This window comes from Nerophis lumbriciformis, linkage group LG27, assembly GCF_033978685.3.
Source record: "Nerophis lumbriciformis linkage group LG27, RoL_Nlum_v2.1, whole genome shotgun sequence".
NCBI lineage: Eukaryota > Metazoa > Chordata > Actinopteri > Syngnathiformes > Syngnathidae > Nerophis > Nerophis lumbriciformis.
Window position 1 is genome coordinate 21981430 of NC_084574.2, and position 72089 is coordinate 22053518.

The window sequence follows — 72089 nt, forward strand, 5'->3', positions numbered from 1 at the left end:
TCAGAACGATGACACAGCAGCGCTCCGATAAAACACACTTTATACTACATAAAAAGTAACGTAAAATAACGCAGTAACGCATCATGTAGTAACGGTAACTGAGTTACTGAATATAAAAAATAACGCGTTAGATTACTAGTTACCGCCGAAACTAACGGCGTTACAGTAACGCGTTACTTTGTAACGCGTTAGTCCCAACACTGTTGGTATCTGATTGATACCCAAATGTGTGGTATCATCCAAAACTAATGTAAAGCATCCAAACAACAGAACAATAAGTGATTATTACATTTTAACAGAAGTGTAGATAGAACATGTTAAAAGAGAAAGTAAGCAGATATTAACAGTAAATGAACAAGTAGATTAATAAATCATTTTCTACCACTTGTCCTTAATAATTTTGACAAAATAATCGAATGGAAAAATGACATAATATGTTACTGCATATGTCAGCAGACTAAATTAGGAGCCTTTGTTTGCTTACTTACTAATAAAAGACAAGTTGTCTTGTATGTTCACTATTTTATTTAAGGACTAAATTGTAATAATAAACATATGTTTAATGTACCCTAAGATGTTTTTGTTAAAATAAAGCCAATAATGCCAATTTTTTGTGGTCCCCTTTATTTAGAAAAGTACCAAAAAGTATCGAAATAATTTTGGTACCGGTACCAAAATATTGGTATAAGAACAACACTAATCCACTGTAATGATACCAAGTACAGGAGCGTTTCTAGTCGATACTACTATGATTACGTCAATATTTTTTGGCATCACATCTTCTTCGTTTTTTTTAAATGTATATTATGTTTATAAACTTAGGAAATATGTCCCTGGACACATGAGGACTTTGAATATGACCAATGTATGACCCTGTAACTACTTGGTATCGGATTGATACCCAAATGTGTGGTATCATCCACAACTAATATAAAGTATCCAAACAACAGAAGAATAAGTGATTATTACATTTTAACAGAAGTGTAGATAGAACATGTTAAAATAGAAAATAAGCAGATATTAACAGTAAATGAACAAGTAAATTAATAAATCATTTTCTACCACTTGTCCTTAATAATTTTGACAAAATAATAGAATGATAAATGACACAATATGTTACTGCATATGTCAGGAGACTAAATTAGGAGCCTTTGTTTGTTTACTTACTACTAAAAGACAAGTTGTCTTGTATGTTCACTATTTTATTTAAGGACAAACTTGCAATAAGAAACATATGTTTAATGTACCCTAAGATTTTTTGCTAAAATAAAGCCAATACTGCCTTTTTTTTGTGGTCCCCTTTATTTAGAAAAGTACCGAAAAGTATCGAAATAATTTTGGTACCGTTACCAAAATATGTCAAGTCCACCTGATGCCAACTATCTCAATTTTGGTCTCACATCAGGTGTAATGTGGTCTCATGACTAAGGACTAATTGGTGTTCTTCATGGACAAATAACGGGTCTTTGGGGGGCAGAATTCTCGCTGGTTGTGAGGGGATCAAATACTCAGTCAATACCACTAAATCAATTTACAACCTTTATTTCATGTTTTTTTTTCAGAGTGTCACCGAGACCACCGTTACATGATCCATCTCTAATCATCTTAATGTAAGTTTTGGTAATTAGATGATGGAAAATGCCAGAGACTCGACATACACACACACACACACACACACACACATAGGCCCACGCACACACACTCACTGATGACCCCAGCCTTTCTCATAACATCTGTGCAGGCTTTTGACGTTGATGGTTTACAAATGCAGATAAATGATCAGTGAATGACAATTCCTGTAATCGTTAGCCCTCCAACTCCTCTCCGCTCCGCCATCCAGAGGCAACAAATCAGTGGACGTGTAAGTGCGGCTGTGCAAGTGTGTGCTATCCATCAAGGGAGAGTGGAAAATGGAGAAGATCCCAAGTGTCACATTTGTCGAGGAGCAGGGAAAAAGGGGGAGGAGAGAGAGAGAAAAGACGTAAAAAAAGGCTTCAATCTATCTTTTTTCTACATTTCTTTATTCCAGTACTTTGCCAGGTTTTTGCCATTTTTCATACTCTTTAATATCCATGAATTGTGCTCCACTGCTTTAGTTTGACAGGCTGACATCCACAGTATATTTAAAGCACAAAGAACCAGTTCTGTCCTCAAGATACCCAAAAAGTCTGTTTCTTACCCATAAGAAGGAAAGATGACGTGTGCGTCAGCAAGTATGTACTCTATAAGCCAGTGTTTTTCAACCACTTGTTATGTACGTGAAGGGTGGAAGGAGACGACACCACAAAAACTCAGGTTACCGGATTTATTGTAACCTTTGATGAGTTTGAGTTTGAGTTTGAGTTTGAGTTTATTTCGAACATGCAAGCATACAACATGATACATCACAATCTCCAGTTTCTCTTTTCAACATGTTCAAAAAGGAGTAGGAAGAAGCAGAGCTTATTTAATCCTACCCCTTTTCTTTTACATAACAGTTGCTAAAACTTTTGTTCACTTCCTGTTCTCAATTTATTCACAATACACCCCATAAGTAATCACAATAAAATAAGTAAATAAATAATAATTGGTGAATTAAGTTAGATTTCATATGTTGAGATAAGTAAGATTATTTTGTGAGTGAAAGAATGAAGGAATGGATGAGTTAAATAAATTCAGAATGTTTATCACGGTTCTTCTTCTTTGTACTTTGTAAACACTTTAAGTTTGAAGAGTTTCTTGAAGTGGATCATATTAGTACATTGTTTGATTGCTTTGCTTAATCCATTCCATAATTTAATTCCACATACTGATATACTAAAGGTCTTAAGTGTTGTACGTGCGTACAAATGTTTTAAATTACATTTCTCTCTAAGATTATATTTCTCCTCTTTTTTTGAGAAGAATTGTTGTATATTCTTGGGTAGCAGGTTATAGTTTGCTTTGTGTATAATTTTAGCTGTTTGCAAATTCACTATGTCGTAGAATTTCAGTATCTTTGATTCAATAAATAAAGGATTTGTGTGTTCTCTATATCTAACATTATGTATTATTCTAACTGATCTTTTTTGTAACACCGTTAATGAATGAAGTGTACTTTTGTAATTATTTCCCCATATTTCTACACAGTAACTCAGACATGGTAACACTAGTGAGCAGTAATGAATATGAAGTGATTTTTTGTCTAGAACATGTTTTGCTTTATTCATTATTGACGTGTTTCTTGCTACTTTATGTTGTATATTTTTTTACGTGAGATTTCCAGTTCAATTTATCATCAATCATTATACCTAGAAATTTGGTTTCATTTACTCTTTCAATTTCTATTCCGTCTATTTGTATTTGTGTTTGACTTTCTCTTCTACTGTTACCAAATAGCATTATTTTAGTTTTACTGAGATTCAACGATAGTCTGTTTTTGTCAAACCATCTTTTTAATTTGTTAATTTCTTCTGTTATTATTTGTAGTATCTTCTGTGTGTTCTCTCCTGAACAAAACGCTGTTGTATCATCCGCAAATAATACTAACTTTAAATCTTTTGTAACTTTACAAATGTCATTTATATATAGATTGAATAATTTTGGTCCTAGTATTGATCCCTGAGGTACACCACAGGATATATTTAGCGTTGTAGAGGTGTGTTCGCCTAGCTTCACGTATTGTTTCCTGTTCATTAGATAACTTCTTATCCAATTTAAGACTAACCCTCTGATGCCATATCGTTCTAGTTTTTTGATTAAAATATTGTGATTAATTGTGTCAAATGCTTTAGTTAGATCCATAAAAACTGCTGCCGCACATTTTTTTATTATCTATAGCATTGGTAATTTCTTCTGTAATTTCAATTAAAGCCATCGAAGTTGAAACATTAGCTCTGTATCCATATTGATTTTCTTCGAGTATTCTATTTTTATTTATGAAACTCTCTAATCTGTTATTGAACAGTTTTTCAATGATTTTAGAAAATTGTAGAAGTAAGGAAACAGGTCTATAGTTTGTAAATTGATGTTTGTCGCCAGTCTTGTAAATTGGTGCAACTTTAGCTATTTTCATTTTGTTTGGAAATGTACCTGTTTGAAATGATAGGTTACTAATATACATTAATGGTCCTGAGATCTCTTCAATAACCTTTTTTATGGTTTCCATATCAATTTCGTTACAATCAGTTGAAGTCTTAGATTGACATTTTTTCACGATTGTAACTATTTCCTTCTGTGTCACATTACTGAGGAACATGCAGTTGGGATTTCGCTCTATGGTATCATTATAGTCCTCAATTGAAACTGGGTCTGGAATCCTTTCTTCCAATTTTGGTCCAATATTTACAAAATAATAATTGAAGCTTTCAACTACTTCCTTTATGTTGTCATTTTTTTTATTTCCGTCTAAGAAGTATTGAGGGTAGTCCCTCTTAGTGCCATTTTTAATAATGCTATTGAGGATGCCCCATGTTGCTCTCATATTAGTTTTGTTCTTGTCCAATAATTCACTGTAATATTCTTTTCTACATAATGGTAGTATGTATGTTAACTTGTTTTTATACTTTTTGTACTTAATTTCTGCCTCTGTAGTTCTTTGTGCTATAAATTTCCTATATAGTGTATTCTTCTTCTTACAAGCATTTTTTAATCCTTTTGTCATCCATGGTTGATTATTCTTTCTCTGCTTATTACTGAGTTGTATCCATGGACAATGTTTGTTATAAAGTATTATGAACTTGTTTAAGAAATGTTCATATGCTTCATCAACCTCATTTTCATTGTACACATTGTCCCAATCTTGCTTTTGTAGCTCAATTTTGAAAGCAATCATCCTCTTCTCTGTGCACAGTCTTCGAAATGTCCTTTTGTCTTCCATGTCCTTCTTGTAGTTTCCATGATATATTGTAAAAACTGGCAGATGATCACTAACATCGGTTATAAGTAGACCACTTGTAGTGTTATTATCAAAATCATTGGTAAAAATATTATCAATAAGCGTGGCACAGTGTCCTGTAATTCTGCTTGGCTTTGTGATTTTAGGATATAAACTGATGCTGTACATTGTATCAATGAAGTCATCAATAGACTTTTGCTTGTTAGGGTTCAATAAGTCAATATTAAAGTCACCACATAAGAAAATGATTCTTTGACCATTGTCCATGTAAGTAGCCTTGATCCATTCTTCAAATGTTTCTATACTTGACTTAGGTGATCTATATATACAACTGATGAATATGTTTTTGCTTTTTTCCTGACATATTTCAATTGTTATACATTCTAAGATATTATCTATAGCAAATGACATGTTTTTTACCACTTTGTAGTTCAGGTTCTTCATCACGTACACAGCTACTCCTCCTCCATTTTTGTTGGTTCTGTTGATGTAGTTTAGTTCATATCCATCCAGATCAAAATCTATTCCTTTTTTTATCATCAATCCATGTTTCCGTGACAGCAATCACTTTGAAGGGTTCGTTGATGTGTTCCAAAAAGTTCTTAATATTGTTGTAGTTTGCATACAAGCTTCTTCTATAAAAATGAATAATTGACAATTTGTTATCACATTTAATGTTGCTGTTATATTGATCATCCGTATAATAAAAACAATTATTACTGAAGTGGGAGAAAAAATTTGTATCTGGATCTATATCATTTTCCAAATCCTGGTTTTTGTGATCTTTGTTGCAGAAATTTTTTAGTTCCATATTTTCTTGTTCAACAATCTTTGATGTTGTTTCAATAATCTCTATAAGTGTAGGTGGATGCAATCCTGTATCTAGGTCCTCTTGTTTAGTCGTCCCTTGGAACATAGTAGTGTTGATGCTGAATTTAGGTGCTTGTTTTCTGTCAGAGTTCATTATCATCGTTGTTGTGGAAGCTGTGTAAACTTTAAATATTGTCCAGGTCCTTGATGTCATGGACAGCAAGTACTCTTGCTTCTGGACCTCCATTCAGCTTGATGTAGATTTTACAGTTGGCGCTCCAAGTTCCCTGGATTTTTCCCTGCTTTCTCAAGTCGCGTGCTTTCTTGGCGATTCCAGCATTACGTTTTGTGAGATGCTCATTCATGTACACATTTGTTCCCTTCAGCTTCTTTCCCTGTCTCAGCAATGCCATTTTAGATTTTCTGTTTACAAGTTTCACGAGCACGACTGGAGTGGCGTTGTTGTTTCTTCCGTTCAGTGGGATGCATGTTTCGATGGTATTAATGTCAATTTCAATTTCTTTTGATTGCAGAAAGTTGACCACTTGCTGTTCTGCTGAGACCATATCCATTTCATCTGGTTCACCTTCATTATTCACAGCTTTCGCATAGGATCATGGTTTAATTCGGTGCCCTGTCACGATGATATCATTCATCCGTTTATCCTGATCCATTTCATCTATGATATTCCTCAGCATGTTGTTGTCTTCTTGAAGGATTCTTATTTGTTTGCACATTTCAGTGGCTTCATTATTTCTGATGTTTTTGTGAGATTGCAGACTTTCTATATTTTGCTGCAGACTTTTCACATCTCGTTTGTGTTCTTCTTTCATTTCTTTCATTTCTTCTTTCCATCCCTCCATCGTGTATTTCCATACTTCTAACATTTCTTCTTTAAAATCATGGAGTATTTTTTGTATCCCTTCTTGATTCCCATCATGTCCTGTGTCCAGCCTCAAATCTTCTTCCCATTTGTGTCCTGTGTCAGCTGACCCCGAATGTTTCGGGATTTCAGTCTTTCCTTTAGCTTTTCGCATCGCGGCAGTCGCTGACGTCAGTGCCTCTTATGTCTTAACGGCAGTTACTTCTTTAGCAACTTGCGGTACTTTTAACTTGTTTTTTCAACACATTCGTACCTTGCGCCGTTCAGAGATCAATTTGAGGTGTCAGCCTGTCAACTTATATCACTCTGCGACGTCGGAGTCACTTAAAACAGCTGTAAACTCGCCGTAGCTTTTGGTTGCCAGGCAACCGCTTTGAACTGCGACAAGGCGCCTTTGGCTTGAGGCTAACGGCTCTTCCAACTCGCCTTATTTCAGCGTATCTGTGCCTCTCAACTGACCAATATCTGATCGAAGATGCCAGGTGACTCTCCTGTGGCTGTGATCACAAATCAGTGGTCAAAATCTTCAGACTTAACAAAAACTCCGGTAGCAGAAGCGGAGCCTTTTTCTTTTGCGTGGGAGGTGTATGCTACTCTGTGTTTGTTGCAGGACTATGTGTGACTTTAAAGGCCTACTGAAACCCACTACTACCGACCACGCAGTCTGATAGTTTATATATCAATGATGAAATCTTAACATTGCAACACATGCCAATACGGCCGGGTTAGCTTACTAAAGTGCAATTTAAAATTTTGCGCGGAATATCCTGCTGAAAACGTCTCGGTATGATGACGCCGGCACGTGACGTCACGGATTGTAGAGGACATTTTGGGACAGCATGGTGGCCAGCTATTAAGTCGTCTGTTTTCATCGCAAAATTCCACAGTATTCTGGACATCTGTGTTGGTGAGTCGTTTACAATTTGTTCAATGAACAATGGGGACAGCAAAGAAGAATGCTGTAGGTGGGAAGCGGTGTATTGGGGGCGGCTGCAGCAACACAAACACAGCCGGTGTTTCATTGTTTACATTCCCGAAAGATGACAGTCAAGCTTTACCATTGGCCTGTGGAGAACTTGGACAACAGAGACTCTTACCAGGAGGACTTTGAGTTGGATGCGCAGACGCGGTATCGTGAGTATGCATGCAGCTGCGGCTTCCAAACATTTGATCGCTTGCCCGTACGTGCGTGCCGCTATGTGCATGTCACGTATGTAACTTTGGGGACTTTGGGGAAATATATGTGCTGTATGAACTTTGGGGAGGTGAACGGTACTTTGGGCTGTGGGATTGAGTGTGTTGTGCAGGTGTTTGAGTTGTATTGGCGGGTTATATGGACGGGAGGGGGGAGGTGTTTGTTATGCGGGATTAATTTGTGGCATATTAAATATAAGCCTGGTTGTGTTGTGGCTAATAGAGTATATATATGTCTTGTGTTTATTTACTGTTTTAGTCATTCCCAGCTGAATATCAGGTCCCACCCGCCTCTCACAGCATCTTCCCTATCTGAATCGCTCCCACTGCCCTCTAGTCCTTCACTCTCACTTTCCTCATCCACGAATCCTTCATCCTCGCTCAAATTAATAAGGAAATCGTCGCTTTCTCTGTCCGAATTGCTCTCGCTGCTGGTGGCCATGATTGTAAACAATGTGCAGATGTGAGGAGCTCCACAACCTGTGACGTCACGCGCATATCGTCTTCTACTTCCGGTACAGGCAAGGCTTTTTTATCAGCGACCAAAAGTTGCGAACTTTATCGTCGATGTTCTCCCTTCTAAATCCTTTCAGCAAAAATATGGCAATATCGCGAAATGATCAAGTATGACACATAGAATGGACCTGCTATCCCCGTTTAAATAAGAAAATCACATTTCAGTAGGCCTTTAACCATGTGAATATTACCAGACGATGATGTAAGTGCGTGATGGATGAATCTTTCGGCAGTCCAAGAGGGCGAGGCAAAAAGGATGTCCGAAAGCAGGCAGGTATTCGAGGGCAGGAGAGGAGCGACAAGGTCCGTGTCCAGGCGAGGGTCGAGGATCGAGGGAGGCAGTCCAAAGTCTGGAGGTAGGTCGAGGCACAGAGCTAATACGAAGTGTTAACGACGTTCCGGCATAGGTTCCAAGGGTCGACTGGTCTTTATGCTGTCCTCCTGATTATTGCCAGGTGCGCAAATCGCTGACAATCTGCAGCTGCGGCGTTGCGTGGGCGTCAAGCGCCCGGCGCGTGCGGGGGCATGTCCTGGCATACTGTCAGTCTGAGTGTCGCTGGACACCACTGTGCCGTGGCACACTAGTGTGCCGTGAGATATAGTCTGGTGTGCCGTGGGAAATAATGCAACTTCACCTTATTGATCCAAAAAATATTTTTTGCAAATCAATCATTAGAATCTGCAAATAATGTGCCGTTGCTTAGTTCCTTAGCTGTGTAGAACTCGGCAGGGTAACCACGTAATACTCCATGTCAGTAGGTGGCAGTATGTAGTTAATTGCTTTGTAAAAGTCGGAATGTGTCGGGTGAGACGCGGACGGTTTGTTGTGATCCCAATATGCAGGCCACAGCGTGAGGCTGCGTGCAGGTGAACAAATGAACAAAAGGAAAAGGAAATGGCCATGCAAAACGAAAGTAAAACTGAACTGGCTACAAAGTAAACAGAACGCTGGACGACAGCAAAAACTTACGGCGTCCACAAAGTGCATCCGTACATGACATAACAATTAACAATGTCCACACAAAGAAGGATAGCAACAACTGAAATAGTCTTGCTTGCTAACACAAAGCAGGTGCGCGGAATAGCGCTCAAAGGAAGACATGAAACTGCTACAGGAAAACACCAACAAAACAGGAAGGGCCACCAAAATAACAGCGCAAGACAAGAACTAAAGCACTACATACAGGAAAACACTAACAAACTCAAAACAAGGCACGACGACCTGGTGGAGTTAAACTTTTTAACCTTTTCTGCTGGTGGTGTGCCTCCGTATTTTTTAATGAAAAAAATGTGCCTTGCCTCAAAAAAGGTTGAAAAACACTGCTATAAGTACAGTTAACACACACACTTTGTGCATGTGTGTGTGTGTGTGTGTGTGTGTGTGTTAGTGGTGTCCCCATACCAATATTTTGGTACCGGTACCAAAATGTATTTCGATACTTTTCGGTACTTATCAATACTTTTTCTAAATAAAGGGGATCACAAAAATTTGCATTATTGGCTTTATTTTAACAAAAAATCTTAGGGTACATAAACATATGTTTCTTATTGCAAGTTTGTCCTTAAATAAAATAGTGAACATACAAGACAACTTGTCTTTTATTAGTAATTAAGCAAACAAAGACTCCTAATTTAGTCTGCTGACATATGCAGTAACATATTGTGTCATTTATCATTCTATTATTTTGTCAACATTACTAAGGGTAAGTGGTAGAAAATGAATTATTAATCTACTTGTTCATTTACTGTTAATATCTGCTTACTTTCTCTTTTAACATGTTCTATCTTCACTTCTGTTAAAATGTAATAATCACATATTCTTCTGTTTGGATGCTTTACATTAGTTTTGATGATACCACTAATTTGGGTATCAATCCAATATCAAGTAGTTATCTAGTCGATACTACTATGATTACATCGATATTTTTTAGCATCACAAAATCTTTTTTCGTTTTTTTTATTTATTTATATAATGTTTTTAATTTATATTATGTTTCCATGATCGACTTTGTAGTTGTGTCATAGGATTTGTGGCCTCATGTTTTGGACACTCGGCTGAAGAGAGGGGCGGAGCTTTCTACCAATCACCACCTGGTGGTGAGTTGGCTGCGATGGTGGGGGAGGATGCCGGATAGACCTGGCAGGCCCAAACGCATTGTGAGGGTCTGCCGGGAACGTCTAGCAGAGTCTCCTGTCAGAGAGAGTCTCAACTCCCACCTCCGGAAGAACTTTGAACATGTCACGAGGGAGGTGCTGGACATAGAGTCCGAGTGGACCATGTTCCGCACCTCTATTGTCGAGGCGGCCGATTGGAGCTGTTGCCGCAAGGTAGTTGGTGCCTGTCGTGGCGGTAATCCCAGAACCCGTTGGTGGACATCGGCGGTGAGGGATGCCGTCAAGCTGAAGAAAGAGTCCAATCGAGTTCTTTTGGCTCATAGGACTCCGGAGGCATCAGACAGGTACCGACAGGCCAAGCGGTGTGCGGCGTCAGCGGTCGCGGAGGCAAAAACTCGGACATGGGAGGAGTTCGCGGAAACCATGGAAAACGACTTCCGGACGGCTTCGAAGCAATTCTGGACCACCATCCGCCGCCTCACGAAAGGGAAGCAGTGCACTGTCAACACCGTGTATGGTGAGGATGGTGTTCTGCTGACCTCGACTGCGGATGTTGTGGGTCGGTGGAGGGAATACTTCGAAGACCTCCTCAATCCCACCAACACGTCTTCCTACAAGGAAGCAGTGCATGGGGAATCTGTGGTGGGCTCTCCTATTTCTGGGGCTGAGGTTGCTGAGGTAGTTAAAAAGCTCCTTGGTGGCAAGGCCCCGGGGGTGGATGAGATCCACCCGGAGTTCCTTAAGGCTCTGGATTCTGTGGGGCTGTCTTGGTTGACAAGACTCTGCCGCATTTTGTGGACATCGGGGGCGGTACCTCTGGATTGGCAGACCAGGGTGGTGGTTCCTCTCTTTAAGAAGGGGAACCGGAGAGTGTGTTCCAACTATCTCAGCCTTCCCGGTAAGGTCTATTCAGGTGTACTGGAGAGGAGGCTACGCTGGATAGTCGAACCTCGGATTCAGGAGGAACAGTGTGGTTTTCAGTCTGGTCGTGGAACTGTGGACCAGCTCTATACTCTCGGCAGGGTCCTTGAGGATGCATGGGAGTTTGCCCAACCAGTCTACATGTGCTTCGTGGACTTGGAGAAGGCATTCGACCGTGTCCCTCGGGAAGTCCTGTGGGGAGTGCTCAAAGAGTATGGGGTATCGGACTGTCTGATTGTGGCGGTCCGCTCCCTGTACGATCAGTGTCAGAGTTGGGTCCGACTTACTGCAGGCAATGCGGACCAATTTCCAGTGAGGATTGGACTCCGCCAAGGCTGCTCTTTGTCACTGATTCTGTTCATAACTTTTATGGACAGAATTTCTAGGTGCATTCAAGGCGTTGAGGGGGTCTGGTTTGGTAGCTGCAGGATTAGGTCTCTGCTTTTTGCAGATGATGTGGTCCTGATGGCTTCATCTGGCCAGGCTCTTCAGCTTTCACTGGATCGGTTTGCAGCCGAGTGTGAAGGGACTGGGATGAGAATCAGCACATCCAAGTCCGAGTCCAAGGTTTTCGCCTGAAAAAGGGTGGAGTGCCATCTCCCGGTTGGGCAAGAGACCCTGCCCCAAGTGGAGGAGTTCAAGTACCTCGGAGTCTTGTTCATGAGTGAGGGAAGAGTGCATCGTGAGATCAACCAGCGGATTGGTGCGGCGTCTTCAGTAATGCGGACGCTGTATCGATCCATTATGGTGAAGAAGGAGCTGAGCCGGAAGGCAAAGTTCTCAATTTACTGGTCGATCAATGTTCCCATCCTCATCTATGGTCATGAGCTTTGGGTTATGACCAAAAGGACAAGATCACAGGTACAAGCGGCCGAAATGAGTTTCCTCCGCCGGGTGGCGGGGCTCTCCCTTAGAGATAGGGTGAGAAGCTCTGCCGTCCGGGAGGAGCTCAAAGTCAAGCCGCTGCTCCTCCACATCGAGAGGAGGCAGATGAGGTGGTTTCTGGCATCTGGTCAGGATGCCACCCGAAGGCCTCCCTCGGAAGGAGGCCACGGGGAAGACCCAGGACACATTGTGAAGACTATGTCCCCCGGTTGACCTGGGAACGCCTCGGGATCCCCCGGGAAGAGCTGAACGAAGTGGCTGGGGAGAGGAGAGTCTGGTCTTCCCTGCTTAGGCTGCTGCCCTTGCGACCCGACTTCGGATAAGCGGAAGAAGATGGATGGATGGATGGATGGATATTATGTTTATAAACTCAGGAAATATGTCCCTGGACACATGAAGACTTTGAATATGACCAATGTATGATCCTGTAACTACTTGGTATCGGATTGATACAAACCCCGGCCGAGTCATACCAAAGACTATAAAAATGGGACCCATTACGTCCCTGCTTGGCACTCAGCATCAAGGGTTGGAATTGGGGGTTAAATCACCAAAAATGATTCCCGGGCGCAGCACCGCTGCTGCCCACTGCTCCCCTCACCTCCCAGGGGGTGATCAAGGGGATGGGTCAAATGCAGAGGACAAATTTCACCACACCTAGTGTGTGTGTGACAATCATTGGGACTTTAACTTTAACTTATATATAAAGTCCCACTCTTGACGGTGCACAACTGCACTCAAACCAAGCATGAAGTCGAATAAATTGTCTGTGGACCTTCAAGACAGGATTATCTCGAGGCACAAATCTGGGGAAGGGTACAGACAAATATACCTGTATGCTACATTGAAGGTCCCAATGAGCCCAGTGACCTGCAAATGTAAGAAGTCTGAATCCACCAGAACTCTTCCGAGAGCTGGCCGGCCGTCTAAACTGAGCGATCAGGGGTGAAGGGCCCGAGTCAGGGATGTGACCAAGAACCCGATGGTCACTCTGTCAGAACTACAGCATTCCTCTGTGGAGAAAGGAGAACCTTACAGAAGGACAACCATCTCTGCAGCAATCCACTCATCAGCGCTGCATTGTAGAGTGGCCAGACGGAAGCCGTTCCTTCATAAACGTTTTCCAAAATGCACCTGAAACACTCTCAAACCATGAGAAAGAACATTCTCTGGTTGGATGAGACATAAATTGAACTCTTTGGTGTTAATGCCAGGCGTCATGTTTGGAGGAAACCAGACACAGCTCATGACCATCCCTACAGTGAAGCATGGTGGTGCCACATTGTATTAGTGATATTGTTATTATAAGAGCTAATGCTAGGAACTACTTTTATCAGTGAAGTAATTAGTAACTGCTACATCGGGTCTGAGTTGGGTTGGACATTTTTGTGTTTGTTAGAATATTGCTGATTCCTAGGAGGTATACTGACAATTTAAGGATATTTTCCGGGAGATGGTTAATCAAGTGGCCTATTACTCATATTCCTCGTTGTAGACGTTGCGGTGTGCAGTGTGTTTTTATGCATGTCTGTGCTCTCGCATGAGAATTTATACCAAAAGAAAATAACTGCTTGTCTGCTCATTTATCGGACCGACGAGAGACTCCAACATAACTATCTTTTTTTGTGTTCATCGTAAGACCAAAATGTGTCCATACTTCTAAATTTTTACTTCGCAGGAGGTTCTCCCCCCTCCTGCGCAAGAGATCATGGGATTTGTAGTTTCCTTCTAAAACCAGCTCATTTAATAGCGCCAGGAAAAAAAAATACCGTATTTTTTCGGACTATAAGGCACACTTAAAATCCTTTTATTTTTTCAAAATATTTTCTTACAACCCGGTGCGCCTAATGTACAGAATAATTTTGGTTGTGCTTACCGACCTCGAAGCTATTTTATTTGGTACATGGTGGAAGGATAAGTGTAGCCAGTAGATGTCAGTCACACATAAGAGATGCATATAGTCTGCAAGATGACGCAAGTAAACGACACCAAAACTTTAAATGTTCATTTGAGAATATTGAAAATTACACACGGCGCTCAAAAATGTGTCAAAATGTTTAAGTACAACTTTAATAAGCTAAGAAGCCGCACCACTTGATGGATTGTCGGAGTATTACGGCTATCGTAGTAAGACGTACTCTGCTTCAACATACGAGTATTATTATGTGTATAAGGTAAGACATTATCTGGTATTTTGTTTCGCAAAATTATGTAAAACCAACTTTTCTTACCTTGTGGTACCTGCTGATCTGTATTTGGGATCCGCATAAGTCCTGAAAATGTGCGCGCTTCCGCCATTGTAGTCCGTGGTGACACCGTAGTCGATAAGCTTCTTCTTTTTCTCTATCTTCTTGTTATGGGACATTCATCCTAGCTGTTGCCGTTTCTAATATAAAATAGTGTGAAGTTCTTACTTATATCTGTCAGTAAACTCGCCAAGAAAGCGCTAAAACATACCGGTGTAGTGAGTTTACATTATTCACCCAAGGAACTTTAGTTATTAGAGTTCCGGTCGGATGGTTTTTCACGGGACACATTTCCGGTGTTGTTGTTTTTGCACTCGTAAACTCGTATAACAAAGATGACGGGGAGAAGACGCTGCCGAAGGTGAGCCACGTAAATAAGACCGCCCACAAAACGGCACATCCTGAAGCGACTGTCAGAAAGCGACTTGAAGATGATCTGTAAAACATCATCTATGCAACATTTTGACCAAAGAACCAAATGTGTGCCAAAAGTGAGTTTTAAGCTGAACAAATTTTGATCTCGGAATTTGAGACCCACCATCACTAAGACACCTTTAAGCACCTGCTGCCATTTTGGTGGAGTGCTGTTTCTGTTGTTCACTTAGTATTAGTATTTCGCATAGTATTGTTGTTTTTTTTCCTCTGTACCGTCATTTTTAGTTATTTGTCACCGGAGATTGTCCTGATTGTTTTTTTATTGTGTGTTTGTGGACAATATCGCTCTTCCTGAGCATTAATGACTTTCTTTTTTTTGCCATCGCGGCCTCTGTCTTTGCATCCAGGGTCCAATCCAAAACCAGAATGTTACACGTCTAGTGGATAAGTTACCTATGCGCGGAACTCTTTAATGAGACTACTGAGTAAACTGAGTAAATATTTTCCCTAGCCTTTGAACTGAGTGCAGATCTCAAGGCTGTTATGAAGTGTTTTCCCACCATATACACCTTCTAATATACTACCTCCTGTTTACCTTTACCAGACCCGTGGCTAGGAATTCTGGGCCCACTGAAAAAATATTGGTGTGGTCCCCTGTTCTGTCGAACTTGGCTCTTTCCTCGAACAAAGCTACCAGTGGATTTCTCACGCTTTAATTGTCTACATGCTTACTGGTCAGAAGGTACGATGAAAGAAACGTAATTTAAAATCACTACTTACTTTTAAATAGCTGCTCTATGTCCGAGGAAAATGTTTGCATTTGCAGGCCTCGAATTTTAACTTTTTAAGGTCAAGGCAAGTGTTCGAGGCAGGCGATTATTTATATATATATATATATATATATATATATATATATATATATATATATATATATATATATATATACACGTTTGAAAGATAGCACCTGATGGCCATAAGACGTAACTGCACTTTTTGTCCATATAGATAAAAATAGTGTTCATGTATGAGATCTAAGGCTCCCAATTATGGCCAAAGTAATAATTAAGATTATTGTTTTCAATATTGAAATCATTATTACTGAATTGTTAGGTACAGCAGTGTTGGGGTGTGATCGTAATACCATCATGTCATTTGTCATGTCTAATAAAAAGGCTATTGATAAACTTTATCCATACATCTAAAGACCAATATTAGTTTTTTTATATTCTTTAATGATATCAACTTGTCAGCATTTTGTCATTACATGATGCGATGAGGTGGGACTTGTCCAGGGTGTACACTGCCTTCCGCTCGGATGCAGCTGAGATTAGCTCCACCACCCTCCGTGATTCCGAAAGGAACAAGCGGTAGAAAATGGATGGATGGATGATACCTTTCATCTCTACTTTTGCATTTTGAAAGAGGGAGTTTTAAAAAAATAAATAAAGTTTTTTAAATTATTTTTAAAATTATGTACATGTAGAGGCTATATCGGGACAGATCCATTCAGAGTTGGCTAGAAATATGTCGAATAGGAATTAATTATACACAATGAAACATTAACAAAATGCTGTGTCACATGAATGGTTTTTGAAGTAATACCTTTGTGATATGAAAAACACACAAGTAATGTAAAAAAAAACATGGTGTTTACTTTTTGATATCAAAATAAAACACAAAGCCGTTTGGCTAATGAAGATGAAGTCTAATAAAAAAGCTTTGTTGGTTCAGTACAACAGTTTGGCTAACAAAGAAAAAACAGGAGTGACACCTTTCACATCGAATACACAATCTTCACAACCTTTGTTCAGTTTGATGAGATGACAAAACATTTTAGCTCGTATTAATGTTATTTGAACACTGATACAGTTTGGATTTAAATAAAGGTCGAGTGAACATCTCAGTAAGCAAACTGAAGACTTTATAAACAAGTTGTGACAACGTTCACGACACATTGCCAGCAGCATGTTGATAAATGCTGTATTGAGAAAATAAAAGCAACATCAAATATGTTTTCTCCTTCGCTGTGTACTTTTAGTGTGGGGACTAGTGCGTCTGTCTCCAATATTGTCCACACCTGTCTCCATCTAAACAGAGCAGTGCACTCTTAAACGCACGCTGGGAAGCGAGGGAAAAATGTTAAACCAAGCACTTGGCTCTGTTTACTCCGAGGGGAAATCTCCGCAGCAAAGTCTGCGTAGTTCATCCGCCATGATTGTTGTCATATTCATGATTGTTGTCATATTCAATTCTGTTGTTTTTCAGTGTTTTTGATGCTGCCTGGTATAATACACCCAATGTATTTCATTTATTACAATTACCAGCTTAACAAGTCGGTGCATTATTACATAAACTGTGTATTATTAGTTGTCTTATTCTCATTTCACTGATTTGCAAAATGTTATTACACCTTTAACTGCAAATACATTTTTAATTAACCACTCAACAAACAGGTTGTGGGTGTTTTATTGTATTTAACAATCAGTCAAAAAACTAAGTGTCCTGGCTCAAGATAGTCCACAGGTGAATATGTTGCATTTAAAACTAAGAACACATGCAAAACGTTATAAAACAAATATGAAAAGCAACAACAAGCCTCATCTAATCTCAATTAAAGTTTAAATGGGCTTATTTGTTCACTGTAAGTCTCAATAATTAGCTTAACACTAATTTGCTGATGAGGTCTTTGAAGTCCAATTGTCGGCTTAGCTGACTTTCAATTGTAAGTCAAGGCTACTTAGCTTTCTTTGGCTTGTTGTGGATCTCAGATCGTTCTTAACTAGTTTTAGTTTGCTAAACGCCCTTTCTCCACCTGCAACGGTCACAGGAAATGTTATGAAAACTGTCCCAAATTCTAAACTTTTTACTTTGTTTTAGTCAGCTGTTATGGTGTCTTTTAGTTGACATTGCTATGAAAACAAACAAAAAATATATATATTTGAACATTTAACTTTTTTGTATTTAGGCTATTCAAAAGTGCCACAAATACCACATTAAATACAACAATGATCACGGAACTGACCTTCGTCAAATGCTCAGAAGTTGTAATTATGAGCATCTGACAAAGGTAATAATTCAGTAATTATTAATGACTGAGTAGATCTTTAAAGTGTCATAATAAAGTTCAACCCAGCATCTGAAAACCGCATACTGATAGTGATTTGTGTGAAACACACTGTCATACCATTGCTTTACAATAAAACTGGCAACTTTTTTTTTATTTTAATTTTTTTTAATGAACTGACCAATTGTCCAGGGTGTAGCTGGGCCAAATGACCGCTTACATAGGCTCCAGAGTCCAGTGAGGGCCCGGTCAATAATGTTACGGACATTAAATGAATGAACAAGTAGGCTAATTGTTTCAACCCTCAGTAGTTTTATTCTATCATCAAAAAGTTTTTGATGTCCTGGGCTCCAGCTCTGCTGCTCCTACTTCTGGCCTCGCAGTTTGCAGAGCATCTTAATCACTTAAGGCCGATGACAAAGAAACATGGGAGGTACGAACCGGGGTGTGGACCAAATTTTTTTTTTTTCAATGGGGCCAAGGGGGTTGTTGAATTTATAAAAAAAATAATATTGTATAACTTTTGGCTTTGTTTTAATTCGGATTCATTTGTATGACTATATGTTACAAAACACAAAACCAGTGAAGTTGGCACGTTGTGTAAATGGTAAATAAAAACGGAATACAATGATTTGCAAATCCTTTTCAACTTATATTCAATTGAATAGACTGCAAAGACAAGATATTTAATGTTCGAAGTGTAAAATTGTGTTATTTTTTGCAAATATTAGCTCATTTGGAATTTGATGCCTGCGACATGTTTCAAAAAAGGTGGCACAAGTGGCTAAAAAAGACTGATAAAGTTGAGGAATGCTCATCAAACACTTATTTGGAACATCCCACAGATGAACAGGCTAATTGGGAACAGGTGGGTATAAAAGCAGCTTCCATGAAATGCTCAGTCATTCACAAACAAGGATGGGGCGAGGGTCACCTCTTTGTGAACAAATGTGTGAGCAAATTGTCCAACAGTTTAAGAACAACATTTCTCAACGAGCTATTGCAAGGAATTTAGGGATTTCAACATCTACGGTCCGTAATATCATCAAAAGGTTCAGAGAATCTGGAGAAATTGTATTTACTTATTTATTTAATTTTTTAAAATTATTTATTCATTTACAGACAGACATAGTTTTGTATTTCATTATTGTTTCTTTTGTTAATATCAGAGTCTGTTCTGCAAAAAGGTCATCCCGAGAAGCACACAGTTTATGGACAGGGACCCACAGTTAATATATACATCATCATATAGTATACAAAATACAGTACAATACAATACATTTCAGAATCTACCCACCAAATACCCATTTACGATTTTATTTATAAATAAAAAAAAGGAATCATTAAATCCACCAAATCAGTCTTAATATCCTATTATTCAAATTTGATTAAAAGGTCTTGAAGCTCTGCGATAATCTCATCATACATACAGAGGTAAAGACCAAAACTATGCGACTAATGTGAATTCCTCAACCATAAGAAATCACTGCACGTAAGCGATGATAATACGGACCTTCGATCCCTCAGGCGGTACTGCATCAAAAAGCGACATCGATGTGTAAAGGATATCACCACATGGGCTCAGGAACACTTCAGAAAACCACTGCCAGTAACTACAGTTGGTCGCTACATCTGTAAGTGCAAGTTAAAACTCTACTATGCAAAGCAAAATACATTTATCAACAACACCCAAAAACGCCACTGGCTTCGCTGGGCCCGAGCTCATCTAAGATGGACTGATGTAAAGTGGAAAAGTGTTCTGTGGTCTGATGAGTCAACATTTCAAATTGTTTTTGGAAACTGTGGACGTCATGTCCTCTGGAACAAAGAGGAAAAAACCACCTGGATTGTTATAGGCGCAAAGTTCGAACATTAAATATATTGTCTCTGCAGTCCATTCAATTGAATATAAGTTGAAAAGGATTTGCAAATTATTCTATTCTGTTTTTTATTTACTAATTACACAACGTGCCAACTTCACTGGTTTTGGGTTTTGTAGTTCATTGTGTGCATAATCATTTTGTCATAAAAACTACTGGGGTCTGTGTGTGGGCCCTAGCGGACTGTGGCCTCTTAAACTTGTCATCACCTTTACCCCCTTTACGATGGCCTTGACCTTGACTGTCCTTCCATTCAGCACTCTACTGGAATCGAAAATCCTTGAAGGATTTTAATGTTTTTAATGCTAACTATATATATTGCGAGCATACACACACACCTAATTAAATGAGTGTATTGATCTTACCATCATATTTCTACATGCTAACTACAATGTAGTTGTTATAGTAAATCGTTAGGTATTACTATACATGGCTATTTTTAAAGTACCTCACATATAAAAGGATAGACACTAGAGCCCTGAAACGGGGGTGTGAGGTATCATCAAGATAAACCAGCAGAGGAACCGTCACAAAGGGAACTGCAGTCAGATGGGAGTCAGATGAGACAAAGAAAACCCAACCCCCTTTTGGAATAGTTTTGTGACGATCTGTCACATTCGCGTCTTGTTATGTTTCCTTAGTTGGTGTTTATTTCCGGTCAGCGCTCTTATTTTAGATCCATTTCCTGCATGTCTCCCTCACCTGTCCCTGATTGGCAGCCTGGCCACACCTGTTTTCTATCAGCTGGCTGCTATTTATGCCTGCCTCGCCCTCTAGTCAAGGCTCGAGATTGTTTACTGTCTCCGGTTTGCTGTAATCCTGTCTCCTTTTATCCTATTAAAATCATGTTTTCCTGTGCTATGCCTGCCATCTCTGCATCTTGGGGTTCACCACCAGCGATTCCTGACAGAATCATCGAGCCAAATATGAACCCCGCAGAGAGTTGGTAGGCTGTCTGCGAGAAGTGTGCCCGCATGGTCTCCTTGATGGACAAGCTCTGTGGCTTGATTGCGGCACGGACTGGTTCCTCGGTTCCCTTCTACCCGACCCTGTTGTCTGTTCCAGGGGGGCGGCCAGAGTCGGCAGGACCCGCGACCCCCCAGGTGCCTCCCCACTCCCTCAGCCTTTCTTGTGACGTCTGGGATCCGTCCTTTGAGGGGTGGAGGCTAAGGTCAGCTGTGCGACAGGGGAAGCACAGCTCTCACCTTTCCCATTGAGGCCACCGCAGACGCCGCCATCCTCTCCGGCGGGCCTGCGGACCCTATCCTCTGTAAGTGAGCTCTCAATAAACTTACATTGTCCAAGATTGCCTTTTTTTTTGTTCTGTTGAGGCAGATCAAGTTTTTCAGCGCCTTAAATCTGGGTTTACGTCTGGACCAGTGCTGATTAATCCTAACATTGCTCTCCCATTTTTTGTAGAAGTGGACGCTTCTGACTCGGGGTTAGGGGCCGTGATCTCCTAACACGCCAGCTCTGATCAGAAACTGCACCCCGTGCCTTCTTCTCCAGGCCCGTGTAGGGGTTTTGCTGGCACAAAAGACCCCGTGCCTTCTTCTACAGGCCTGCGTAGGGGTTTTGCTGGCCCAAAACATTCTGTGCTTTCTTCTCCAGGTGTCTCTCACCTGCAAAGAGAAATTCTGACATCCAAGACCTCCTGGCTGTTATACTCGCCCTCCAGGATTGGATGCACTGGGTGGAGGGTGCCACACATCCCTTCGTCATCTACAACGACCATCCAAACCTCTCATATACGCTCCGCTCACAGCTTAATCCCTGCCAGGTACGGTGACCGCTTTTCCTCACGAGGTTTGATTTTGCATTACCTACTGCCCTGGTTCACTTAACAGGAAGCCTGATGCTTTGTGCAAGATGCATCAAAGGCCGGTGGCTTCCAGATTGGTTACGTAGCTTGAATCTCGGCATCATTGCAAGAGCAGCCCGCAAATGGCGGTTGCCTCTTTAGGGACTCGCGGCATTCAACAATTGTGTACCTTGTGAAGTGAAGTGAAGTGAATTACATTTATATAGCGCTTTTTCTCAAGTGACTCAAAGCGCTTTACATTGTGAAACCCAATATCTAAGTAACATTTAAACCAGTGTGGGTGGCACTGGGAGCAGGTGGGTAAAGTGTCTTGCCCAAGGACACAACAGCAGTGACTAGGATGGCGGAAGCGGGGATCGAACCTGCAACCCTCAAGTTGCTGGCACGGCCGCTCTACCAACCGAGCTATACCGCCCCTTGTGCTGGTCAGAGCTCAACTGGAGGTCTCAGCCTGTTAACAGAGATCACTCTGTGAGGTCAGAAAGACTTTAAAACTGCCCCAAACTCCCACTCCGTGGGGTTTCAGGTTGCTAAACAACTGCTTTGAATGGCAAAAGGGGCCACTGGCCTGAGGCTACCAGCTCTTCCAATTTGTTTTGTTTGTCTTTCCTATCACCAAATGCTGTTCGAAGATTTAAGCAAATTCTCCTGTAGCTGTGATCATAATCAGCGGTCAGGTGGTAGCAGAAGTGCAGCTTTTTTTTTGCATCCTATACCGTTGACAGAAAGTGATGGTTAAGTCATCCCAGCAACCTCTGCAAAACTGCTTCAACAACTGCAAGTCTGCATCTTGTTTAGCCACACCATTCATTTAGACAACTTCCTGCAAAAGAGTTTGGAATCGACGCAGGTAATCACATGCTTTCTCTCCGCTGTTCTGGTGAGTTTCCAGGAAATTAATATATATAGTTCCTATGCTCCTGTAACATTACCGTAAGCCTTGTCTATTTCATTGAGGTAAGCACTGGGTAATGTGTGTGCTCCTTTGGAAAAAGATACATTCAAGGCTGGGCTCAGTTAGCTGTCAAGTAACATACGATGCTGCTGTGTTTCGGCTAGACTAGAATCCTCTAATATTTGCTTAAAACAAAGCTGCCATTCCCCATAATCGACCTTTGTAGAAGGTTTAGGACAGTTTAGACTTGATTGGTGATACTGGTGAGTCATGTTTCTAAATATGTTCCAAAATTACCTTCTGAACAACTGCAGATAAGGGGTTAACAAGCAATGTGTCATTAGGGACCTGCGTAGTGGTTTTGCTGGCCCATAACATGCTGATTCTGCAAAAGCTAAGGCAGGCCATGCATATAGACATAGCAAAGAAGAGCCCTATTTCAAAAGAGGTTGTGACACTCCTCATCCTCGCTCATCCTGGGACGGCGTGGCGCAGTGGGAGAATGGCCGTGCGCGGCCCGAGGGTCCCTGGTTCAATCCCCACCTAGTACCAACCTCGTCATGTCCGTTGTGTCCTGAGCAAGACACTTCACCCTTGCTCCTGATGGGTGCTGGTTAGCGCCTTGCATGGCAGCTCCCTCCATCAGTGTGTGAATGTGTGTGTGAATGGGTAAATGTGGAAGTAGTGTCAAAGCGCTTTGAGTACCTTGAAGGTAGAAAAGCGCTATACAAGTACAACACATTTATCATTTATCCATGCAGACTGGACACTGGCTGAGAGTTAGTAGGTGGCCGAGTGTGGAGTCGGCTCTTTTGGTTGCTTTGTTGGGTCTGCTCCTGTCTCTGGCCATTCTCCCCACACCCCAGCAGACGATGGTGTGCAACACCGCAGAGGCCACCACAGTGAATATGTTTTTTTTTAATTGCTGTTTTACTTTTGTAGCTATATGTAGAAATGGCTGGTTGCATCAGCTCTGCTCTTTTAATGGCTTTAATGTCCTTTAAGTTCTTTGATGTTTGATTTTTCCCTCTTACACACATGCTAATAATGTATGTGTGCTATGGCTATGATGTTTTTTTTCCTTGGCCTCAGTCTGGAACCCCTCTCCAGGGTCCCAGGCTTAGGCCCTCACCTTTTTTGTAAGGGGCGCCAGAAGTAGGCAGACCCGTCAGCGATCCTGTTCTGTCTCCCTGTAATGTTTGTCTGCTCTTGAATGGGATTGTGCTGAAAATCTTAATTTCCTCTCGGAGATTAATAAAGTATTTCTGATTCTTGATTCTGATCTGTAGCTCCCCCTTTTTTGTGAATGCAGCAGTGTCTTCAAAGACAAGTAATGGCGGATGGTAACATCCAGGTAGGTCCATGGGCAAAACCCTTGGTAAATGATAAAGTAATATAAAGTTATAAAGTCTGTGTCAGGTGTTGAAAACCAGTACACTCTGGTGAGAAATTGGCTATTGGAACAAGAACTGTTATGTGTGTACAGGGGAAGAAGACGACACAGACAACAGGGACATCGTTTAGCTCTATATTTATTATTAAACACTATATATAAACAAGGGAATATGTGTTATGTGTGGGAAATTAACTGTAATGTGTTACCAGTAGTGTTGAGCGAGGGGCAAGGCTGGCTCGGAGGTCCGTGAGCAGGCAGGTAGTTCGGGGGCAATAGAGAGGCGTCAAAGTCCATGTCCAGGCGGGAGGTCGAGATCCAAAAGGGGCAGCCAGAGAACCAGGGGGGAACACAGGGAGACGAGACACACCACTCGTAACGCGGGAACGGAGGAATGCTGCTGGAAGACAACAAGGGGGACACGAGACCAATCAACACAGAGGGGGAGAAACACATAGAGAGAGTATGCATATAGCTTGGACAATTTCGGCTTGCTGTACAAGAACAGGTCGCTACGTTCTGCCACAGGATAGCAGGTTGCGCTGGCTTAAGAAGGCAGCAGAGCTAATCAGCAAAACATGTGTAGATTGCTGATTGGTGATTGAAGGCAGCCGCTTGCTGCAGCTGGAGTGGCGCACGCCGGAGCGCTCTTGGAGGTGCGCCCCAGTGCGCGAAGATGAATGCGCACCGGGTTCGCCCGGGCCGTGACAAGAACAAGACATTCTTTGAGCAGGATGAAAAGCTCAGTATTGATGGTGTGCTACAATGGTAGCAACTGCAACGAAAGGGGATACATGCAAATAATATTAGGGGAAATGGGTTCCTCAGAACCCCAAGTCCTTTTTTTGTATTGCATATAAGTGTACAAACGAATATGTGTGACATAGTGTAGTCATGTGGCTCAGCAGAGTGTGACACCAAAGGGAGAACAACAATGTAGTATGGGGGACCAGACCAGTGCAGTCACAGCCAATAAAAAAACTAGTTCTGATGATTTGTGTATATAATTATTAGCAATATACTAAAACCACTACCCACTATGTTTCAATGTGGTTGCAGTTCTCTGAAAGCTTCAACCTTTTGGAGCCCTCAGCATCTTGTCAAGACTGAATGTAACCAGACATGAAACCACGATCACTAGGGACATGGCTGCTTCCCTGTCGCTGTCATTCTGTCTGTCACACTCACACACACACACACACACACACACACACACACACACACACACACACACACACACACAAATATGTTGTCACTCTGTCCCCAGGTCAGGGCAGGGACATTTTTGCTCCCTTGCTCCTCTCAGTGGAGCTGAGCTTGACAGGTGTCCATTCTTTTAAAGCCGCAACAACTTTTTCTTAGCCACGTATTCATTTGCATTCTCTGCTGTCTTTTGTCACTTTTTGACACTATCATTATAATTTCCAAATGTCAATTTTTATTTAAGGGATAATTATTTTATTAGAAGCCATGGTGACACATGTTTTGGCAACCCTTTAAATATGCTAAAATGTGTCCTATACAACTTGGTGTTTGGCTTGAACTCATGTTGTCCCTAAGTGACAACATGAGTTCAACCCACTTCCGCCGTCCCTTGGATTAACTTGTGTCGTCGTAAGCGGTTGTTGGCATTAGCGAAAATAGCCATTGGTATCAACTTGAGACTTTGGTCAGAGACATAGAGAAGGTGGGTGATCATCCATCCATCCATCCATCCATTTTCTACCGCTTATTCCCTTTTGGGGTCGCGGGGGGCGCTGGAGCCTATCTCAGCTACAATCGGGCGGAAGGCGGGGTACACCCTGGTGGGTGATCAATTATTCTAAAGCCTTTGGTAATTTCCATTCCATTGCAATTTGTTTTTTGCGTAAAAGGGGATAAAAGTGTCATGATCCCACATGACAGCATGGAGATTATTCAATCAATCAATCAATCAATCAATCAATCAACCAATCAATCAAACTTTATTCATATTCATATACCAAACTGCTTGACAAAAAAATAAGAAGAGAAGAAAACACACACGCACACAGCACTATTGATAATACCAAAACATATTATGGCATTGAGTATTGAGGAAAAAAGCCACTACTAAGGCGTTCCCATTGGAGAAAAATTAACAGCATCTAAGATATCAGTGTCAAACATTTTAAAATATATGTTAAGATAAACTATAAATAATACATTAATAAATAAATAAAACATTGTTTTATAATAATAGTAGTAATAAATAAATAATAAATAAATAAATAATAAATAAACAAATACATTTAAAAAAATAAAACTACCATGAGCTTATGTAACGAAATTTCGTTCAAATTTGAATGACAATAAAAAGGAAGTCTAAGTCTAAGTCTAAGTGTAAATGCAATAAATACACTAGAAAATAAAATAACTAAAATTAGGAACCGAGGACGAGTTTAACATGATCAGTAAAAAAGCTGATTAAAAAGGTTTGTCTTTAACATTTTATTTCTGAATGTCAATGGTCTCTGCAGCCATGAGGTTCTGTGGCAGGTTGTTCCATAGGTGGGGTCCATAGTGGTGACATGCTGCCTCAACCTGGGGTGTTTGCTTTGGTATTTGGTAAAGACACAAGTTTAGTGCAAGAAGACCTAAGGATCCGCGAGAGTTGATACGGTAAAGCACAGGTTAAGTAAGTAAGTAACTAAATTTGATTTATAAAGCGTTTTTCACAGATAAAATCACAAAGCATTGTACAAAACATAGGTGAATTAAGAGAACAATTCAATATAAAACAACAGGGGCAACATCATAAAAAAGATACAAAGTGGATTAAAAATTATAGTTAAAAGGTGCATTAACTAAAAGTTTTACTAAAAAGAGAAGTTTTCAAATGTTTCTTAAAAGTGTCAACACAGTCAAGATCACAGAGGGACTGGTGCAATTTGTTCAGAGTCTGGGAGCTATAGCCTGGAATGCCAGGTCTCCACAGAAAGTCAGGACTAAAAATGTAAACTCAATGCGGAATTTAACTGGAAGCCAATGAAAACTGGATAAAACGGGGGTGATATGGACCTCTTCTGGGTGCACTGGTCAAAAGTCTGCCAGCCGCATTTTATACAATCGGAAGTCTCTTTAGCGTTGACTTGTTGAGAAGAGTGAAGAGAGAATTGCAACAGTCAATGCGAGACGAAATGAACACGTCAATGATCATTTCGAGATCCAATTTTGACAGCACATTTCTCACTTTAGAAATATTTCTGAGATGATAAAAACAGTTTTTGGTCAGTTGACAACAGTGACTCTCCAAAGACATTGACTGATCCAACACAACCCCAAGGTTTCTGAGGCTGGTTTTAACAGATGCACCCAAAGCACGATTTATCAGTATACTGGGATCCACAGTATCAAAGGCAGATGTCAAATCAAGTAAAACCAAAACTGTGTAGCGACCAGAGTCAGATAGATGAGAAAGCACAAGGCCATTAAGACATTGAAATACTAATAATAAAATCAAACCCTGGAGCGGATGGGGAGCCAATGCAGCGACTTTAAAACTGGTGTAATGTGGTCCCGCCATCCTGCTCTCACAACACACATGCAGCTGAGTTTTGTAATAACTGAAAATTTTATAATATTATTTTTAGAAGACCATTACAATAACTAAAAAATTAAAACAAATGTAATAGCGCCTCCGTGTTTCCCTAAGAGAGAAACAGGCAGACTGTGGCTATGTTCTTAAGATGATAAAACTATTTTTGTAATATTTTGATTTGTAGGGTAAAAATCAGCTCAGAGTCAAAAGTGATGCCGAGGTTTTTTATAGATTGTGTTTGTTTAAAATCTTGGGATAAAAGTTTCTCTCTCTGGCCTTCAGGACATATAACTAAAACATATGTTTTGTCATGGTTGGGCTGTACACTGCAAAAACTGAAATCTAAGTAAGATGAAATATCTCAAATAAGGGTGATGTTTGCTTATTTTCTGTCTGATAAGATAGTTCTTCTCACTAAGCAGATTTTATGTTAGTGTTTTACTTGTTTTAAGGGTTTTCGCCTAAATGATCTCAGTAAGATATTGCAGCTTGTTGCTGAGATTTTATGACCTATATTGAGTAAAACATGCTTAAAACTAGAATATCAACCGTTGCAAAGCTGTGTCATCAACACTCACAAGTATAAAACTACTTTTTTAACGTAATCATTTCTTACTTCAAGCATGAAAAACAAAATCATGATGCCGAGCGCAAATCATTATGTCAAGATAATGGCACTAGCACTTGTTATTAGAGAGAATATACTTATTTTAAAGGGGAACATTATCACCAGACCTATGTAAGCGTCAATATATACCTTGATGTTGCAGAAAAAAGACCATATATTTTTTTAACCGATTTCCGAACTCTAAATGGGTGAATTTTGGCGAATTAAACGCCTTTCTATTATTTGCTCTCGGAGCGATGACGTCACGTTGTGACGTCACATTGGGAAGCAATCCGCCATTTTCTCAAACACATTACAAACACCGAGTCAAATCAGCTCTGTTATTTTCCGTTTTTTCGACTGTTTTCCGTATCTTGGAGACATCATGCCTCGTCGGTGTGTTGTCGGAGGGTGTAACAACACGAACAGGGACGGATTCAAGTTGCACCAGTGGCCTAAAGATGCGAAAGTGGCAAGAAATTGGACGTTTGTTCCGCACGCTTTACCGACGAAAGCTATGCTACGACAGAGATGGACCCTAGCTTCCCTGGCCTGCTGACATCAACTCCACAACTGGACAGATCAGCTTTCAGAAAAAGAGAGCTGATGAGGGTATGTCTACAGAATATATTAATTGATGAAAATTGGGCTGTCTGCACTCTCAAAGTGCATGTTGTTCTTTTGGCAGATAATTTTGCTTAGTTCAAATAAAATACCCCTATTTATTTATTTTTTTTCTTGTTTTTGAACGCTGATCTTTTTGCAGTGTAGGGACTGAAAGTACTGACAGCCTACAGAACCAGGTCAGACACTACAAAGTTCTACAGGAGCTTAATTTAAGAGTATTTTTCAACATATTGAGAAAAAAGATCACTTTTTTTTCTGTTAAGAAAAGTGCACTTGTTATTATTTTAAGGTATTTTTAGGTTCACTGAGGTTAGCTAATTTTACTCGTTTTGGAAAGCCTTGACAAGCCAAATTTTCTTGTTCTATTGGCAGATCATTTTGCTTAGTTCAAGTAAAATACCTCTCATTTTTGTATTTTTTTTTTCTTGTTTTTGAACACTGACTTTTTGCAGTGTAGGACATTCACTGCCATCCACGACGTGATGTCTAAAATGCAGTCAATAAGGGTATCTATTGGTATATTGCTGTGTCATTAAGAGACAGCAATGTACAGCTGTGTATCATCAGCGTAACTGTTGGTTGGTTGGTTGGTTGGTTGGTTGGTGTAATGACATCCCAGGAGGCAGCATATAAAGATTAGAAAGAGTGGGACATAAAATTGAGTATTGGGGAACCCCACATCTTATTTCATGGGTCCCCGAGGAACATGCATCCATACTTTCATGAAAAAATGCTGTCCGTCATATAAGAGCAGAACCAGTTAATAAAACAGTACCAAGAAAGCTGACCAGGTGTCTAAGTCGCTTTAATAACATTTGATTATCTACTGTGTCAAAAGCAGAACCAACACTGAGATTTTTCTCATCTAAATTCAAGGTTCAAGGTTTCATTCGTCACTTGCGGAGTACACCACAGTGAAATGCTTTTTTCCATGCTCTTCAGATATTGCGTACAGTGGGATCCAAACTCTAGTTGCAGAATCTAATACACTAAATACAAAAAATGTAATAGCTCTGAAGTACATTAATTACAAGACAATAAGTTGCACAATAAGTCACAGTTATGGTAGAAGTATCAGTACAAGTAGAAGTACAGTAGTCAAATACAGTACCAGTGCAATATCAAATAGTATAACAGTATATACAGTATAGGAAGCAACAACTATTAAGGTGTCTACAGTTCTTTGGCAGTTGAGTAGTGACAGTAGTATGAACAAAGGTAATGGAACAGTATGACTTCTTTATACTCTTGTTTTTACATTATTTACAGTCATTGAATGAAAAGTATTGTAGTCCGGTATTTACAGTGGTAAGTAAAGTGATTCTTGTGCGTGCGGTTTTGTGCAATTGTGATAAGTGTTAATCAGCGGTGCAGTTGAGCAGTCTGATGGCTTGGGAATAGAAGCTCCTCCTGAGTCTCTACGTGTTAGCCATGAGACTCCGGTAGCGCTTGCCTGACTGCAGCAGTGAGAAGAGGCAGTTGCTTGGGTGGCTAGAGTTCCTCACTATTCTCTTGGCCTTGGATCTACACCGCCTGGTGTAGATGTTGCAGAGGGTTGGGAGCACACCTCCGATGGTGCGCTCGGCTGATCTGACCACTCTCTGAAGTCTGTTGTGGTCGTGTGCGGTGCTATTCCCAAACCAGGAGGTGATGTTTCCAGTCATGACACTCTCTGTTGTGCATGAGTAGAAGTTCCTGAGGATCTTGTGGTTTAGCTTGAACTTCCTGAGTCTCCTGAGGAAGTAGAGACGCTGTCGTGCTTTTTCACCACATTGTCTATATGTGTGGTCCAGGACAGGTCTTCTGATATTGTCACTGCGAGGTATTTGAAGTTGGTCACTCTCTCGACCGGCGTCCCGTCTATGCTGAGTGGACTGTAGTTCCTTGCCCCCCGTCTCCTAAAATCCACTATGATCTCCTTGGTCTTGCTGACGTTCAGGTGGTTCTCCTGACACCACAGTGCCAGGTTCTTCACTTCACTCAGGTAGGCCGTCTCATCGTTTCCGGAGATCAGGCCCACCACAGCTGTGTCGTCAGCAAATTTCACAATGGAGTTGGTGGTGTTTTTAGCCACACAGTCATGTGTAGAGTGAATAGAGGAGGGGGCTCAGAACACAGCCCTGGGGGGCACCGGTGTTGAGGATGATGGTTGATGAGGTGCAGTTCCCTGCTCTCACCACTTGTGGTCTGCCTGTCAGGAAATTAAGGACCCACTGACAGAGGGTTGAGTTCAAGCCCAGGTCCTTGAGCTTGATGACGAGTTTGGATGGGACTATGGTGTTGAATGCTGAACTGTAGTCTATGAACAGCATTCTCACATAGTCCCCCTGCCTTTTGTCCAGGTGTGTCGTCGCGGTATGCAATACGTGTGCGATTGCATCGTCGGTTGACCTGTTTGGGCGGTATGCAAACTGCAGGGGTTCTATAGTGGGGGGGAGGGAGGAGCATATGTGGTCTTTGATTAGCTTCTCAAAGTACTTCATGGCTATGGGGGTGAGGGCTACGGGGCGGTAGTCGTTGAGGCAGGCAGGGGCAGATTTCTTTGGAACAGGAAATCTGAAATTCAACCTGATGTCCTTTAAAACCTTTAAAAAGTGTTGTCTTTGTTCTGTGGTTCATGCTAAAACCAGACTGATGTCGTTCTAAAATGTTATTTTTAATTAAAAAGTCACTGACTTGGTTAAAAAATGTTTTTTTTTTCAACCAAATCTTAATTAGGAACTGTAAGTTGGATATAGGTTAGGTCCAAACTGCTCTTCTTCAGAAGGGACCTCAACACCGCCGTTTTAAAATCGGCAGGAAAGACCCTTGTCTAAAGAGAGCAATTCATAATGCCTAAAATGTGTTGTATTGTGTGTATTGTGTTTTTTTTCCATATACAACAACCTATCTGGATTCGATAAGAGAATCGATAAGGAATCGGTTCAATAAGAGGATTCGATAATAGGCTCAAACTCGATAATTTCTTATCAAACATCATCCCTACAGAGTAGGGCCCAGTCCGCGCTTCTTCTACTGCCAGCTGAAGTCACAGGAAGACATGACATCAATAGGTGGCAAAAAGATTGCTTAATGGACGTCTGTACAAATGTCAATATAAATATGAATTATAAATGCACTGGCGAAAAAGTCTCTGATGGGCACAGCAATCAGTCTGAGGTGTAAAAGTTGGCACTTTTTTATGTGAACTGTTACCCAGCATGTGTGTCGCTAAAGTATCCACAGCCTTTAGAAATGTGCGCACGGCAGCTATGGAGTTGCCGTGAGGCAGCATAAATGTTCACGTCAAAGTCAGTTTTGATACATCTCATCTTTGTCGTGAAAAGGGGCGTACAGTACAGATAATGGAACTCCATTGCATTAGCTCGTTGTAGTGCAGGTTAAAAAAGCAATACGGTGCAGATATAAATAAATAGATTACTGTACAGATAAATATATTGTACTTTTGCATATGCATCCATGTTTATGGATGTATGTTATATTGTCTTTTATATTATAGCGAGTTAATCCATTTTGAGGGGGGAATTGAGGAGATTATTTTGATGCGTTCAAGAGTCTTATGGCCTGAGGGAAGAAACGCTAACAGAACCTGGAGGTTCTATTACTTTCTAGAGTCCAGCAGTGAAAACAGTCCTTGGTGGGGGTGGGAGGAGTTGCAACAGATTTTCTGAGCCCTGGTCAGGCATCGGATCTTTGTGATTTCCTGGATAGGAGGAAGAGGAGTCCTGATGATCTTTTCCGCCGTCCGCACCAATCTCTGAAGAGATTTCCAGACTGAGGCATTGCAGGCTCCAGTCCAGACAGAGATGCAGTTGGTCAGTAGGCTCTCTATAGTGCCTCTGTAAAATGTGGTGAGAATGGGGGGAGGGAGCTGTGATCTTTTCATCCGATGCAAAAAGTGCATGCGCTGTTGAGCTCTTTTTACAAGAGCTCCGGTGTGTAGGGACCAGGTTATATTGTCAGTTATCTGCACCCCCAGGAACTTGGTGCTGCTAACGATCTCCACTGCTGTGCCGTTGATGAAGAGTGGAGTGTGGCTGGACTGGTGCCTCCTGAAGTCGACGATGATCTCCTTGGTCTTGTCGATAGCGTCCTCTGTGGAGCGATTAGGGCGATAAGCAAACTGGAATGTGGGGGGAAGTCTGGAGACAATGTGTTCCTTTACCAGCCTCTCGAAGCACTTCATTAGGATGGGCGTGAGTGCCACGGGGCGATAATCATTGAGGGAGGAGATTGTGGATTTTTTTAGGCACTGGACTGATTGTGGCCATCCAGATCTGGGGGTGGGGCGGCCGCGGTGTTGGGCTCAGGCCATTTCCAACGGCCTGGAAACATCTACGTGGGTCGACTTAATTCTATTGATCAAAACAGTCTAACGTCTGCCCCCAACGTCCACGACTACACCCTTATCCCCGTACTGTAAGACCTTAAATGGCCCATCGTAAGGGGGGGGGGGGGGGGGGGGGACGGTCCCCGGTGGGCGTCATGACAGATGAAAATGAAATCAGCCGAGCGCAGGCTGGGGGAACACAAGAAACGGGGTTGCCATGCTGTGACGTGGGGACGAGTGTGATTGGCCTGGTGGCCTCCAGCAGGGAAGACCGCAGCCTGGCCGCTGACCAGGGTGCACTGGCATCCAGAATGAAATCCCTTAAGACTCGCAGCACCTGGCCTTAGAAAAGCTCTGCAGAAAAGGCCTGCATGTCCCTTTTTCGGGGAAGTCCTGGTGCCCAGCATGACCCAGGGGAGTTTGTCCACTCAGTTACCATCAGTCAAACTGGTACGTAGGACAGCCATTCATGGAGCTGTGGAATCACTCACACAAACCGTTGGCCCCCAGACCCTTGACGATCACGTTCCAGATCTCGTAGGTAAACTGTGCACCCGGTCAGAGGAGAGGTCTGAAGGGGTACCGAAGCACGTGACCCATGTGCTGATGAATGCCTGGGCCACATCAGTGGGCGACGTTGACGCGAGGGGAACGACTTCCGGCCAGCGGGTTCTACTGTGAAACTATTTGAAGGGGGGAGTGGGCCCACCAAATCAATATTGACATGGTCGAACCTCCTTTCGGGAACAGCAAACTGCTCCAATGGTGCGACCCAGGCCCACATGTCCTTCTTCAGCTCCCTCCAAAAGTACTTCTGGACCACCAGCCTTGCAGTGGCCTTTCTGCCCGGATAAGCGCGAGGCTGTGGATTGCTTCAAAAACAGCACGCAGCCAACCAACAGGAACCAGGGGCCTAGGCTGGCTAGTTGAGAGACCGCACCACAGCCTGAACCCTGAGTCACCGACCGTGACTTCCTCCAGGTCCAGTGTCCGAACCCCTCAGTGACTAGATCTTACGGTTAGAGGCCTGTTCCGCACCCATACGTGAGTGGTCCAGATCTAACTGCACCGTGGTGACGGTCCCTTTGGAGAGGCATTCTGCGACCATGTTGGACTCGACCGCGATGTGTACTCCCAGATGATTGACAGCTGATGTTGTTGGCGGGTGGACCACGGCTCAGCCACCTTGGACAGTGAGTATGTGAGGGGTTTTTGGTCATGAAAACTGTACATTTTTGGCTTTCCAGAATGAAGCGGAAGTGGCGGATTACTAACCAGACGCAGAGTAGCTCCCTGTTAAAGGTGCTGTTTTTACGTTTTCTCTTGCTGGTGGCTGAAATTGGCTAGCCACTGCTCCAGCACAGCGCCAACTGCATAGTCCGATGCATTCGTTGTGTGAGCAACCGGTGCCTCCTGGGATGGGTGGACAACATGGTGGCCTGGCACAGCGCAGCTTTCATGTCCTCTAATGCCTTGTCCCTTCCGGCCTTCCAGTCGACATCCTGGTTAGGGGTCCTGCCCTTCAGGGCTTCGTACAGCAGGTGCATGACATGGGTTGCCGGACTGATGAATCAGTGGTAAAATGTAAGCATCCCGAGAAATTCTCTGAGCCGTCGGGTCGAGCGTGGGTGGGGAAAGGCAGACTAATGTTTCTTGTCTTGTTGCTCTGTCTTCCTCTCTTTTTTGTGTGTTTTTTTGAAAACTGACTGCGGGTAATTAAAATGATTGTTTTGTTTTACAGTAAAGCAAGCGGTTGCGATGATTAAGGCTTTGCCAGACATCTTTCCATCCCTTATTGCTCCACCAAAGAAGTTTGGGCATGCAAGTGAGACCATACTTCACATCCTTGAGGTAAAAAATGTTGTATGACATTGTTTTCCTGTACTTTACAGCAGGGCTATTCAACTATGTTGTTAAAGGCCTACTGAAACCCACTACTACCGACCACGCAGTCTGATAGTTTATATATCAATGATGAAATCTTAACATTGCAACACATGCCAACACGGCCGGGTTAGCTTACTAAAGTGCAATTTTAAATTCCGCGCGAAATATCCTGCTGAAAACGTCTCGGTATGATGACGCCTGCGCGTGACGTCACGGATTGTTGAGGACATTTTGGGACAGCATGGTGGCCAGCTATTAAGTCGTCTGTTTTCATCGCAAAATTCCACAGTATTCTGGACATCTGTGTTGATGAATCTTTTGCAATTTGTTCAATGAACAATGGAGACAGCAAAGAAGAAAGCTGTAGGTGAGAAGCGGTGTATTGCGGCAGGTGTTGTGCCGGATAACGCACCCCCGCCTTAGAATGCACCCCCTGACTGTTGTGCCGGATAACACAGCTGGTGTTTCATTGTTTACATTCCCGAAAGATGACAGTCAAGCTTTATCGTTGGCTTGTGGAGAACTGGGACAATGGAGACTCTTACCAGGAGGACTTTGAGTTGGATGCGCAGACGCGGTACCGTGAGTACGCATGCAGCTGCGGCTTCCAAACATTTGATCGCTTGCCCGTACGTGTGTGCCGCTATGTGCATGTCACGGACGTAACTTTGGGGACTTTGGGGAAATATATGTGCTGTATGAACTTTGGGGAGGTGAACGGTACTTTGGGCTGTGGGATTGAGTGTGTTGTGCAGGTGTTTGAGTTGTATTGGCGGGTTATATGGACGGGAGGGGGGAGGTGTTTGTTATGTGGCATATTAAATATAAGCCTGGTTGTGTTGTGGCTAATAGAGTATATATATGTCTTGTGTTTATTTACTGTTTTAGTCATTCCCAGCTGAGTATCAGGTCCCACCCGCCTCTCACAGCATCTTCCCTATCTGAATCGCTCCCACTGCCCTCTAGTCCTTCACTCTCACTTTCCTCATCCACAAATCTTTCATCCTCGCTCAAATTAATGGGGAAATCGTCGCTTTCTCGGTCTGAATGGCTCTCGCTGCTGGTGGCCATGATTGTAAACAATGTGCAGATGTGAGGAGCTCCACAACCTGTGACGTCACGCGCATATCGTCTGCTACTTCCGGTACAGGCAAGGCTTTTTTATCAGTGACCAAAAGTTCTGAACTTTATCGTCGATGTTCTCTACTAAATCCTTTCAGCAAAAATATGGCAATATCGCGAAATGATCAAGTATGACATAGAATAGACCTGCTATCCCCGTTTAAATAACAAAATCGCATTTCAGTCGACCTTTAAGGGGCCACATTTTTAGAACGCCAAGTGCCAGGGGGGCTAGACATTCTTCTGATTTTTTTATGCAGTCTTTCAGCATTTCGATGACAGCCAATAATTGTAATTGTTTTCTGTTACTATGCACCTTGAATATAATAAAGAGGTGAAAACAAATTTGATTCATATCTTCATTTAAGCAAGTGACATTTACTGTTCTGTTAGTCAGGATTACTGATTGCAAGCATTAATATGATTTATGAATTCCACAGCATGTGGCATTTTAAGAAAACGATCCTACATAATGAGAAATATATTCTTAACTGTTGCCTTTCCATTAAGAAAAATAAACTAGTTTTTAGTATAAGTTTGCTGGTTTCAAGAAACGTAATGCCGAGCGCATATCATTTTGTCAAGATAATGGCACTAGCATGTACTTAATTTAAGAATATATTTCTACATATTGAGAAATGTTCTTAATATATTGAGAATAAATAAACTAGTTTTTAGTATAAGTTTGCTGGTTTCAAGAAATGTATTGCCTACTGCATATCATTATGTCAAGATAATGGCACTAGCATTTACTCAATTTAAGAATATTTTTCAACATATTGAGAAAAAAGGTCTCTTTGTTTTCTACCAAGAAAAGTGCACTTGTTATTAGTGAGAACATACTTATTTTAAGGTATTTTTTGGTTCATTGAGGTTAGCTAATTTTACTTGTTTTGGAAAGTCTTGACAAACCACATGTACTTGTTCTATTGGCAGATAATTTTGCTTAATTCAAGTAAAATAGCCATAATTATTATTATTTTTCTTGTTTTTGAACTTTTTGCAGTGTATCCTGGTCATTTGACAGCAAACCTTCACACCTGCCCCCTGGTTGTGATTACACTTTTTTTTGATTGAGACTTTTATCAGTAGATTGCACAGTACAGTACATATTCCGTACAATTGACCACTAAATGGTAACACCCGAATAAGATTTTCAACTTGTTTAAGTCGGGGTCCGTGTTAATCAATTCACACTCACCAGCAATCAGGACGTGACGGGGCTGGATCCTTGGGTTTTTTTGCTTTGTATCGTTTGTACAAAACCCAAAACCAGTTAAGTTGGCACGTTGTGTAAATAGTAAATAAAAACAGAATGCAATGATTTGCAAATCCTTTTCAACTCATATTCAATTGAATACACTGACAAGATATTTAATTTTTGAACTGGTCAACTTTGTTATTTTTTGCAAATATTAGCTCATTTGAAATTTGATGCCTGTGACTTGTTTAAAAAAATCTGGCACAACTAGCAAAAACGATTGAGAAAGTTGAGGAATGCTCATCAAACACTTATTTGGGACATCCCACAGGGGAACAGGCTAATTGGGAACAGGTGGGTGCCATGATTGGGTATAAAAGCAGCTTCCATGAAATGCTCAGTCATTCCCAAACAAGGATGGGGCCAGGTTCACCACAAAGGCGTGAGCAAATTGTTGAACAGTTTAAGAACAACATTTCTCAATGAGCTATTGCAATTTAGGGATTTCACCATCTACGGTCCGTAATATCATCAAAAGGTTCAGAGAATCTGGAGAAATTACTGCACCAACATTGAATGCCCGTGACCTTCGATACCTCAGGCGAGGCGGTACGGCATCAAAAAGCGACATCAGTGTGTAAAGGATATCACCACATGGGCTCAGGAACACTTCAGAAAACCACTGTTAGTAACTATAGTTTGTCGCTACATCTGTAAGTGCAAGTTAAAAGTCTACTATGCAAAGTGAAAGCCATTTATCAACAACACCCAGAAACGCCGCCAGCTTCGCTGGGCCCGAGCTCATCTAAGATGGACTGATGCAAAGTGGAAAAGTATTCTTTGGTCTGACGAGTCCACATTTCAAATTGTTTTTGGAAACTGTGGACGTCGTGTGCGCCGGAACAAAGAGGAAAAGAACCATCCGGATTGTTATAGGTGCAAAGTTGAAAAGCCAGCATGTGTGATGGTATGGGGGTGTATTAGTGCCCAAGGCATGGGTAACTTACACATCTGTGAAGGCGCCATTAATGCTGAAAGGTACATACAGGTTTTGGAGCAACATATGTTGCCATCCAAGCAACGTTACCATGGACACCCCTGCTTATTTCAGCAAGACAATGCCAAGCCACGTGTTACAACAGCGGGGCTTCATCATAAAAGAGTGCCTGACTGGCCTGCCTGTAGTTCAGACCTGTCTCCCATTGAAAATGTGTGGCACATTATGAAGCCTAAAATACCACAACGGAGACCCCCGGACTGTTGAACAACTTAAGCTGTACATCAAAAATTGGTCTCCTCAGTTCTCAAACGTTTACGGAGTGTTGTTAAAAGGAAAGGCCATGTAACACAGTGGTAAAAATGCCCTTGTGCCAATTTTTTGCAATGTGTTGCTGCCATTAAATTCTAAGTTAATGATTATTTGCAAAAAAAAAATTAAGTTACTCAGTTCGAACATTAAGTATCTTGTATTTGCAGTCTTTTCAATTGAATTTAAATTGAAAAGCATTTGCAAAACATTGTATTCTGTTTTTATTTACGAAATACACAAAGTGCCAACTTCACTGGTTTTGGGTTTTGTACTATCGTCATCCCTTGTCAGAATAATTATTTTTCGGAGTATAAGACGCTCCGGAGTATAAGTCGCACCGGCCGAAAATGCATAATAAAGAAGGAAAAAAACATATATAAGTCGCATTTTTTGGGGAAATGTATTTGATAAAAGCCAACACCAAGAATAGACATTTGAAAGGCAATTTAAAATAAATAAAGAATAGTGAACAACAGGCTGAATAAGTGTACGTTATATGAGGCATAAATAACCAACTGAGAACGTGCCTGGTATGTTAACGTAACATATTATGGTAAGAGTCATTCAAATAACTATAACATATAGAACATGCTATACGTTTACCAAACAATCTGTCACTCCTAATCGCTAAATCCCATGAAATCTCATACGTCTAGTCTCTTACGTGAATGAGCTAAATAATATTATTTGACATTTTACGGTAATGTGTTAATAATTCCACACATAAGTCGCTCCTGAGTATAAGTCGCAAACTTATGAAAAAACTATGAAAAAAACTGCGACTTATAGTCCAAAAATTACGGTAGTCATTTGCATTCCCCGTAAGTTAATTGAGTAAGTGAGTTCATTGAGTTAATTCATGTTAGCAGCTTTGTTTGTTAGATTTATAAGAGCCTCAATGTGCTATGTTGAAAAAAAATGTGTGTACACTCTTCAGTTTTGGGCTCAGGTCACCTTCGACACCTAAATTGTTCACACGCAAAACAAAAGTAGTGCTCTCGCCTTGTGTTTTCCTCCACGTACTTTGCAGTTTCCATTGGGAGGCACTTTGAAACAAGTGTGATGCACTTTGATTGCCCTCACTTTGCTGAAAGGCAACAGTGAGTTCAAAAGTTCAAGTTTGGTTGTGGAGTGAGAGAGGACGAGTGAGTAGATGGTGTGACCTCAGAATGTAAATTATGAATAAGCAGCTTTATTTTTCAACATGTCTGTCTTAACCTTGCTGGTGGTGAGGTCCTGGGTGCACGAAGGAAATAATTGTGAGGCTTTATAAAGGGAAAAAGTAGTGTAAACATGTATGTCAAAATGACATGATGGCACATTGCGACCTTCTTTATTTATTTGTATTTTTTTTAAATGTATTTATATTTTTATTGATTATTTTCCAAAAATAACACCAGCCAAAACATATAACAAACAGATGAAAAACAAAACACACAAGACAAAGCAAATTAAACCAAACAAAACAAGACAATACCCCCCCACACACACACACACACAAACATTCACACACTCATTGAGAGAAGCTTACATGAACTAGAGAAAATGCAAAATGTAAATAAATTAAAATAATAATAACAAAAACAAAATAGATAATAACCTTCTTAAACCTAATACAGGGGCATTGAGGTTGAATTTGTGTTGCTATAGTAACGGCTAGCAAGGCTTGTATTAGTATACACATGTTATATGCATCCATGTATTCTCACTTCTCTGTGAAGCGCTTTGGGTGCCTAGAAAAGCGCTAAATAAATCTAATCCATTATTATTATTATTATTATTATGTAAGCTGAAACTAGCCAGAAGACAATTAAAAATAAGAAAATATTTGAAACAAGCACCAGTTGGAGACGTGCATATGTCATGAATAATTTCATTAACAACTAATTGTCCAAATATTGTATGCAAAAAAAGAGGTGAAAAAAATACAAGATAAAAAGACTCAATTTTAGGATAAAAATACTAAAAACTAGTTAAATGATCTGTCCGTGCGGCTAGTTAATTTTAATCAATTAGACACCCTAAATTAAAATGTGTATATTTATAGAAATTAGCAGTACTTTTAAGATAAAAATTAGTGTTTTATTGCAACTTGCAATGGTTTGGTTGTAATCACGTGACCTAGAGGCACATCCGGGCACTTCCGGGTTTCAGGCGGTGGTCTGGAGCAGTGGTCACCAACCCTTTCGAGCCCAAGATCCCTGATCTTAGCCAAAAACCAAAGCAAGATCTACCAATGTGTCAACTATTTATATATATATATATATATATATATATGTATGTGTGGGGAAAAAAATCACAAGACTATTTCATCTCTACAGGCCTGTTTCATGAGGGGGTTCCCTCAATCATCAGGAGATTTTAATGGGAGCATTCACATACCATGGTTTATATAGGGCACAGAGTGGGTGGGTACAGGCTGGCGTAGGGGCGTGGTGATTGGCTCATGTGTTACCTAGGAGGTGTTTCCGTCTGTGGCGGCATGCTGTTACAATTTCGCTGCGCTTGTTGAGGGATGACAGGTCTGGACGGTAAATAATAAACAGTTTCTCTTTCAAGCATAGGTTGCATCTTTTATTACCACTATTGTGGTAAGATATGCTTGAAAGAGAAACTGTTTATTATTTACCGTCCAGACCTGTCATCCCTCAACAAGCGCAGCGAAATTGTAACAGCATGCCGCCACAGACGGAAACACCTCCTAGGTAACACCTCCTAGGTAACACATGAGCCAATCACCACGCCCCTACGCCAGCCTGTACCCACCCACTCTGTGCCCTATACAAACCATGGTATGTGAATGCTCCCATTAAAATCTCCTGATGATTGAGGGAACCCCCTCATGAAACAGGCCTGTAGAAATGAAATAGTCTTGTGTTTTTTGTTTTTTCCCACACATACATATATTGCGCTCTACTACGGTATCGAGCACTATTTTTTGGATAACCTTATTAAGACATATATATATATATATATATATATATATATATATATATATATATATATATATATATATATATATATATATATATGTAAATATATGTATACATACCGTATTTTCCGGACTATAAGGCACACTTAAATTCCTTTTTTTCCCTCAAAACTCGACAGTGCGCCTTATAACCCGGTGCGCCTAATGTACTGAATAATTCTGGTTTTGCTTCCCGAACTCAAAGCTATTTTATTTGGTACGTGGTGTAATGATAAGTGTGACCAGTAGATGACAGTCACATATAAGAGATCTATGTAGACTGCAATATGACTCAAGTAAACAACACAAAATATTTAGAAGTTCCTTTGAAAATATAGAACATTACACACGGCACTCAAAAATCCATCAAAATGTTTTAATATGACTTTGGTAAGCTATTAAGCCGCACCGCTTGATGGATTGTACTGTGCTTCAACAAATGAGTATTATTATGGTCTGTGTATAAGCTAAGATATTATAGATAGATTTTTCTCTATCTTCTTGTTATGTGACATTCATCCTCCACAGTTGCCATTTCTAATATAAAGTAGTGTAAAGTTCTTACTTATATCTGTCAGTAAACTCACCATGAAAGCGCTAAAACATACCGGTGTAGTGAGTTTAAATTATTCACCCAAGGAATTATTGACAACCACCTCAAGTTTGATGTGAACAAAGATTTTATAGTCAAGCTAGCACAACAGAGAATTCATCTTGTCAGAAAATTAAATTATTTCTCCATCAGGCCTGTTACAGTCTGTAGTTTTTATCAAACTTTTGTTGAGAGTCTATGTGTTTTTCTTTTATTTGTTGGTTTCATTGTCTTTCAGTTAAAGACCGGAACAGCCTGACTAGTATTGTTAAGTCTTGCTCTATGATTACCGGAGTAAATCTAAGAGACTTAAACTTCTTCTGCAACCAGCAAATCCTCCGAAAAGCAAAGAGCATTTTAGCCTCCCCGAGCCATGTCCTTGCGGGGGAATTCTCTCTGTTGCCTTCAGGGCGACGTTATGCCCTTCCATTGAGTAAAAAAAATATTTTTTCCAAATCATTCGTCCCCTCTGCACTGAGACTCTTAAACTCTTAAACTTAAAAATTTTTCAGAGTGTTGTATTGTTTATGTATAAATTGACTTTAATTTATTGCGAGCCATGTAGGCTTTGTGAACCATGACAACCTGCTGCTCAAATTTAATTGCCCCTTGAGGGATTATTAAAATTGTTTTGAATTTGAATTTGGAACTTTAGTTAGAAAGTTCCGGTTGGACAGTTTTTCACGGGACACATTTCCGGCGTTGTTGTTGCACTTGCCATTTCTAATATAAAGTAGTGTAAAGTTCTTATATATGTCAGTAAACTCGCCATGAAAGCACTAAAACATACCGGTGTAGTGAGTTTACATTATTCACCCAAGGAACTTTAGTTATTAGAGAGTTCCGGTCAGACGGTTTTTCACGGTACACATTTCCGGCGTTTTTTCCGGATGAGGAGATGCTGCTCCGTTATTGATTTAAGTTGACACTTCTTCCACTCCCGTTCTTGCACGCTACACCGCTACAACAAAGATGACGGGAAGAAGACGCTGTCGAAGATGAGCCACGTAAATAAGACCGCCCACAAAACGGCGCATCCTGAAGCGACTGTCAGAAATCTACTTGAAGATGATCTGTAAAACATAATCTATGTAACATTTTGACCAAAGAACTACCATTACATGTTATGTAGACCACAAGGAAGTCTTTTACATTTAGAAAAAAATAATAATAATATGACTCCTTTAATGCACCCTATAATCTGGTGTGCCTTATATATATGAAAAAAGATCGAAAATAAACCATTGACCGGCAGTGCACCTTATAATCCGGTGCGCTCTATGGTCTGGAAAATACGGTATATACATATATATAATTTACATTTATATGTATGTATATATATATATATATATATACATATATATATATATATATATATATATATATATATATATATATATATATATATATATATATATATATATATATATATATATATATAGTAGTATATATATATAAGCGACAACACGTTTCCATTTGTGATCCTTGTGTCCATATTTCAGGATAACTATATGCTGTAACCAGGTACCCAAGCCGGGACCTGTAACAGTTTCTTGGGGGCTCGTCCGGGATCCGGCGCCACCTACAGGATCCGGCGCCACCTACAGGCCAAGGTTGGAAGCTAATCCACTACAATAGATGATAATATATACATGAGCAATGATGATGACGATGGGCTCTGTGACCGATAGATGGGCCGCTTGCCTTTACGGAACCTTCCAGACGTGGCAGAACTTGCAGCAGAACACCGCTTAGCTGCAGAGAGGAAGCCGGTTGATTGCTGCCCAGAAAGTGTGGTCGCCTTTCTAATGATGCGTCCCCAAACGCAAGTCCTCGCATGCGGGAAGATGCTAGAAAATGTCCGATGCGTTGCAACAGTCAGCCTTAATGCATTGTTGCACGTCGATGATTTATGAGCACGTCATGAAGTGCGCGTTTGCGAGACGAGCGGGCGAGGTGTGCCGCCATGCTCAGGGGGGTGTTGCCGAGGATGTAAGGCTGAAGAGAGAGAGGTGAGGCGTGTTCAGGGGTTAAAATGTGTGCCTTTTTGCGGGTCTGTTATTCACTCTCTGGGTATTCATGTGAATACATTATTTTTTTGTAATATTTTAGCGGCCGACCGGTAGAGTCCAAAAGATCGATCTGAACAATGCGATTAATCGCGATTAATTGTTTTAATCGTTTGACAGCCCTAATTAACAGGAAATAGAGCAAACAATTTGTCGAAATTGTGATCTTTTTTTTGTATGTCTCTGATAATCATAAGAACCACAAGTGTCAATTAAACACATTAAAACATCACCAAATAGCAGTAAAAAGTTGTAATTCTATGTTAGATTTGGAGCTTAAACGCTACTAGCTCTTCCATGTAGCATTCTCTTATTATTATTTACATTCCCACATTGGTAAGCAAGCTGAAATGACCACAATCGCCCCCTAGTGTACGAGAGGCACACAGTTTATCCATTGCCCGGATCATGTTTTGTTTAGTTTTTGACTACCTTAGTTCTGTTCCAGCATCCCTGGGTTTATGTTTTGGTTACAGTGGGTGCTGATTAGTTTCACCTGCCTCTGATTAGTTAAAGTTAAAGTACCACTGATAGTCTCACACACACACGAGGTGTGGTGAAATTACCCGGTGTAGCTCGGTTAGTAGAGTGGCCGTGCCAGCAACATGAGGGTTCCATGTTCGATCCTCACTTCCGCCATTCTAGTCACTCCCGTTGTGTCCTTGGGCAAGACACTTTACCCACCTGCTCCCAGTTAAATGTAACTTAGATATTGGGTTTCACTATGTAAAAGCGCTTTGAGTCACTCGAGAAAAGCGCTATATAAATATAATGCAATTCACTACCCTCTACATTTAACCCATATTTTTTTTTTTTTTTTTTTTTTTTTTTTTCCAAGATGGCGGCGCGCACAGACGCAGAGGCTTACGGCTCTCCATTTCAGTGCTCTTTCTTCCTTCTTTTCTTCATGTTTTTTTTCCTTTTGTGCACCACCTGTACTGCAAACACCCGGTACACCCGCCAGTCACTCTTGGATATCGGTAACTCGCACCAGATATCTGTTTCGAGCGACTTTCACCACGAGCACAACATCCCAGATGACATAGCGAGAGCACAGGGCTCTCCGTGGTTTGTTGTCGGGTCTGGGAGACGGCGCAGACGGAGGAGGGAGAGGAAGCAGAAGCGTGGCCGCAGGTCCGGCGTCTTGCTCAGGCTTAGGAAACAACCCCACAAGCCACCTCTACCGAGCTTGTTCCTCTCTAATGCCAGATCCCTTGTACAGAAGATGGACGACCTGGAGTTACAACTTGCTGGAAACCGCTATGTTCGGGACTGTTGTGCTATGATTATCACCGAAACCTGGCTTCACCCGGAAATACCCGATGCTAGCATGCAGCTAGCCGGACGCACTCTGCTCCGCCGGGACAGAACTAAGGACTCCGGTAAGAGCAGAGGAGGGGGGCTCTGTATCTACGTGCATGAGAACTGGTGCAACAACGGGACAATCACTGAACAGCACTGTTGCCCGGACGTGGAGTACATGTCTGTTAGATGTCGGCCTTTTTTTCTCCCGAGAGAGCTGTCTGTTGTTATCATCACGGCTGTGTATATTCCACCGGACGCCAAAGTAAACACAGCGCTCTCTCTTCTGCTGAACACCGTCAACGAACAGCAGCGGGCCCACCCCGACGGTGTTCATATCATAGCAGGGGATTTTAATAAGGCCAATCTGAAGACTGTACTCCCTAAGTTCTACCAGCACGTGAAGTGTTCTACAAGGGGCAAGAACACCCTGGACCACGTGTATACCAACATAAAGCACGCGTACAGAGCTACACCCCTCCCCCAGCTTGGACAGTCAGACCATCTTTCCCTCCTGCTCTCTCCTACCTACACCCCCATCAGACGCCAGGCCAGGCCTATCACAAAGACTGTTATGACCTGGCCTGACGATGCACTCCCCAAACTTCAGGACTGCTTCCAACACACAGACTGGGACCTCTTCCAACAACAGGAGCTGGAGACAGCCACAGGAACGGTGCTGGACTACATAAAGTTCTGCATCGGGAATGTGACTGTGGAAAAAACCATCCGGGTTTACCCCAACAAGAAACCCTGGATGACCAGCCAGGTCCGCACACTCCTCAGGGCCCGCGACGCAGCCTTCAGGTCAGGGGACAGGGCACTGTACAGTGTTGCTAGAGCCGACCTGAAGAGAGGGATTAAAAAAGCAAAGGCGGACCACAGGAGGTGCATAGAGTCCCATCTGTCCAGCAAAAACTCACGGGAGGTGTGGCGGGGCATTCATGACATCACGAACTTCAGAGGCTGCAATATGACAACTGCGGATCAGAGTGCGACACTGGCAGAGGAGCTTAACTGTTTCTTTGCCCGTTTCGAAACCCCCCAGCGACACTCATCTGCTCCAGCCCTGCCCCCGCCCCCACCGGGCTCCGGCGCCACTCCACTCACTGTACAGGAGCACAGTGTCAGACGAGTGCTCCTGGCTGTGAACCCCAGGAAGGCTACCGGACCAGACGGAGTACCTGGAAAGGTGCTCAGGACGTGCGCCCACCAGCTCGCTCCCCCCCTCACCAGGATCTTCAACCTCTCCCTGGCTCAGGCAGTCATCCCATCCTGCCTGAAGTCATCTACAATAATCCCGGTGCCGAAGAAGTCTCCCATCACCAGCCTGAATGATTACCGACCAGTGGCCCTCACTCCGGTAATCATGAAGTGCTTCGAGCGACTTGTTCTCCAGCACATCAAGGACCATATCCCTCCAGACTTCGACCCCCACCAGTTCGCATACCGGGCGAACAGGTCCACAGAGGACGCCATCGCTGTTGCTCTCCACTCTGCTCTGAACCACCTGGAGCAGCAGCAGAGCTACGTCCGGATGCTCTCTGTGGACTATAGCTCTGCCTTCAATACAATAATCCCGGACAGACTCTGCAATAAACTGGACACTCTTGGCCTCCCCCCTCTCACAAACGCCTGGATAAGGGACTTCCTAACGGACCGACCCCAGAATGTGAGACTTGGCCCGCACCTCTCATCCTCCCGCACGCTGCGCATCGGCTCCCCACAGGGCTGTGTGCTGAGTCCCCTCCTCTACTGCCTTTACACCCATGACTGCCCACAGTGACAACCTTACCGTCAAGTTTGCCGACGATACCACAGTGGTCGGGCTCATCTCCAGGGGTGACGAGGCTGCCTACAGAGAGGAGGTCCTGAAGTTGACGGCCTGGTCTTCGGAGAACAACCTCGCTCTCAACACCAGCAAGACCAGAGAGATCATCGTCGACTTCAGGAGGAGCAGCACCGACCCTGCCCCCCTCTACATCAACGGCGAGCGTGTAGAGAGGGTCCACACCTTCAGGTACCTTGGAGTCCACATCTCTAATGACTTCTCCTGGACAGTCAACAGCACATCAATCATCAAGAAGGCTCAGCAGCGGCTATACTTCCTTAGAGTCCTCGGGAAGTACAACCTGAAGCCTGACCTGCTGCTGACCTTCTACCGCTCGTCCATCGAGAGCCTGCTGACCTACTGTATTACGGTATGGTACAGCAGCTGCACTGCAGCAGACAGGGAGAGGCTGCAAAGAGTGGTCAAGACGGCTCAGAAGATCATCGGCCGCCCTCTCCCCTCTCTGACGGACATCTACACCTCCCGCTGCCTCAACAGAGCCAGTGCCATCATCAAAGACAGCACCCACCCTGGCTCTGACCTGTTCCACCTGCTGCCCTCTGGGAAGCGCTACAGGTGCATTAAAACCAAAACAAACGGGCTAAAGAACAGCTTCTTCCCCAGGGCCATAACCATCCTGAACGGACTGCCCCATTGTCCCTCATAACTGCCTTCTCTTCGGTGCAATAACCCATTCCACCAACCACCCTGTTTTTGTTTTGTTTTTTCATGTATATATTCGTTTCACACCATTTTCATTGCACTTCTACATTTTTTAAATTTTTATATATTTGCACATTGTTTTTCTAGCATGCACACATCGCACTGTATGGAATGGCCTCAATCTCGTTACCTTGCGTAATGACAATAAAGCTGATTCTGATTCTGATTCTGATTCTTCTACCCTTGTTCCACCCCCTGGGAGGTGAGGGGGGCAGTGAGGGGAGCAATGAGCAGCAGCGGTGGCCGCGCTCGGGAATAATTTTGGTGATTTAACCCCCAATTCCAACTCTTGATGCTGAGTGCCAAGCAGGGAGGTAATGGGTCCCATTTTTATAGTCTTTGGTATGACTCGGCCGGGGTTTGAACCTACCAATCTCAGGGCTGACACTCTAACCACAAGGCCACGTGTTCGGGACTCTCACCTGCTCCTGGGCACTAATCAGAGAGCTACTTATTCCTGTGTTTTTGTTTTTTTAATCAGGCTGGCTGTCTTGTTTGCTCCTGCAACACGTTATGTTGAGTAAGTCTATGATTCTTGATTTTAGTTCATGTGCTAAGCTTTGCCATGGCTCCCATGCTATCAGAACGTTTTTCTGTATTTTTGTAGTTTGAATGCCATCCATCCATCCATCTTCTTCCGGTTATCCGAGGTCGGGTCGCAGGGGCAGCAGCCTAAGCAGGGAAGCCCAGACTTCCCTCACCCCAGCCACTTCGTCCAGCTCTTCCCGGGGGATCCCGAGGCGTTCCCAGGCCAGCCGGGAGACATAGTCTTCCCAACGTGTCCTGGGTTTTCCCCGTGGCCTCCTACCGGTCGGACGTGCCCTAAACACCTCCCTAGGGAGGCGTTCGGGTGGCATCCTGACCAGATGCCCGAACCACCTCATCTGGCGCCTCTCGATGTGGAGGAGCAGCGGCTTTACTTTGAGCTCCCCCCGGATGGCAGAGCTTCTCACCCTATCTCTAAGGGAGAGCTCCGCCACCCGGCGGAGGAAACTCATTTCGGCCACTTGTACCCATGATCTTGTCCTTTCGGTCATAACCCAAAGCTCATGACCATAGGTGAGGATGGGAACGTAGATCGACCGGTAAATTGAGAGCTTTGCCTTCCGGCTTAGCTCCTTCTTCACCACAACGGATCCATACAGCGTCCGCATTACTGAAGACGGCGCACCGATCTGCCTGTCGATCTCACGATCCACACTTCCCTCACTCGTGAACAAGACTCCGAGGTACTTGAACTCCTCCACTTATGGTAAGATCTCTTCCCCAACCCAGAGATGGCACTCCACCCTTTTCCGGGCGAGAACCATGGACTCGGACTTGGAGGTGCTGATTCTCATCCCAGTCGCTTCACACTCGGCTGCGAACCGATCCAGTGAGAGCTGAAGATCCTGGCCAGATGAAGCCATCAGGACCACATCATCTGCAAAAAGTAGAGACCTAATCCTGCAGCCACCAAACTGGATCCCCTCAACGCCTTGACTGCGCCTAGAAATTCTGGCCATAAAAGTTATGAACAAAATCGGTGACAAAGGGCAGCCTTGGCGGAGTCCAACCCTCACTGGAAACGTGTCCGACTTAATGCCGGCAATGCGGATCAAGCTCTGACACTGATCATACAGGGAGCGGACCGCCACAATCAGACAGTCCGATACCCCATACTCTCTGAGCACTCCCCACAGGACTTCCCGAGGGACACCGTCGAATGCCTTCTCCAAGTCCACAAAGCACATGTAGACTGGTTGGGCAAACTCCCATGCACCCTCAAGGACCCTGCCGAGAGTATAGAGATGGTCCACAGTTCCATGACCAGGACGAAAACCACACTGTTCCTCCTGAATCCGAGGTTCGACTATCCGGCGTAGCCTCCTCTCCAGTACACCTGAATATACCTTACCGGGAAGGCTGAGGAGTGTGATCCCACGATAGTTAGAACACACCCTCCGGTTCCCCTTTTTAAAGAGAGGAACCACCACCCCGGTCTGCCAATCCAGAGGTACCGCCCCCGATGTCCACGCGATACTGCAGAGTCTTGTCAACCAAGACAGCCCCACAGCATCCAGAGCCTTAAGGAACTCCGGGCGGGTCTCATCTACCCCCGGGGCCTTGCCACCGAGGAGCTTTTTAGCAACCTCACCCCAGAAATAGGAGAGCCCACCACGGATTCCCAAGGCACTGCTTCCTCATAGGAAGACGTGTTGGTGGGATTGAGGAGGTCTTCGAAGTATTCCCTCCACCGATCCACAACATCCACAGTCGAGGTCAGCAGAACACCATCCTCATCATACACGGTGTTGATAGTGCACTGCTTCCCCTTCCTTAGGCGGCGGATGGTAGTCCAGAATCGCTTCGAAGCCGTCTGGAAGTCGTTTTCCATGGCTTCCCCGAACTCCCCCCATGTCCGAGTTTTTGCCTCCGCGACCGCTGAAGTCGCACACCGCTTGGCCTGTCGGTACCTGTTCACTGCCTCAGGAGTCCTATGAGCCAAAAGAACCCGATAGGACTCTTTCTTCAGATTGACGGCATCCCTTACCACCGGTGTCCACCAAAGGGTTCTAGGATTACCGCCACGGCAGGCACTAACTACCTTGCGGCCACAGCTCCAATCAGCCGCCTCGACAATAGAGGTGCGGTACATGGTCCACTCGGACTCAATGTCCAGCACCTCCCTCGTGACATGTTCAAAGTTCTTCCGGAGGTGGGAATTGAAACTCTCTCTGACAGGAGACTCTGCCAGACGTTCCCAGAAAACCCTCACAATGCGTTTGGGCCTGCCAGGTCTGTCCGGCATCCCCCCCACCATCGCAGCCAACTCACCACCAGGTGGTGATCGGTAGAAAGCTCCGCCCCTCTCTTCACCCGAGTGTCCAAAACATGAGGCCGCAAATCCAATGACACAACTACAAAGTCGATCATGGAACTGCGGCCTAGGGTGTCCTGGAGCCAAGTGCACATATGGACACCCTTATGCTTGAACATGGTGTTCGTTATGGACAATCTGTGACAGGCACAAAAGTCCAATAACAAAACACCACTCGGGTTCAGATACGGGCGGCCATTCTTTCCAATCACGCCTCTCCAGGTTTCACTGTCATTGCCAATATGAGCGTTGAAGTCCCCCAGTAGAACGAGGGAATCACCTGGGGGAGCACCCTCAAGTACTCCCTCGAGTGAATCCAAAAAGGGTGGGTACTCTGAGCTGCTGTTTGGCGCGTAAGCGCAAACAACAGTCAGGACCTGTCCCCCCACCCTAAGGCGGGGGAAAGCTACCCTCTTGTCCTGTAGTTTGAATGATTTATGGAAAATAAATCATCTTCTTATCTGCACTTTGCATCCGAAGTTTCCGTCTGCATCCTGGGAGAACGACCTGCGCAGTAAAATGCAAACCAGACGTAAAATGTTGGCTCTTTGAAGGGAGCTGGACCTTGAGGAGTTGTCCCTTTCAAAGAGCTGTTCAAAAGAATGGCTTGTTGTTATAGTTAGTTGTTTAAACTGTGTGGTTTTTTTTTAACAATACGATGAGATATAGATCAGAATAATTTGATTGAATTTACACAAATTTGAGTCATCTGGTGGGATCGATTCTGAAATATCGGCTGTAATTGTATTTGTTGTTGTGTTTTCATTGTAAACATTCAATAAGAGTTGCCATATTCCCATGGTTTGGCAGTGACATCACTGGATTGAATGTTTCCTCACCTAAAAAAATTAGTAGCATTTTAACAACATAGAAAAATACACAAATAATTAATAGAAATAAACAGTGTACTGATGGTACCACGCATTCAACTCAAGTCCTGGTAATTGTCTCTGTCCCATTTCTCCACAGGCCAATGGCAGTAAACCCACATAAAGGTTAAAAATTAGGAATAATAATCCATGTAGTGGCTCCGCAGCAAAACGATCTGGCAAACGGGTGGCGTATGACGTCAGTTTCCGCTTCCGGCCTCGTCCGAGGGCACTCGATGCCTTATATATCACCACATTCTCTAAATTCTTTTTTTTTATATTACCATTATTATTAGTAATAACGTTCCCCAACCCTCAGCCAGATCTTGCAATGAACTGTGGAGATCCTAACAGTAGGTTTTCCGGACAACAACTAGGCAACTCTTCGTATCTGGTGACTTGGGTGCCCCCGGCAGTGCATCTGGGACCACAATGCAGCAGCCTTTTTTGTAGTGTACGTGAATGCCTGGTGTCTCAGCGTCCACCGTGTAAGCCAAGACATCGTCTCGAGGCAGTTGAATGCCCAGGAAAGGGGCACTGTGGTCCGTGAAGACATCAACAGCTGTCCCCTTGTGGAAATGTAAACTTCTAAACGGGCCACACAACAGCCAAGCACTCTTTTTCGGCTATGGAGTAGCGGACTTCAGCTCCCTGGAGAGTTCTGGAGGCAAAAGCAATTGGTCGTTCTTCACCTTCGAGGCATTGCATCAGGTCAGCTCCCTGGCCCACATCACTGGCATCACAGTGAACCTGGAAACTGAATTGTGGAATGGGCTGTGCAAGGACTGGCAGTGACTGCAGCAAGGATTTCAGGTGGTCTAAGGCCGCTTGGCAGGTAGAACTCCACTCCCAGGGAACATCGTTCTTCCGATGATTTAGGGGAGCTGTATTGTCGGCAAGCCTGAGGGATGAATTTGTGGTACCAGCCAACCAAGCCATGAAATCTTTAGAGACTTTGTAGGTCTGTGGGAGGAGGATATGCGGTTATCGCAGATATTTTCCTGGATCCACTTCCAATTCTTTGCCAGATACTAGGTGACCAAGGAAGGTGAGCTGATCTTGAAGCAGGTGGCATGTGTTCAGAGTCAGGTTTGCTTGTTGTAGTTTTGCAAACACAGCTTCAAGGTTGAGTAGGTATTGTTCTTATGTTTCTGAAAACAAAATGTTGTCATCAATGTACAAAAAACGAATTATTCTTCTCATCTCACCCAGGACTGTCTCCATTAAGCGCTGGAAGGTCGCCCCGGCATTGCGCAGTACAAACGGCATGACTTTGAACTGGTACAGGTATAGATGTGTGATCATGGCGATCTTTGGTTTGCTTTCCTCAACCATGGCGACTTGCCAGTAGCCGCTCTGTAGATCCATGGAACTGAAATATTTTGCACCTCGCAAAGACTCCAGGATCTCATGTATGAGGAGCATAGAATATGTGTCATGCTTGGAGAAACTGAGCCAGACAACAGCAGACAAGCGAACCCGCAGGAGGGACCTTCAGGAGCGCCACCACTCCTACGGACCAGACACCCTTTATCGCTGTGACCTCTGCGTGAAAGACTACCAGCCCCGCATAGGTCTCTTCAGTCACAGACGACGCTGTTCCAGTCGAGCAATCAGCCAAGACTCGGACACTATCCATGGTCAACACTGACCGACGGAGGCCTTGAGTTCCAGAGATGGTTTGGAGTATAATTTCAGTGCTTTTGTTTTCCATTAGCAGAGCACCAAAAGTTGCAGCCCACTTCTGAGATTTTTTGGTTGAATTCTAGTTCCAAAACGAAGCTGGGGCAGCGAGCAAAACTACCCGCATAATGAGGTGGGCAGGGTTATTTCAAGTAAAAAGCCCGCGAATCGCCTCCATCTTTTTTTCCCTGCAGATAAGCAGGTAACATGTAGCCTACAGCAAAAACAATGGAAAATAGCAAGTATTGGGCACAGGAGGAAACCAATTATTTATTGGCTTTTTGGACATTTGCTGAGGTGCAGAAAAAACTTGAGACGGCAACAAGGACGCGCATTATTTTGAACGGCATAGAGACAGAGATGGCTGCTGCAGGCTAGTCTGGGTCATTTGACCAGATTAATAACAAAATCAAAAAAACAAAAAAATACTATAGGGATGCCTTTGTTACAGAGCTACTATGTGGAACAATTTCCCTTGTGGATCAATGAAGTTTGTCTATAACTAAGTTGTCTAAGGCTAAGTCTATCTGAGCAAGAGCGGAGCTGGTCAAAAGTACATACTATACTTGGACCAACTTGACCACATTTCGGGCCACTGACAAGGGGGCTCTAAACAGTGCGACAGTTTGTCTGGTCGACAAAACAATAAATACGGGACCAGGGACGAGTGAGACCACATTGGACTCCCATAAGTTTTATTTTTTCATGTAATAATGTTTGTTCTATAGTAGTTAGCAGTTTAAAGGTGCTAGTCTATTGTTAGAAAGTCTCACTGCCTTCTCCTGCTGGCTAGTTTACCTGTAAACACATAGTGATGTTTGAAATAACAGTTATTGTGCACTGCTAATACTGCCTTAGGCCTCAATGATATAACTCAATTTTATTTTGTCTTTCTATATCAGAAAGCCATGAGGAAACAATTTTACCCCCTGCCCCTCTGCCAGTAGCTCGCCCTTACCCGCAACAAATGAACAGCGGAATTGCACACCAATGACCCGACCTGGTAAGTGATTTAAAACAATATCCATCCATCCATCCATCCATCCTTCTATCCAATTTCTACTGTTTAATGAAAGCATAACTGTGTTTGTATAACTATGTTATGTATGCATACTGTATACACGTATGTATACATGTATACAGCATATCAGTATGCAGTGTTTCCCACAGGACAGGCATCTATTTGTGGTGGTGTGGTCGGGGGGTGGGGGGTGGCGACGGCAGCGGCGATGACCATCATTATTTACCCCTTGCTGGAATCTGGCCCACTGCCCCTCCCTTGTGGCTTCCTGGCCATCTCCTTGCCCCCATCCTCTCCTGTCCCTCTCCTCCTCATGCTGTATGTTAAAGGCCTCAAGACCTTGGGAATTATCCAGGTCCTCGTGGAGGCGAGACAGAAATGATCTGTGGAGTCTGTCCAGCTTCTCTGATGTTCCTCAGAGTATTAATAGTGACAGGGACCTAAACAAAAAAACATAGCTGCTGTTACTGGTCAGATATGGAAAGGACCCCTATGTCAATGTATCAAAACACACTGACTTTTATCACACTAATTAAATGTGCACATTCAGCATACCATCTCCTTTATATGAAGGAAGTTGACGTCTGCTTTCTGAAATACTCTGGAGAGACTTGCAAGGTGGGACAAAACATCAGCTTGCAGGTAAACAGCAGCCACAAATCTGTAGGTAGCACAAAAAGTGTAGAGACCCTACATCTACGCATTTCTGCCTCCTCTGCCAGGGCTGCCAGGACTGCTGGCAGGTTTCTCTGCAAGTTCTCAATTGCCTTGTGCTGAGACAGCCAACGTGTGTCTTTTACTTCCTGGAAATGTTGCAAAAAAGACAGAATATTGTAATAGACAGAAAATAACTATGCTATCACATTTTATATTATGAATACACAAAAGATAACTACTGCAGTATCAAATTACAATTACCTTCATTTTTAAGTCACTAACACCAAGGGTGATGGATGCTGCCTTGAGTGTTGCAGTGCGATTTGCACTGTTGCGGAAGAATAAGTGGAGATCTTGCAGGTGATCTCTGAAGGTGGCCATGTACTTAACATGGTTGGATGAGTCCTTGCAGGCAAGGGCTAATCTATGGGCTGCACAAGCCACACCCACGATCTTTGGATAGCTGTCAGTAAGTTGCTTCACAACGCCATTCACATGCCCTGAATTTAAAGAAAAAAAAAGTTTTTTTTAAATAAAATTAATCAGTCACAAACATAAATGGGTTAATGATAAATGGGTTGTACTTGTATAGCGCTTTTCTACCTTCAAGGTACTCAAAGCGCTTTGACACTACTTCCACATTTACCCATTCACACACACATTCACACACTGATGGAGGGAGCTGCCATGCAAGGCACTAACCAGCACCCATCAGGAGCAAGGGTGAAGTGTCTTGCTCAGGACACAACGGACATGACGAGGTTGGTACTAGGTGGGGATTGAACCAGGGACCCTCGGGTCGCGCACGGCCACTCTCCCACTGCGCCACGCCGTCCCATAGGTTATAACAAACAATTTTACATGATATGTATAATAATACCTGTCATAACAGCTGCTCCATCAGTCCCCACTCCATAAAGTATTTCTGTTGGCAGGCCTTTCTTACAGATTGCAGTCTTTATGGCTGTCACAATAGTGTGTGCTTTGCCATCAGCAAGTTCAACCAGGTCCAGGAACTGGTTGAAAACATGCCCCTCTTTATCCAGGTATCTGAGAGAAAGCAAAGTAGTAAGTATTCACATATATGACCCAGGATATGTAAGATTTTGATGAAATTCTACTTCCATACTGGACATGCACATGGAGCTGCTTGGCTGTGGAGACGTCTGTACTTTCATCAACCTCCAGGGTAATTGCCTTTGAAGATTGGATTTCAGAGAGGACTTGTTCCTCAATAACCTCTCCCAAGATCTCCAGCATTTCATCGATAATGCGATGAGATCTGTAGTTATTGCGCTGGTCAATCTTGACATTAGGAAAAAGAGAACATTTGTTTTGTAATTCTTATTTATTAATGTAAAGACTGATTTTATTTTATATATCTTACTAAAAATCCTTCCCGTTGACTATTTACAACACTACACAGTATTTATTATTATTATTATTATTATTATCATCTATAATTACATTTAAATGGCATTGCATACATGTAAAATTAAATGCTATTTCACATTATTTGACCAGTAGCAGTTACACCCATCTGAACAGGTCAGCCACCTGTTTAAAGCCCGATCACAGTTGAAATCTTGAAATGAAGGGCCTTTAATGGCCAAAACATTAACCTGGGCAACATTTTAACAGCTGGTTGGCTCAGATTTTATTATTTTCATTGCATTCACATGCTGCAGTGGACAGTGGACAACCCTGGAAATTTGTCCCGTGAAAAACCGTCCAACTGGAACTCTCTAATAAATAAAGTTCCTTTGGTTGAATAATATAAACTCACTACACCGGTATGTTTTAGCACTTTCATGGCGAGTTTACTGACAGATATAAGTAAGAACTTAACACTACTTTATATTAGAAATGGCAACAGCGGAGGATGAATGTCCCATAACAAGAAGATAGAGAAAAAGAAGAAGCTAATCGACTACGGTGTCGGCACAGACTACAAAGGCGGACTTGCGCAATTTTTCAGGATTTATGCAGATCCCAAATACAGATCAGCAGGTACTAGAAGGTAATAAAAGTTGGTTTTGCATAATATTGCAAAATAAAACGCCCGATAATATGTCTTACCTTATACACACACCATAATAATACTCCTATGTTGAAGCACAGTACAATCCATCAAACGGTGCGGCTTCATAGCTTACCAAAGTTGTACTAAAACATTTAAATAGATTTTTGAGCGCCGTGTGTAATGTTCTATATTTTCAATGGAACATATAAAATGTTGGTGTTGTTTACTTGAGTCATATTGCCATCATAGTGCAGCCTACACTTATCTCTTTTGTTTGACTGCCATCTACTGGTCACACTTATTGTTACACCATGTACCAAATAAAATAGCTTCGAGGTGGGTAAGCTCAATCAAACGTATTCCTTACATTAAGCGCACCGGGTTATAAGGGGCTAGAGATCGCGGATAGGCAATTATTTCATCCGCAACTGCATCACAAAAGTCGTCATCCACCCGCCATCCACCTGAACTAACATTTTTTCAAATCCACAAACGCCCGCCACCCGCCCGTTGTTATATATGTAATATAGACGATGCAAGGCATTAGTGAGGTTAGAAAGCTTTTGCCTGTTAAAGAAAGGAGACTGATCCAATGCAGCAGAGACATTCAACGCGTGCCACGCATTAATATCTCTTGGCCACGCATTAGTGGCTCAGATATATTAATGCGTGATAATATTATTTATCATTATTATAGTATTATTGTCATTTCCATTAAGAAAGTGTTGACTATTGTTGCCAATGCCCTCAGATCAGGAGTGCGTTCCTCACACTTTGTGTGCGCAGTTGCAGCAAGCAGAACGATGCTTTTAAGAAGTTAAAAAAATGTTATAGAAAGACTAGGCCTATATTTTCGTTAGGTAAAAACAATGTTCTGAATTTATTTCAATGAATATTAACTTGTTAACGTTATAATGCTCAAATAGGGACGAGGGCGGAGTGCACAGTGAAACAGTGAACAATTTCGCGACAAAGATTAACCTTTTTGATTGATCTGCAGCATGACAAAATATCAGACAATCTCCATTGTCAACGACAGGCAGGAAAATAAAGATAAACACATAGCCTATGTTGTAGGCATAGGCATAGGCTCATACGTTTTTAAGTTGAAATAAATAAATAAATAAAAAATCTGCTTCATAAGCCTTAGGCCGTCAATCACGCGCACAAACTTAAATTATACAATAACATATGTATGTCATCCCTATTTAAACAAAAATAAATTAAATAAATATTAATAATAAATTACCTGCAACTTATTGGCCAAGGCAAATAGCTGAAGGGGGGAAATCAAACCCATCAGACTGCACTTTATCACCAAACTTGAATTATAATGAAAATAGACGGTCGCGACAAACAAAGCAGGCTAAATATATAAATATATATTTCCGAATTGGTTCAACCCCCACCCGCCCAAATCTATTTAAAATCTATTTTTTTCTTCATGTCACCCGCCCGACCCGCGGATTATCCGCGGATTATCCGCGGACTCCGCGGTTGTGTCTGCAAACCGCACATCTCTATAAGGGGCACTGTCGAGTTTTGAGGGAAAAAAAGGATTTTAAGTGCGCCTTATAATCCGTAAAATACGGTACTTAATAAAAGCAATATTATAAGTTAAGGGACAGAATATCAATGTTTTTTGTTAAGTTAATTTAGACTGCCTGGCTGCATTGGCAGTGTGTCTAATACAAACATAGCCTTTGTACCGCATCTGGTGAATTGGGATCTGGTCACCCCAGTTGGACCTTTCGGGGTCGGACATTACTCTTGGACTAATTTAAATATATATGTAAAAGCTACGGACCACTGGCTCGCCTGCGCAGCTGCAGGGATGTGTCACAGACAAGTGTATGTGAAGAAGAAAGAAACAAAGTGGGTAAGGTTTGGACATGCATCAGTGGTCAAGCTGTACTGTACAAACGTCCTTCCTGACACATTTGACATACACACACTCTAACCAGCAGGCTTCGCAGCTTGAAAGATTTGCATATGGCTATCTATTTTACAATGTTTAGCGTGACCTTCTCCACTCCCAACAAACACAAAGAAATCTGTCATTCTTGCCTCAGTGCACAGACTTTACGTGCTGCCACGACTTCAGCCCGGACCGGATAGACGTCAAACCCTTCAGCTCTTTCAAAAAAGAAATCAAGGTAATATACGCTATATTGCCAAAAGTATTTGGCCACTTGCCTTGACTCACATATGAACTTGAAGTGCAATCCCATTCCTAACCCAAAGGGTTCAATATGATGTCGGTCCACCTTTTGCAGCTATTACAGCTTCAACTCTTCTGGGAAGGCTGTCCACAAGGTTGCGTAGTGTGTTTATAGGAATTTTCCACCATTCTTCCAAAAGCGCATTGGTGAGGTCACACACTGATGCTGGTCGAGAAGGCCTGGCTCTCAGTCTCCGTTCTAATTCATCCCAAAGGTGTTCTATCGGGTTCGGGTCAGGACTCTGTGCAAGCCAGTCAAGTTCATCCACACCAGACTCTGTCATCCATGTCTTTATGGATCTTGCTTTGTGCACTGGTGCACAGTCATGTTGGAATAGGAAGGGTCCCGCTCCAAACTGTTCCCACAAGGTTGGGAGCATGGAATTGTCTGAAATGTTTTGGTATCCTGGAGCATTCAAAGTTCCTTTCACTGGACCTAAGGCGCCAAAACCCTTGACTTTGAAAAAAACAACCCCACACTATAATTCCTCCTCCACTAAATTTCACACTCAGCACAATGCAGTCCGAAATGTAGCGTTCTCCTGGCAACCTCCAAACCCAGACCCATCCATCAGATTGCCAGATGGAAAAGCGTGATTCATCACTCCAGAGAAAGCGTCTCCTCTGCTCTAGAGTCCAGTGGCGACGTGCTTTACACCACTGCATCCGACGCTTTGCATTGGACTTGGTGATGTATGGCTCAGATGCAGCTACTCAGCAATGGAAACCCATTCCATGAAGCTCTCTGCGTACTGTAGGTGGGCTAATTGGAATGTCACATGACCTTTGGAGCTCTATAGCAGCTGACTGTGCAGAAAGTCTTTGCACTATGCGCTTCAGCATCCGCTGACTCCTCTCTGTCAGTTTACGTGGCCTACCACTTGGTGGCTGAGTTGCTGTTGTTCCCAAACTCTTCACTTTTCTTATTATAAAGCCAACAGTTGACTTTGGAATATTTAGGAGCGAGTAAATTTCACGACTGGATTTGTTGCACAGGTGGCATCCTATGACAGTTCCACGCTGGAAATCACCGAGTGGCCCATTCTTTCACAAATGTTTGTAGAAACAGTCTCCATGCCTAAGTGCTTGATTATACACCTGTGGTGATTAGGTGATGATAAGTGATTAGTACAGCTGATTCTGATCATTTGGATGGGTGACCAAATACTTTTGGTAATATAGTGTGTTTTCCACATTGTACCAATACCCACTTTTCCTGAAATGCCACATTTTCTAAACCCAAATACCCTCTGATCTTGAAAATTCAGATGAATATAACATTTTCAACCAATCCGAACCATTCCAATGTCCAAACATTCAGCTCACTCAAAATATTCAGGCCATCTATTTTTTTCACCGGAATTTTACTTTTTCTGGCAAAAAATCCAAATAAAGAGAATGTAATTTTTTTTCAACCTGTTCAAACCGTTAAAACATTCAAGTTAAAGGCCTACTGAAATGTGATTTTCTTATTTAAACGGGGATAGCAGGTCCATTCTATGTGTCATACTTGATCATTTCGCAATATTGCCATATTTTTGCTGAAAGGATTTAGTAGAGAACATCGACGATAAAGTTCGCAACTTTTGGTCACTGATAAAAAAGCCTTGCCTCTACCGGAAGTAGCAGACGAGTAGCGTGACGTCACAGGTTGTGGAGCTCCTCACATCTGCACATTGTTTACAATCATGGCCACCAGCAGCGAGAGCGATTCGGACAGAGAAAGCGACGATTTCCCCATTAATTTGAGCGAGGATGAAAGATTCGTGGATGAGGAAAGTGAGAGTGAAGGACTAGAGGGCAGTGGGAGCGATTCAGATAGGGAAGATGCTGTGAGAGGCTGGTGGGACCTGATATTCAGCTGGGAATGACTAAAACAGTAAATAAACACAAGACATATATACACTCTATTAGCCACAACACAACCAGGCTTATATTTAATATGCCACAAATTAATCCCGCATAACAAACACCTCCCCCCTCCCGTCCATATAACCCGCCAATACAACTCAAACACTTGCACAACACACTCAATCCCACAGCCCAAAGTACCGTTCACCTCCCCAAAGTTCATACAGCACATATATTTCCCCAAAGTCCCCAAAGTTACGTACGTGACATGCACATAGCGGCACGCACGTACGGGCAAGCGATCAAATGTTTGGAAGCCGCAGCTGCATGCGTACTCACGGTACCGCGTCTGCGCATCCAACTCAAAGTCCTCCTGGTAAGAGTCTCTGTTGTCCCAGTTCTCCACAGGCCAATGGTAAAGCTTGACTGTCATCTTTCGGGAATGTAAACAATGAAACACCGGCTGTGTTTGTGTTGCTGGAGCCGCCCGCAATACACCGCTTCCCACCTACAGCTTTCTTCTTTGCTGTCTCCATTGTTCATTGAACAAATTGCAAAAGATTCACTAACACAGATGTCCAGAATACTGTGGAATTTTGCGATGAAAACAGACGACTTAGTAGCTGGCCACCATGCTGTCCCAAAATGTCCTCTACAATCCGTGACGTCACGCGCAGGCGTCATCATTCCGAGACGTTTTCAGCAGGATATTTCGGGCGAAATTTAAAAAATTGCACTTAAGTAAGCTAACCCAGCCGTATTGGCATGTGTTGCAATGTTAAGATTTCATCATTGATATATAAACTATCAGACTGCGTGGTCGGTAGTAGTGGGTTTCAGTAGGCCTTTAAGAAATGTTCGCATTGCAAGAATTTTTTTTTTTTAAGAAAATTCCCAATTTTACATACAGTATTTCTATCCCTAAGCAACAACTCACATTGCCTTCTTCAGTGATCAAGTGTTATCTTAATCTTCATTCCGAAAAATGAATTTTTTCACACTAAGTTAAAAACTCAACTTTCACGAGCACCTGTCAATCACAATTTGAGGAAACATTCGACAACGTAAAGACTAATTCCTGACTGTAGATCACATAATGTCACTCATCTTCCGGAGGAACGCTCTATGAAGCCTCATGTAATGCTGCAATGGGGTCAGCCGGAGGTTAAAACACTCATCAATATTTTACCTGCCCATCCGAGGGAACAAAAAGCACTATACTTGTCTACTGCGCTATCTTCACAAGAGGCAGTGAAAGAGAACAGCGCTCAGACCAGTACATGAAAACATAGCAGACAAGAATAATCATTTCTTGGTTGAATTAAACACTAATTTACACATTTACTTCAGCTGTATAACGCAGTATTTATTCATTTTTATTAAGTCTTCCCAAAATAAAACATCTCTTAATTAAATAAGTAAAACATTTTTTTAAACCCTTAGAATAATACATAATTTACTAGCAGTTAAGTAATGCCAAAATGAACAAGTTGCAGGAAGTGTATGAAAACATTTTCGATTCATATTTTTGTCTATTTTTTATTTTTTTGGTGCAAATCTCTCAATCAACTCCAGTCCTAAATTAGAATAGTAATGTAATGTTTTTAACCCTGTGAATGCCCATTTCATCTAATTGTCAAAATTTGCATACAATTATTTACCGTAACCCCCCCCCCCCACACACATAATTAATCCAAAATAATCAAATTGGGACGGCGTGGCGCGGTGGAAGAATGGCCGTGCGCGACCCGAGGGTCCCTGGTTCAATCCCCACCTAGTACCAACCTTGTCATGTCCGTTGTGTCCTGAGCAAGACACTTCACCCTTGCTCCTGATGGGTGCTGGTTAGCGCCTTGCATGGCAGCTCCCTCCATCAGTGTGTGAATGTGTGTGTGAATGGGTAAATGTGGAAGTAGTGTCAAAGCGCTTTGAGTACCTTGAAGGTAGAAAAGCGCTATACAAGTACAACCCATTTATCATTTAAATTGTATGTATATTTACGCCGAGACCCCAGTACCCCAGCCCTTAAACATTTACTGTTTGGATGATTACCCATTTTATGCAACATGTTCTAACCATTAGATCAGGGGTCCCCAAACTACGGCCCGCTTGCCAAAAGTCCCAAGTTAAAAAAAATTAAATTAAATGAAATGATATATATATATTTTTTTAATGTCCTTCCTAATCCATTTTCTACCGCTTGTTACTATCGGGGTCTCCTAGTCGCTCTGGCAAATCATATTGTTTAAAAATGCATTGAAATATATATATATATATATATATATATATATATATATATATATATATATATATATATATATATATATATATATATATATATATATATATTCTGAGTGTGATGATGTCACGTTTTCAATGATCTGCGCATATATATACAGCCCGGCCCCCGGCCAAATTTTTTTAACCCAATGCGGCCCCAGAGTCAAAAAGTTGTCATGTCTGTGATCATGTTTTGTTTAAGTTATGTTCTGTTTGGGTTTTGGACACTTAGTTCCTGCTTTTTCACTCCCTTGTTTTGTCACCATAGCAACCATTAGTTTCACCTGTTTCACATTTTGAGTCACGCACCTGTTTTCACTAATCATGTCGGTATTATTTAAGCTTCCAGTTGCCAGGCAGTCTGTCTGGCGACATCACCTTCCACACACCCTGATGATCCATGCTGCTCTTTTTCATGCTCTTTTCTCATTCCAAGTAAGTTTTCTTTATTCATGCCATAGTTTGCACATTTTGTTTTATGTCCATAGTTATGCCTTTGTGCTAGTTTTGTTTTATTAGCCAGGTTTGTTCCCCGCCTTGTGCGCGCCTTTAGTTTTGTACCCCTTTTGTAGTTTAGAGTTAAAAATAAATGATGTCCTTACCTTCATGTCGTGTCCGGTCCAGTCGCTTTGCACCACGGGAAAACAAACCACACCATAGTCCAAGTCCTGACAAAAGTTCGGGGACCCCTGCATTCTTAGTAAATGGGCATTCAAAGGGTTAAAAAAAAAAAAAAAAAGAAAGAAAGAAACATTACACGTTAGCTTTTTTTGAAGACGATTTGTGAAAAAGAGTAGAAACATTTTTTTATCCAAAAATGTTTTACACACTACACAATATACAGTACCAGACTGTAAGGCGCACTTAATTTTATTTTATTTTTCTCAAAACTCGACAGTGCGCCTTATAACCCGGTGCACCTAATGTACGGAATAAGTTTGGTTGAGCTTACCCACCTCGAGGCTATTTTATTTGGTACATGGTGTAATGATAAGTGTGACCAATAGATGGCAGTCAAACATAAGAGATAGGTGTAAGTTGCACTATGATGGCAAAATGTCTCGAGTAAAGAACACCAATATTTTATATGTTCCATTAAAAATATAGAACATTACACACGGGCTTAAAAATCTATTAAAATGTTTTGGTACGACTTTGGTAAGTTATGAAGCCACACCGCTTGATGGATTGTACTATGCTTCAACATAGGAGTATTATTACAGTGTGTGTATAAGGTAAGACATATTTTCTGGCGTTTTGTTTCGCAATATTATGCAAAACCAACTTTTCTTACCTTCTGGTACCTGCTGATCTGTATTTGGGATCTGCTTAAGTCCTGAAAAATTGTGCGCGTCCACCTTTGTAGTCGGTGCTGATGCCGTAGTCGATAAGCTTCTTCTTTTTCTCTATCTTCTTGTTATGTGACATTCATCCTCTGCTGTTGCCATTTCTAATATAAAGTAGTGTAAAGTTCTTACTTATATCTGTCAGTAAACTCGCCATGAAAGCGCTAAAACATACCGGTGTAGTGAGTTTACATTATTCACCCAAGTTTAGTTATCCAAGTTCTGGTCGGAGGGTTTTTCACGGGACACATTTACGGTGTTGTTGTTGCACTAGTGAGCCACGGATGAGGAGATGCTTCTCCGTTATTGATTGAAGTAAAGTCTGAATGTCATTAAAGCAGTTAGCTCCATCTTTTGACACTTCTTCCACTCCCGTCCTTGCACGCTACACCGCTACAACAAAGATGATGGGGAGAAGACGCTGTCGAAGGTGAGCCACGTAAATAAGACCGCCCACAAAACGGCGCATCCTGAAGCGACTGTCAGAAAGAGACTTGAAGATGATCTGTAAAACATAATCTTTGCAACATTTTGACCAAAGAACCACCATCACATGTTATGTAGACCACAAGGAAATGTTTTACATTTAGAAAAAAATAATAAAAATATAAATCCTTTATTGCGCCTTACCCATTGTACCTCTAGTATGAAAAAAGATTAAAAATAGACCATTCATCGGCAGTGCGTCTTATAATCCGGTGCGCCCTTTTCAATGATGTAAATGATTTGTGAATAGAAAGTTTCTTATTTAATTGTTTTTACATAATGAATACATTTACAATTGTTAATGCACTCTACATAAGTCTGCATATTTTTGACACTAGTTTGTGTTTTAGAGGGAAAAAACATCACAACTGGCTTACAGGTTGTGTTTTAAATGCAAGTTTGGAAAATGTTTTGGAATTTTGTCTAGAGCAGAACAGTTTGTCAAGAGCAGCCGTCCAAGAGGACTTAATATTATAGTGTGTGTGTGTGTGTGTGTGTGTGTGTGTGTGTGTGTGTGTGTGTGTGTGTGTGTGTGTGTGTGTGTGTGTGTGTGTGTGTGTGTGTGTGTGTGTCTGTGTGTCCTTGTATTTCTACCCTTCTTGAGACATCAACAAGGAATAGTACCTTGCATATGAGGACCGGTGAACGAGTTAGGACATAAATCATGGTCCCAATACGGAAAACCATTGCATCTAATAGAGAATGTCTCATTTGCACCCCTGGTGGTGGAATCTATCAAAATTAGGGTGGTCCCAAAAAGGAGGGATGGTTCAAATCAACTGTGTGTCGGTTTTAAAAGTGCTCCCCCTCTGGTCAACATATGACATAACAAGTGTGTGCAAAAATTTGACCAATCTTTGGCCAAAATTAACAAAACAAATAAGATAAATATGTATATAGAGACATAATACTGTAATAACTTGAAGTAAATAATGAAGATTAGAAACCAATTACAAACAAAAAATTTAAAATGAACCAAAAACAACATGTTGACTTTTTTCTTATAAAATTGGGAACAATTTCTCATATGCTTTCTGTTTCTGTAATATTGCAATAATTTCTTGTAAAATTATTACTTTTTTTTGTTAAAAATATTTATTTTCACTGCAAAATGGTGACATTTGTTCTATAAAATTTGGACTTGTTTCACAATATTGCACATAAAATATAATATTGTAAAATTGTGAAATTTTCTGAGTAACATTATGACTATTGTCATAATTTTGCCAAGTAAAATTCAGATTATTATTACATTATTGCCAACAAGTTTTCTCATAAAATTGTAACTTTTGTCAATTAAAATTACGACTTTTCATAAAATTGATAGTGTTAAACTTTTCTTGTAAAATTGCGTCTGTTATTGAGTAAAATTCCAACTTTTATCATAATATTGCACAAATGTTCAGTTGTTCTTTTAAAATGTTGACTTGCGTTGAGTAAAATTACGACTTTTTATTACAATACTGGCAAAATTCTAAGTTTTTCTCGTGAAATTGTGATCTTTTTCTTGTGAAATTCCAACTCATTTTTCACAACAAGCATTTTTATATTTGCATCGTATGTATGTATTATTAAGGTTGTAAATACAAATCTTTATATATCTAGAAAGGGTGGTCCTAAAGAGGTAAGCATTTTTCGAAGGTCTCAAGAAGGTAACGAATACAGGAAAAATAAGTGTGTGTGTGTGTGTGTGTGTGTGTGTGTGTGTGTGTGTGTGTGTGTGTGTGTGTGTGTGTGTGTGTGTGTGTGTCCTTGTATTTCTACCCTTCTTGAGACAATTAACAAGGAAAAGTGTACCTTCCATATGAGGACCAGTGAACAAGTTAGGACATAAATCATGGTCCCAACACGGATAACCATTGCATCTAATAGAGCAGTGGTTCTCAAATGGGGGTACGCGAACCCCTGGGGGTCCTTGAAGGTATGCCAAGGGGTACGTGAGATTTTTTTTAAATATTCTAAAAATAGCAACAATTCAAAAATCCTTTATAAATATATTTATTGAATAATACTTCAACAAAATATGAATGTAAGTTCATAAACTGAACATCAAATCAAGTAGGCTATACCATTCATTGTTTCCCCCATGCCATGATGGTTTGACCCTCACTAAAATGTCTGTCAAAAAGAACTGTGAAAAGAAATGCAACAATGCAATATTCAGTGTTGACAGCTAGATTTTTTGTGGACATGTTCCATAAATATTGATGTTAAAGATTTCTTTTTTGTGAATAAATGTTTAGAATTAAGTTCATGAATCCAGATGGATCTCTATTACAATCCCCAAAGAGGGCACTTTAAGTTCTATGTGTAGAAATCTTTATTTATAATTGAATCACTTGTTTATTTTTCAACAAGTTTTTAGTTATTTGTATATCTTTTTTTCCAAATAGTTCAAGAAAGACCACTACAAATTAGCAATATTTTGCACTGTTATACAATTTAATAAATCAGAAACTGATGACATAGTGCTGTATTTTACTTCTTTATCTCTTTTTTTCAACCAAAAATGCTTTGCTCTGATTAGGGGGTACTTGAATTAAAAAAATGTTCACTGAAAAAAGGTTGAGAACCACTGTAATAGAGAATGTCTCATTTGCACCCCTGGTGGTGAAATCTATCAAAATGAGGGTGGTCCCAAAAAGGAGAGATTTCTCAAATTGACTGTGTGTCGGTTTTAAAAGTGTTCCCCCTCTGGTCAACATATGACATAACAAGTGTGTGCAAAAATTTGACCAATCTTTGGCCAAAATTAACAAAACAAATAAATTAAATATATATATATATATAGAGAGAGACATACTGTAGTAACTTGAAGTAAATAATGAAGATTAAAAAACAATTATAAAATTGAGAACAATTCCTAATATACTTTCTGTTTCTGTAATATTGCAATATTTTATTGTAAAATTATTACTTTTTTATGTAAAATTATTTATTTTTAATGCAAAATGGTGACATTTGTTGTATACAATTTTGACTTGTTTCACAATCTTGCCCTTTTTTTTTTTTGTTCTTGTAAAATTGTGAAGTTTTCTGAGTAACATTATGACTTTTGTCATAATTTTGCCAAGTAAAATTCAGATTATTATTACTTTATTGCCAACAAGTTTTCTTATAAAATTGTAACTTTTGTCAATTAAAATTACGACTTTTCATAAAATTGATAGTGTTAAGCTTTTCTTGTAAAATTGCATCTGTTATTGAGTAAAATTCCAACTTTTATCATAATATTGCACAAACGTTCAGTTGTTCTTGTAAAATTTTGACTTGCGTTGAGTAAAATTACGACTTTTTATTACAATACTGGCAAAATTCTAAGTTTTTCTTGTGAAATTGTGACCTTTTTCTTGTGAAATTCCAACTCATTTTTCACAACAAGCATTTTTATATTTGCATCGCATGTAAATATTATTAATGTTGTAAATACAAACCTTTATATATCTAGAAAGGGTGTTTCTAAAGAGGTAAGCATTTTTCGGAGGTCTCAAGAAGGTAACATATACAGGAAAAATAAGTGTGTGTGTGTGTGTGTGTGTGTGTGTGTGTGTGTGTGTGTGTGTGTGTGTGTGTGTGTGTGTGTGTGTGTGTGTGTGTGTGTGTGTGTGTGTGTGTGTGTTAATTTGTGCGTGTGAGAGTGTAAAGCACTTGCCCTCACAAGTGCTGGGGCAGCTCCAGTGAGTCACAGAGCCATGTATACTTCTCTCATCCAACATTTACAAGCCTTCTGCTCCATCTATCTTTTTCTCCTGGCTGCCAACATGTTAGACATGCTCCACTGCTTACCTTCCTCTCAATCCCCTGTTTTGATCTGCTTAACGCCAGCCTTTCTTCTCTTCATATTAGCTTCTTCTCCATTCATTGGGTGAATACTGAAGAGCATTCACACATGTTATTCTGCACTAAAACTCTTCTTTTTATGTTTTGTATTCTGGCATATTCAACTAATTCCACATTTCTCAATCGATTGTAACCAACATGAAACTATTTAGCTCTTTTTGGACACTATTACTATCAACAGTATTGCCTTTTTTAAATCTCACATTTTCTGTACAGTCATTTCAAACTTTAAGGGACACAGTTCCAATTGTAAAGGAATGCATGATATTTGCAAGTTCACATTTCTCAAGAGATGTTAACAATTTCAACATGAAAATATGATGGGATATTTATAAAACATTTTTTTACATCGCCTCACCCATTGAAAAAAACAATGTATATGCAGAATAAGACCATAGGGCACACTGCCGATGAGCGGGTCAAGTCAGGTCTATTTTCATGCAAAAGGCATTCAGAATTTATTTCAATCAATAACTGAGCAGCATCTCCTCATCCGGAAACAACAACACCGAAAATGTGTCCCGTGAAAAAACGTCCGACCGGAACTCTCTAATAACTAAACTTTCTTGGGTGAATAATGTAAACTCACTACACCGGTATGTTTTAGCGCTTTCATGGCGAGTTTACTAACGGATATAAGTAAGAACTTTACACTACTTTATATTAAAAATGGCAACAGCGGAGGATGAATGCCCCATAACAAGAAGATAGAGAACAAGAAGAAGCTTATCGACTACGGGGTCGGCACGGACTACAAAGGCGGAGGAGCGCAATTTTCAGGATTTATGCAGATGCTAAATACAGATCAGCAGGTACCAGAAGGTAAGAAAAGTTGCTTTTGCATAATATTGCGAAACAAAACGCCTGATAATATGTCTTACCTTATACACACACCATAATAATACTCCTATGTTGAAGCAGTGTGCCTTCATAGCTTTTATGGGCATTTTAGGAGCAGACTCGTGCAAAGCATCAACATTGAAACTCATGCAGAGAGGCTGCACTTTATGTTCTCAACACACAAAAAAATGCATACTTCAAGAAGCTTTGTTATATACAAAATTTGGTAACAATATGTACAAACCCCATTTCCATATGAGTTGGGAAATTGTGTAAGATGTAAATATAAACGGAATACAATGATTTGCAAATCCTTTTCAACCCATATTCAGTTGAATGCACTACAAAGATAAGATATTTGATGTTCAAACTCATAAACTTTTTTTTTTTTTTCAAATAATAATTAACTTAGAATTTCATGGCTGCAACACGTGCCAAAGTAGTTGGGAAAGGGCATGTTCACCACTGTGTTACATGGCCTTTCCTTTTAACAACACCCAGTAAACGTTTGGGAACTGAGGAGACACATTTTTTAAGCTTCTCAGGTGGAATTCTTTCCCATTCTTGCTTGATGTACAGCTTAAGTTGTTCAACAGTCCGGGGGTCTCCGTTGTGGTATTTTAGGCTTCATAATGCGCCACACATTTTCAATGGGAGACAGGTCTGGACTACAGGCAGGCCAGTCTAGTACCCGCACTCTTTTACTATGAAGCCACGTTGATGTAACATGTGGCTTGGCATTGTCTTGCTGAAATAAGCAGGGGCGTCCATGGTAACGTTGCTTGGATGGCAACATATGAAGTGAATTATATGAAGTGAATTATATTTATATAGTGCTTTTCTCTAGTGACTCAAAGCGCTTTACATAGTGAAACCCAATATCTAAGTTACATTTAAACCAGTGTGGGTGGCACTGGGAGCAGGTGGGTAAAGTGTCTTGCCCAAGGACACAACGGCAGTGACTAGGATGGCGGAAGCGGGAATCGAACCTGCAACCCTCAAGTTGCTGGCACGGCCGCTCTACCAACCGAGCTATGCTGCCCCTGTATGTCAACAAAACGGTTTTGTTGCTCCAAAACCTGTATGTAACTTTCAGCATTAATGGCGCCTTCACAGATGTGTAAGTTACCCATATCTTGGGCACTAATACACCCCCATACCATCACAGATGCTGCCTTTTACACTTTGCGCCTATAACAATCCGGGAGGTTCTTTTCCTCTTTGGTCCGGAGGACACGACGTCCACAGTTTCCAAAAACAATTTGAAATGTGGACTCGTCAGACCACAGAACACTTTTCCACTTTGTATCAGTCCATCTTAGATGAGCTCAGGCCCAGCGAAGCCGACAGCGTTTCTGGGTGTTGTTGATAAACGGTTTTCGCCTTGCATAGGAGAGTTTTAACTTGCACTTACAGATGTAGCGACCAACTGTAGTTACTGACAGTGGGTTTCTGGAGTGTTCCTGAGCCCATGTGGTAATATCCTTGTGTGCTGTTAAGTTTGCACATGTTTTTAATACATGCAAAACTTTGGTAAAAAAAAAAAAATGCGTGTGCAAAAAGCATTATTGTGTCCCCTGTATCGCAAAGTATTTGTGTTTAGTTCTCCGCCTCCAGTTCTGTCCCTCCTTTCTTCTCTTGTTTTCATATCTCCTGGGACATCTTCACCTCCTTGTTTCCTCGCATCATCGCTTTATATTAGTTCTTTTTTTTAATGTTCTCTCCGTCTTTATTTTGGCATTTAGCAGTTTTCTGCATTCACGAATCTGGTGTCCAACCAACACAAACAACAGGTCGCATTCCAACAAATTCTTGACTGCTCAGTTCCTGAATGCTGTCTGTTATTTCCATGTTGTTGTCTTTCTGCAGGCAGCTTGGTCATGTGACTCCGTCTACATCAGAGGTGTCAAAGTTGTTTTCACTGAGAGCCACATCGCAGTTATGTTTGGCCCCGGAGGGCCGTTTCTAACAGTGAATACTATTATTACACAATTTTTTAATGCATTTTATTAGTCGATTTCTAAAAAACTAAAATGTAAAACAAATATGCTAAGTTGCAATAATTTCACCTCAAAATGTAGTGTATATTACTGTAAATGGAAAAACAGTACTGCTGTTTTTATGGTAA